The following is a 51,255-nucleotide window of genomic DNA, read 5'->3' as shown; positions in this document are numbered from 1 at the left end:
TGAGGAGTTAAAACATGTCATTGAACCATAGACTGTAAAAAGAACGCGAAAATGTTATAAACGTATGCGTTGTTTTTGTTGTTGCCGCTAAACATTAAATCAACATGCATTTTACAAAATAGTTCACTCACAAATACATGTTAGTGATTAAGCTCCGCCGGCGGTGAACGCTGACAACATGAACACGCGCCTCTCGTGAGTCATTCGACTACCAGCATGCAACGGGTGAAGGTTTTTTTTTTTTTTTCAGGTGGGTGGGACTTTTAGAGAGGCGTTGCCGCACGTCGTCGACCACTTCAGGAATATATAGCCGCAGTAAGACGCACATTTTCATACATTGCGCATTTCTCTTTACCGTTGCGTACAGCACTGCAATTGTCAGAATACGACGTTTTCGAGAAATAAAGACTAAACAATGGCCAATTACATTCATGTACCGGACGAGGCTCCAGCTGTGCCCAAAATAGACGTGACAGTTGACGAGGCTGACTACAGACCCGGTGCACTGAAACTGATCAAGACGCTGAGACCGAGCTGGAAACCATCTGAGGTCAAAATAAAGGTGCCGTTTATTTATTAATTTATTAATCATTTTGTAGATGTCACTGTTAGCTTGCTCGGTATGACATACCTTCGCATGTATTCGTGTATGCATGCTAATATCTCTGTAGTGCAAAGCTAAGTTTAGCTAGCAAGGTGTTCCCATTCAAACACGGTAAAGTTAGCTCAAAACTAAAGCTGAAACTAGCCCGGCGTAATGACACCAATAAACAGCCGATACTCTCCGTTAATGTCACTATAAAACGGCTAATGGCATCCTCAAATAGACGGTAGGTGGTTTTCTAGCTGTGTTACATACAGCACAGGAGGAGATGCTGCGGTAATCTTTCCCAGCTAGGGTTAATGTTTTGTCTTTTGTAAATAGCATCTGCGTCAGCTCAGGTCGGGATCAAACAGGGGGAGTCTCTCTCGCCGCTTTTGGCGCAGTCGAGCCTGCTCGCCCTGCGTTTCACTTCGACAACGTTGTAGTTAAGTTACTTCAGTCTTATGTAACCCGGGCGGGCACGAACTCTGTGAGACTTGGCCTGGAGGTGGGTATTCACACACAGCAGAGGTGGTACTTGTCATCGTAGCTCTAAATTATAATCATACAGCGCCCTGATGACCCAGTTCCTGGTATGTATGAAATTGGCAGGAGGTGTTAAGCACAGGCTATATCATGGTATGAATCTCTTGTCTATTCTTGTCTACTACTGGGGCAAGAAGAAAAAAAAAACTCTACATGGCAAATAGAGCATGATAAAACAGTTTGCTTTCACTTTTTGCACAAATGACTTGAATCTCAATACTCTTATGTTTGATCTGCCAAAGTCAACCAGGTCTACTTTTATAATGAAATAAAAAAGGAAGGGATCATTATTTGTAGAGTTACCTAATATTATCCTAGATATGCAGGCTTACATTGAAGCTTGGTTGGAGGCACTGAAAATGAGTTTCACTCCTTTACAATAACATATCAAGGGGGTGTGGCTCTGCTTGGTAAACACAGCAAGGACCAGAGCTGATCACATGCTCCGCCACCCTTGCCTATATTCATCAATGAGAGCAAAGTGGGAACTCAGCAAATGCCAGTCATTGCTTCCTTCTGCAAAATAAAATTCCCCACAATCCTGCCGTTCTCAGTCAATCCCTTCTAGAGTGAACAATTAGGGCTGGTATGTTGGCACCCGCCCACCCAACCTCTCTCCCACAAAAAATGTTCCCAGCTCCACAACAGAGACAGTTCAGTGTTTGGCGACATTAATTCCTTCTCTCCCTTGTGTTCTTTGCAGGATCCTGACTAACCCTCAGTTCTTATGTAATACTCAGAATAATGTAGGTGTTCAGACAGTGTTTAAATAGCATCATGTGGAGGATGTTCCCACTGTCATTAAACATAGGCATCAAGAAGCACAGGACAAAGTATGGTTTATTTTCCCCCTGATTAACCTGTTTTCACTCTTTCTTTATTTTCCTCTTACAGTTTTTCACAGATGGAATAACCAATAAGCTTCTGGGCTGCTATGTGGGAACAGTCATGCAGGATGTGGTTCTGGTCCGTATTTACGGAAACAAAACAGAACTTTTGGTCGACCGAGAAAATGAGGTGAAAAGTTTCAGAGTGCTCCACGCGCACCGCTGTGCCCCACGCCTCTACTGCACCTTCAACAATGGCCTGTGTTATGAATTTCTACAAGGAACTGCCCTGGAGCCTGAACACATTCGCAGTCAACCTGTTTTTAGGTAAATTGGCTTTGTTATGTAACTAAAACGCTCGGGGAGGGTTTTTAGGAAGGCATGTGACCTGGGAATTTGTTGCTTGCACCTCTCACTGTCCTGGGGAATGATTGACAGGCACACACTCACACTTAAATTCACTTACCTCTTTCCTGTTCAGAACTGAAATTATTTACATATTTGGTGGCTAAGACTTAAAGGGCCAAAGCTTCATCTCTTTTTTCCTTCTCTATTTCTCTTCCTCCCACGCACAATTTACACAGTTGCACTGCTGTTTTTTCCAGTTTGAAATAAAGAGTCAAACTGAGTAGAACTGAGAATAATCTTTCAATGGCTGTTCTGTAGTGGTTATTACAGAGGCCAAGATGTTATCCAAAAGTGTAAAACTTAAAATGAAGTCTTATTTTTTCTTATAATTACAAAGCAGGTTAAATTAAAACATAATTAACCACATTTTTTAAACAGATTTGTGTCTGACCCTGGATTTTTTTTCTTCAAGCTTTTATTTTTTAATGAAAAGCCCTTCATGGCTTAATTGCAAGTTGGATCCTGGTTGTGTATTGCTGCTTAGTGCTCTAATTCAAATTCCAACCATTTTCTCTCTTCTACCTTCCAGGCTCATTGCCAGGCAGCTGGCCAAGTACCATGCCATCCATGCCCACAATGGCTGGGTGCCCCAGTCTGACCTGTGGCTAAAGATGGGCAAGTACTTTGCTCTGATCCCCAAGTACTTTGAGGACCCTGAACAGAACGCCAGGTGAGACCCTGTTGTATTTCACAGATACTGCAATCTGCTAAGCCATCAGACATGGTTTTTCTTCCATTAAACTGATGCCATTAAATGCCATTAGTCTAGAAGTATTTGAGTCACTTTTTCAGTGTGACTCAACTACAAGTTTAATGCAAGGAATTTCAACTGAATGGCATAATAGCATCTAGATTTAAAAAAAAAAAAAAATCACAAAGAACAATAGTGTGAACTGTCATAAGAACTTACATGTCTTAAGAAAAATTAGGACCTGAAAATAAAGATCTGACTAACTTGCATCCTAATTATATAATTTTTTAAAGACCTTCTACAGTCTCATCAAAAAGCCATAATAGTTTCTAATTGATGTGTTACTACACTCAGTGGGGACACATGGCCTCGCCTCCTGTATTTTTCTCACACTCAGTCATCTCCACGTGGTTCTATGACTCCCAACCTCTCTTATCACTGACTTACAAATATTCCAACCAACCACAAGGTGCAACTGCACCACACAAGGGTATTCATTAACAGATCTCCACGTCTCACATGACGTGAGGACCTTGTTGGAATGTATTTCATAGTCTCAGCAGGTATGACTTCACTTTACAGCTCTACCATTCCTAACAGATAACACCTTAGTGTACAGAATGTTCTCTCTAAGATGTGAGTGATGAAAGAGAAGGAAGGGAGGTGGTTGTAAATCTTACTTTTAGTCAACGCAGTCACCCTAATTTCTTAAACTTAAAGCTGTCTATATTAAGCTTGTATTAGCTCATACTGCTATTATATACCTCAATACAGTCAACCAAATATGTTGGTTACAGATTTAATCAATCAATCAATCAAAAACAATCAGGTGTGCTGCATCACAGGTAAACTGACTCTGACTTCTTCAAGAGCACTCACAGGTTTTGGATATTGTTGAAATTAGCTTTGGCAATAACAACTGCCTTTGTCTATTTTGACGCTCAGAATGAATCCAATACAAATATTTGACTTCTAGAAGTTGTTTTATTACCATTGAGGTCACACAAATATTAACACTGTAAGAGGAATGCTGATAAAGACTATGACACTATTAATATCTCAGGGCTCCTGTGTGTTGAAGTCAAAAACAAAAAGTTAGGCTGAATCATGTTCTTTCCACTTTATGTCGCACCGTGTTTATCCACTTTTCTCCTGACCAGGTCCTACAAATGATGTTAACTGTAATTGTCTGATACAGTGAATTGTAAGGCATAGGGCTGTCAGTTTTTAGAAAAATGAGGTTCGAACGATTATTGAATGACCCGTAATTCGTTCGGATATATTCGAATATTACCCCCCCCCCCGCCGCCGCAGCCGCAGCACACAGAGTCGCAGTGTTTTATTTTGAAAATTGACCGGATACTCTCGTTGTTTCATGTTTGACTTCCTGCCCAGCTTGACGCGATTGCTCGCGGCTCTCACACAAAATAGACCAGACGCTGCACGGCACGAGCCGGCCGCGGAGGTGCACACCGCGACACCACACCAGCGGTTAATATGGGCACAGAAAGTAAACTGGCTCCGTTTCTCGGCTGTTCGCGGCCCTTCCGCGTCCGGTGGACGTTCCGCGGCGCTATGCAGGCACCGGGCACTGCAGCCAAAGACGGTAAATAGAGTATCTTGGCTGCAGCCTGCATATCGAGCAGGTCATTACTGCTCGAATACGAACTTTTCCCCCCACATTCGAACGAATATTCGAATGTCGAATAAAAAGTGACAGCCCTAGTAAGGCATATATAACTAAATTGTGCAACCAGGAAAAGGCTGTTTGCTTATTTAAAAGACATTTTTATTATGATACTGTATGTTGTAGGTGCTACTATAGTTAAGTTATCAAAAAAATTGGAGCAAGAGTCGGGCAAGGACCACAATGCGAAATATGCAGAGTTGTAGAGCTGGCTGGCTGTATGAATAACTTTTTCTACTATACACATGGCTCATTTTCTTCTTTTTGTTTGCCTTAATCTCAGTTACCATCTTCATCCTTGCTTCTATTTTTAACTCTACTTCCCTATTTTGACACCCAGAGCACCTACCTCTTCTCAAACCGTCTTTGACTCTCTAACCCCTCCAGGTTGAGCATGGAGGTGCCCAGCCCACGGTGCCTCCGGGAAGAGCTGCTGTGGCTTCAGCAGAGCTTGTCAGTGCTCGGCTCCCCTGTAGTTCTCTGCCACAACGACCTCCTCTGCAAAAATATCATCTACAACCAGGTGGAGGGTGAGTATAAACCACACAAGTATAATCATAGGCATTTTTGTATGACTGCTTTGTGTTGTAGTGTGATCGGCATTGGTCCCTACGCTCAGGTAGGATGGTATTACCTGCACTTCCTCACAACCCTAGTCACATGCTTCACTCATTGTCAGTGTTTGCACTGGGCTGCAGAACTAGAACGGTCAGACGAGACAATCCAGTTGTTTAGATGCTTGACTATTGTCCTTGGGGGAATTCCTATTCAAAATAAGGCACAACATGTGGTTCAGTTACAATATATTTTCCCAAAGTCTTCTTTTTTGTGAAGGCAAAAATGTGTTAAAACACACATTTATTAGAGATTTGAGTTATTGTACCTCTAATCCTGGCTATTGTGTCATTTATTGATAGATGCACAGTGAAGCCTCTTCTAATTTGGATATCATTCTTATTCCTAAATGAAGTCTGATCTGTCGTTCTAATTCTGTGCTGAAAACTTAAAAAGAAAAACCACTGTTATCAAGCTTCAACAAACAATGCCATTACATCATACCACATTGACGGCACATGTTTGGTGCTTTAGCATTATTGCTGTTTTGATTGTATGAATGTCAAGCGACATGTCCTCGGGCAAACGTAGCTGCCTTTTTGCACTGAGTGACTTTGATTACAGCGGCCAGAGAGCGTGTACCAGCCACAACTGTTCTAAGCATTGTCTTTGTAGCAGACGAATGGTGGAGTAAACGGGTGAGAAAGAATAAAAAAAGGGGTGATGATGATAGTACGGGGCATTTTATGTATGCGGGAGGTGGGGGGGGGGGGGTGTTAAAGGGAGGGTTTCAGAGCTGTCAGCCCCCTCGTCGGGTTTGCGACGAGGGGCGGGGCCCTTCTCACAGCTCCTTGTGTCTAGCCTTTTTCCCCCAGGAATGACAGCTGAGGGTGTGGCTGCCCTGCGCCGCCCTGCCCTGGTGAGGCAATGGAGAGAGACAAACCTCACGCACAGGCGGCTCTGAGGGCCCTCAAGTAGTCTGCCCACTGCTCAGGCTAATCGGGATGAGTTCATGGCAGCAGTAGGAGTCACGTACCCATTTATCACCCTCCGGTGCTGCTCGGCCACCAGTTCCCTCTGACCTCTTATTGCTAGACTACTTACCACACTGATTATTACACGACTGTTTTTTTCCATTTTCACTTGCTTTATTTACTGTGAGCGCCAGCCAAATGCCTAAAGAATAAAGCTACTTTCCGTCACTGCTCCTCACTCTGCAGTTCCCACATCAAAGCATCATATTATTCACTGGGCAGACCATATAAGTGATAGGATTCAGTATGTCCAATGATAATCTGTATTTTCCTAAGTGTCAAGAAAATCCAATGAACAAATCAAAACCGACACATTTTCCAACTAACAATTAGTGTTTATTTAGCACTACAGTGGTAATTAAACCCTTTTGGAACAATCCTCATTTCTGTATGAATCTGTCTCTCTTCCACATTACGCCTATAAACACTGTGCTTTAACTGTATTGTTATTCCATAATTCACACATTCACAGTGCAAAGTGTAAAACGTTTGGACCCTTTGGCTCAATACCAACTATAATAAGTAGAGAGATCTCAAACCTGTAGTCTAGGCAATGAAACCAGACTGGTGGTGTGGGTTAGAGCTGCTTTGATTTATTAAGGAACACTCAAACGTTTTGACTTTATCTGCAGATGTGAAACATTCCTCACATCAAAGATCTCAGAAGAACAATAATTGGTTTGCATAAAGCTGGAAATGGTTACGGACGCCTCTCAAAGACTCATTAGTTCACAGACAAACTATAAATGGAGATCATTCACTTCTGTGGCTACTCTCCATTGGAGTGGGGGTTAAGACTAAAGGCTTCAAGGAAGCATTGGAGCTGGTGAACATCTCTGTTCACAAGTCTATTGTAAACAGATCTTGTTGCATGGTTTCATGTACCATGGTGTCTTACCAGGGACACCACAGAGATAGCTGCTGCTCTCCAAAAAACTCATCTCTGGACCTCTGAAGTTTGAAAAAGAGCAGCTTAGGCTCCATAACACGACTGGGTGTTATGTCTTGTGATACCACAGTTGAATTATTAGGGGAAGAACAGCGTTATGTATGATGTCAAAAGGAGACCGTATACAAACATGAAAACATCATCCCAGATATGAAGTAGGGTGGAGGGAGTGTCTTGGTTTTCAGCTTTGCTGCCTCTTGGCTTTGAGAGCTCGAGGGGAAAATTAATTCAGGAGGATAATAGGAGGGTGGCTGTCCAGCTGCTGAAGCTCAATACAAGTTAGGTGATGTAATAGGACAAGGACCAAAGAAACCCTGAAGACTAATTGCCAAAGTAAATCTCCTACATGACCTCAAACAAAGAGAATCCACATATAGGAGTGGTCCAGTTAGAGCTCAGGCCTTAAACCAGCTGCTCACACAAGAACTCCTAAGAGTGTGGCCGAGCCAAATCAGTTTTGTAGAAAAAAGGTCCAACATACTTCCTGATTATTTCACAAGTCTGATTCCAGAAGCTCCTCCGTAAGGTTAATGGTGCAAAAGGAGAAAAGCAACTCCTTGCACAGCCGCAGTTCCTCAGGTGCAGGTGGAGGTGCAGGTGCAAAAGGAGGTTTAACACTTATTGAACACAAGAGCTCACTTACTTTTTCACCAGCACCATTAATATTTAATCACTATGTACAATAAAGACACAAAAGATGATCATTTCTGATGTGATGTTTGTGTTAGCACACCGCGTTTGTCTATACTTGTGACTTAGATGAAGATCAGGTCACATCTAAACAATACAGAAACCAGGTTATTCAAAGGGGTTTACATACTACGTATTGTCAAAAACACCAGTCAGCAACACCGTTGCATTTGATTACATTGTCTACACACAAAATGTATCATTTTGAGTTTCTACAGAATTTTTACTTCAATAATACTCTAAATACTGCTAACAACTACATTATTCAGCTGTTGTAGGAAACAAGTCTGAGGGACTAACTGAGGGACTACATCTATGTAGAAAATTTGAGAAAAGGGTTATTTGAAAAAAAATTAACAGGTTTGGGCCTGGTAACTGGAGAGAGTATGGGGAAGTTGGAAAGTACAGAGAAACAGATTAACACATGGTTGGTTTTGGTTCTTTTCATGGGATTTGTTGAGAACAGCAATAATACAGAATTTCATTGGCTTTATCCCTCAAAGCTGAAACATTCTTCTGAAAAAAAAAATTGGAGAGATTTCTCTGCTTTTTATTTTATTTTTATTTTTTTCAGAAGAATGCAGGGAAAGCTCTTTGCATAACCACACAGTGTGGAGGAATCGATGTGCACACCTGCAGAATCTCATTTGAATAGGTGGTTCTGCACATCAAACAGGTGTTGACTGGTTCTGCAAGGAAAGAAATCCAGCATCCCAACGATTGGGATAACGCCTTAAATGCTTCTAAACATTGTTAATTAGTTTTCTGTGGGTGTATTGGAGGGTCATTTGTATAGACATGTAAGGCTGCACAAAATTCATGCATGTTAGCAGAATCATGTTTGGTACAAAGGACCAGAGTTTGGAAGTACTATTGATTAGGACCTGGAATTTCCCCTTATCCCAGTACTTTCAGTGTAATCACATGTCTTAACATTGCAAACACAACTAGACCATGCCTACAAATGACAAACACAATAGAATCAACATTACAATAGAGTTGCAGGACTTCAGCTTAAAGCTATAATTACCACAGTTCTGACTGGGCCCACTCAAGCTGTCTGAACCCTCATTCTAGTAATCCCTGTCTTACCTTGCCCTTACAGCCTTGTGTTTGATTGAAAAACAGACTAGACATGAAAAAAAGAAAAACACAAAACAAACATCTACCACGCTGCTTCCTGTCACTTCTCTTCAGCTGCAGTTGCTGAGTTGAAACCACTTGTCTGCCAAGCACTGTAGCAGTGAAACCACCACTTCCTGTATTGATAAAACCATAAATAAAAGTGGTGGACGCTCATTCGCTTTCGCTGCTCTCTTTAAAACATTCAGTTAAGGGTTAAAAAAAGAGATACTTTCACTAAGTGCTGTATTGCTTATCTTCTCTCACGTTTCTCAGCCTTAGCTCCCCTGCCCCTCTCACTTTACTCACATGTTTGCAAAGGGGAAAAAAAATCTGCACACAAGAGACAGACACTGCAGTTCAGCAGCCAACAGGAAGCCCTCTTAAAAAATTCTGTCATTTGCAAAAGCAGCAGAGGTGTCACGCTATTGGGTTCACCACAGACCAATGGGAAGGGAGTATTGGAGGGGAGTGTTGTGAGAAGGGGAAGTGAGGTTGCATGTATTGGGGAAAGGGGGGTGATGGGGTGGGGAGGAAAAAGAATGGAAGTTTGGCTGCAGGGCCTGATGTTTCGACACTATGCGTGCGAGCAAGAATGGATAAAAGACAAATGTGTCAGTGAGAGAGTGAGCATGTGTGAAAGATGTGTTTGCCCCAACCTTTTCATCTGCTGCACAGGGGGCTATAGCCACTGCCCGGAGGTGTTCAGTTGTGTCCCGCTAGGACCTACACGCCGGCTGGTAACCCACCTCAAAGTGTCTTTTTTGTAGTCCAGCAACACCGCAAAAGACATATGTTCCATATGTTAGGGCAAAGAAATGAGCTAAGGCCAAATCAAACAAACAGAAAAAAAGATTAAAGAGCCGAGACATTTAATTAGATATATTGTTCTTCAAGGTTTTTTTTGTTTTGTTAATATTGACTGTTACAACTGGGCTTGTGAAAGTAAGGGTTTGTATTTTGAGGTCAGCCACTTCATGACTGAATGCTTCCCTCTGTGTTTCCTATCAGTGCAGTCACCTCATATTTTCACTGACCTACAAATGCAACCAGACAGCAACGCATTCTTCTCTTACCACAGGTTTAAATTTATGATTGGCTGTAATCTCCAGATACCCATATTTCATTGGTACTAAAAAAAACTAATTTGTGTTTTATTTTACAAACTTTATCAAAACGCATAGCCCCATTTAGCTCCCAGTTACTGTGCGAGGGGTACGTTGTTCGCTGCAAGTAATAGAAGAGTGTGTTCCTGTACTCACTGCATTTTTCTGACATCCACTTGAGTGTCTACTTGTATGTTGGACCTTTCCTTCCTTTGTCTCTCTGCTTTCTTTTCATTTGACTCTTTTTTCCATCTCTTCAAAAATAACTGACCTTTTTTTTCCTTTTATTCTGTTGCATGTATCCAAAACAAACACTGAAAACGCAGCTGCACTGCTTTGCCCCCCTAGACTTTTGTATGTGTTCCACATCTTGCATCAGGCTTTGCACTTTTTCATCTCTGCTAATGTATCCCGGCTGCCTGTTTTGTGATTTCTTGGAAATGGGTTGATAACTCATTTACCAGTACTTCTACTCTGACAACCAAGATAAACTGGGAGGCTCACGATATGTAACCCAACAGGAGCTTTTATCCTAAATATTTTTACAAGGACAACACACATCACAGTTAGCATTACAGTAAATGTGCCAGTGTTAGTCAGCTGTGATATATTTAAATAAGCAGCTTTTCATTTTAGTAGGAAGCGTTGGTCAGCAGTTATTTTCAGAATACCTCTCCAGTCTAAAAGTGTCTCTCTTTAATTCCCCTTATCTCGTTTTTTTCTCTGTGCTTAAGTCGTCTTCTGTCTTCTTCCCCTCAAAATGCAAACTCTTTCTTCTTGCTCAAAAATTGGCAACTAGCCAGCCAGTCCAGACAGCCAGGGAGAAAGTAACAGTATGAAATGAAAGGCCTTGACATTCTGAGTTATCAAAGGGAAAACACAACATAATCATTTCACCTGCCTCCTGTGTCTCCGTCTGAACAAATCCCCTTCTCTTTCCAGGCACTGTAAAGTTCATTGACTACGAATATGCTGGGTACAATTACCAAGCCTACGACATTGGGAACCATTTCAATGAGTTTGCTGGTAGGTGTACGTCCAGATTTACATGAAAATGCATATGTAAAATACATTCACAGAAACACGAGTCTTTTATAACTTGTGTGTTTGTTTGTTCCAGGCCTGAATGAGGTGGATTATAGTTACTATCCAGGGCGGGCCTTTCAGCTGCAGTGGCTCCGCTCCTACTTGGAAGCCTATAAGGAGCACAAAGGCCAGGGCAGTGAAGTGACCGACACAGAGGTGGAGATTCTGTACGTCCAAGTCAACCGCTTTGCCCTGGTAAGCATTTGTGCATATCTGCACCTGGCTAATCTTTAATTTAATTTGTTTATTGCACATAAAATAAAATAAAGTGTTTACATTTGGTACAAATCACTCTATAGAGAGTGGATTATATAAAAACAATGTGCAGGAGAGGTTGGAAACCCGTGGAGGGCTTATATATGGTCCCCACCGTGACCTGCAGATCAGATGAATATACAACTTATGGGGTGAAATAAGTTTAAATGAAGAACATCAACAGCAGAAAAAAACTAAACTAAAAGACCAGTACAGACTATCTTCATGGTCTAGTCTCGATTCTGTATAAAAAAAAAGTTGCTCTGATTGGCAGATAGCAGCTTCTGATTCATCTTGACAAATTCCATGTGGGCAAGAATTAGTATTACTGTATGCTGTCCTCCTACTCTTTCTAGCTACTGCGCTGTGCCCTTGTAAATAACAGAGAAGTTAAAATGAAACCCTTGCAGAGTAAGAGGCCGGGGGCTTCCTGTCAGCTGATTCTTTCCATCCCCTGCTCCTGCAGGTGTTGGGCCAGCAAACACGTATTACAGGCTGATGTGGGTAAACACAGACCTGAGTGATGTGGGCTATAGCCAGTGCTGCTACCTGCTCTGAATACCAGATAAAGATATTTGTGACATGCTCACTGATGCGGCCAGTGTAAGTGTGGCGGTTTGAAACCCTCTTCTGAGCCGCGCTCGGCCTTGTTGACTGTCAAGAGGAAAAGAGGACAGCGTGGAGGATGGGCAAGTCGGTGGGGCAAATTGTTTTCTGTGTCGGCTATTTGTTGTAGTTGCCATAGGGCTTCTGAAAGCTCAGTACATGCGCGTGTGAGGTTTGTTGGGTAATTAGAAACCTTGCCTTTACTTCTAGTCCATTTTAATCCTGTGTCTGCCTGTTGCTCTCTCTGTGTCTAGGCGTCTCATTTCATCTGGGGTCTCTGGGCTCTGATTCAGGCCAACTTCTCCACCATCGACTTTGACTTCTTGGGGTAGGTTGCCATCTTGAAATAAACCAGCTACAACACTTTTACTAAGAGCAATTTTATTCTGCTGCCCCACAGATATTTAATCATATGTTTAAGAACAAAATGTGAAGCATCCAGATTATTTTTATTTGTGTCATCTCTGCACAGTCTGATATATTTGCACCGATATCCATCGCATGCATTTTTATCTCATTGCTGACGCTGCTCCTCTGTCCATGTCTCTCCTCTCAGATACGCAGTCCTGCGCTTCAACCAGTACTTCAAGATGAAACCAGAGGTGACTGCGCTGAACTTACCAGAATAAAAGTCCCCACCCTCTCGTTCGCTCTTCCTCCCGCTCTTCCTCCTCCTCCTCCACCACTCCGCTCTGCACCTCACATGCTGACAGCCGAGCGCCCTCTAGAGGTCTGTGTAGGAAAGAGCCAGACTGAGAGTCTGTCCTGTTGAGTGCCTACAGGTCCCCTCTCTACTGTCCTTATCTCTAGAGATTGAACAGACCACCCAGTCATAACCATCATCTGCAGTCACGCCTTTTTGTAACCGGGGGGTCAGCTCAAATTTGTATTGCGGGTGCATACGAAGGATTGACTTGAGACCTGCTATAATGTGAAGTTCACGTGGCTTCTTATAATATCAGTAACGATATTAACAGGATATCGGCATACGTATCTGTAAGCAGCTTTTCTCATGGTCAGATCAGGTGGACTGTCACCTCATTGACAAACAACACATAGAAACCACCAACGCGACGGACAGGTTGTCCCGAGCACTAATGTGATTGCCTGGAGACACCTTTGTTATACACAGATGGGTGGAATCCTTCAGAGCCAGCGCAGCCAACGACCAAATTTATTACAACATACATTACAAAGCCTGCTTTGTTCGCAAACCATCCATGATTTAAAAAAAAAACAAGAAATGAAACAAATGCCAAGTGAAAAGGCCAGTGCTCAACCCTAATACCATGTGATATGAGCCACACCACAAAAAAGGAAAAAAAAACGTTAAGGCCTGTCTTGTGACTCTCGATTTCACCCTTATTTTCCGCAGCGTGCTGGGCGTGGGTAGTGCACCAAAAACAGCCATGTAGTCACTGATGTGTAGTTTGGTGAGGGTTTGTGTTTTGGCTTTCTAGACTAAAAATAGAAACATCAAGTTGTAGGAGAGCATCTTGTGTTTACATCTACCCTGTTCCCTCAAGTGAAATAGTTGTGTGTCACTGAACAGCCACTTGACTTGAGAGAGATTTCACTGTAAATTAGTTTTCAGGTTTGTTTTGATACTTGGGTTTTTGTCTGATTCATAACTGGGGACATGAATGCATCTCACTGTAAGTTGAACATTCCATGTTCATAATGCAAGACAGGACATTTGGTTGTAGGTCACATGATGCGTCAGTAGTGTTAAGGACTTTGATCCACTGTGGCACCGACTGTAAGCCATGCTGTACTTGACAAGACCAAACCATGATATAGCCTGCTCCTTTTTCAGGGAATGTTTGGGAATGATCTTTAAATATTACGAAACACTACTAATCAGCCCTGGTGACTCAAGGACTGATCGTTTTATCTACTTGTAGACCAGTTTTCATTCACAAAATGTGTTGTTGATAGTGTGACGTGGCCTTTGCTTGACTGTCAGATTGCTGAGCCAATGTTGAAACGAAGGTCAGTAGAAAAGTGTGAAGTTTGAGAACAATGAAAGAAAAGAAAGTGAAGTCAGTTACCTCTAATGGGTTAAGTAAAACTGTGATTAGATTTAAAAAAGTACCGGTATTGAAAGTCGGCTGTTAGTGGGACCTGAGGAATAAGAGCTCCATCTGTTGGAGAGAAAAGACAACGGCTGCTGTCAGTCGTCATTCTTGACATTCACCTTTGACCTACATGTTAAATGTTACTGCTTTCAAAAGCTTTAGGAGGCCCTTTATTCATTATCTCCTGGTTACTTTAACAAGCCTACACCAAAGTGCTGACATCTGTTTTTTTGCTTGTACATAATGCACACATTTTCCACGTAGCGCACAAAGTATTAGAATGACTTCTTACTTTATATAGACTTCATAAAAATGACCATTTTTATACTTATTTAAATGGAAATGTCAAGGTTGGGGTCTTTGGAAACTGTGTGGATGTTTGCTGGTGCAGTAACACATGACACTTGGGCAAATATGTTTTATTCAAATAAGAATTCATGAATGGCATTGCCAAAAAAAACCTTTTAATTTCCAACTTCCTGAGCAGGTTAAACATGAACATGTAAGCTGCCGCGAAACAAGTTTTCTGGTTTACTCAAATACATTTTCTGATCACATATTTACCCAGGTGTCCTTTGCTGGTTAGCTCTGTGAAGAGACTTGACAGACAATGCTGGATTGTCGGATCACGTGTAGACTCCTGTTTGCCTGTGTGCCTGTGGAAGCTCCTATTTTGTACTTCACAGTTTTGAAGTTTAGCCTGTTACTTCTCTTCTGTCTTTAATTTGCTGTTGCTGGTGAATAATGATGAGGAAATTGAGGAGCCCCAAAAAGTTGTGTTTTGGTGTCCATGCAGTACACTGTCACACCACGTTTACTCACAACATACAACATACTTATAATACAGTCGGTTTAATTCGGCTGTCTGGAATGAAAATGTAGAAATCATACCGCTGAAATGTTTCCTGTAGGCTTTGTCTCCCAATCCATCTGAAAGAGATTTTCACTGTATATCAATGGTCATCTCAGTTCTGATTAACATGAACCAGCACTACATTTCCTAAATGTTTGTTTGTATGTAACATTGTAAAAAAAAAAAAAAGAAAAAGAAGAAGAAGTGTATCTTTAAATTTCTCTGGCCACTGTAGCATATGTTTATATGTACAGTAAACAAATGTAACAATATCTTTGCTTGTTCTGAAATAATGTGAATGAATGTACATAAAAGGATTTTTTTTCTAAAAGTTGCATTAAAGTGAACAGTTGTCTGGGGTAAGAGGTGAAGTTTCAAATACTGTAAACATGCTTTGAAAAATAAAGTATATTTACCCTTAGTTGTGTCTCTCTCAGTGTCTTAACAAGGTGTTCAGGGGCAGACAACATTTTTTTTAACACCAGACAGGATTGGTAAAACAAATGTGTGGCAACTAACCAAAGTAGCTATTATATCTTATTTAAAGAATTTGACCAATTTTATTGTCATAACAAGCACTTATGTGATTACCCAGTTTGCAGTTTAAATGAGCCAAATGGCGCCCCCCCCCCCCTGGGCTAAAAGCTGATAATACCAGCTAGTTGTCAAAGACAGAACTGCACCCACGACATTACAGTTTTTCTCAATTGTTTACACACAATTACTGGTACTTGTGACACAATGGCCTCAACATCTAACTCATGCACCAACCCCCTGAACCAATTCTGCTAAACTACAAGCACAATTCCTGCTTTACACTCAAATTGCAGTTCCACAACACACTTTTTTCAAAACACTACACACAATTCTCTGCGTTTGGCACAATTTGCATGAAGAAAATCTCTTGTTTTCACAAGTAACACTGTTATCCAAAATTCTAAAGTTAGTTTCCCTACTATGCACACTGACTCATCACATGGGTAAACACCTGTCACACAGTTATACAATTTAGCAATAGCATAAAAGGGCAACAGGCAATGATGGACTGGCAACAGAGAAGAAGACACCAAACAGAGAGAGAGGCCACACAAACACACACCAATATATATACAGCAGTGATCATAATGATGATGAGAAAAGAAAATGCATTGATCACCAAAATGGCATGTTGATGGAAGGATTCAAACCTAGACGAGAACAAAGTCTTTGACTACAAAGAGTGCTGCTCTACTAGGTGAGCTACATGTTGGTCTCATTGTAGCGGCCCTTGGTTCCCCAAGAAAAGAGGCGGAGAGTTCCTTACGGGTGCATGAGTTTATTTCTTTGGTGTAGCACCGTGAAAACTTGTTCCACAAACCAAGGGGCTAATAGGAGGATGGAAGGTGCCGTCTATACTGTGTGTCACTGTCTCCTGATAACAGAACAAAACCAAACCATAAGGGAACCTACACCAACACAAAAATTACAAATAATTCAACAAAGAAAACTCACTCAACGAGCCACGGACATGCTTCAAACAAAGCCAGCAGCACAAACACTGAGCCAACCAGGGGAGAACAAAGGGAGGATGGTGGTGATGCGCACAGGTGAGCGCACACACCCACAGGAAGAGCTTACAGGTAACAGTGGCCTCCTCCCTTTTATACCCAGAAAACTGACCACTAGATGGCAGTGATACACTGACTTTTACAGGCACTTGAGTGAGAAAAAATAAAGTGGGGAATCAGCAGACAGGACACAGAGGAAGGCTGAGGTGGCAGCCCACAACAATTTACTGTCATTTACACTCCCACCAATCATGTTATGATGAATTTGTCACCCAAAGAATCATACATGATTTTAAAAGTAAGTAACACATTTTTCCTTTGGGGTCAGATTCATAACCTTTGACATCACTGTATTGAACCACAAATGTTAACAGATTGGCAAAATGCTAGCAAACACCAAGTCACTCGTTCTCTAAAAGGAGCACCAACTTCTGGATGGGTCTTTCGACAATTGTGAGTTTCCCTGATGATTTCCGATCTCCCACTTGCACTTTGACCTTACGCACTAGGTCATCACTCCCTTGGATGGGTTCAACCACTCGTCCCAACTGCCACTGATTTCTGGGAAGAAAATCATCCTTGATGATGACAACATCATTAACTCTAAGGTTACGCCGAGGCACATGCCACTTTTGCCTTGTAGAAATATTCAAAAGGTATTCTTTCCTCCAGCGACTCCAAAACTGTTCAATCAGATATTGCACTCGTCGCCACCGTTTTGCTGCATACATGTCTTCCTTCACAAATTTCCCTGGGGGTGGAAGAGCGACTTTGGGCTTCATCAGGATTAGATGATTAGGTGTCAAGGGCTCTAGTGATGTGGGATCATTGGGCCTCATTCACGAACCGTTCTTAAGAACAAATTTGTTCTTAAGTCCTACTTACGAAGTTTTTACGAAGATTGTGGCATTCATGAATGTTTTCTTATCCAGAATTTGTTCTTAACTAAGAACAAAATCTAAGAACAGTCAGGAGTATACTTACGCACTTTTAGGTGCTGAGACTTCTGCAAAAATAACCGATTATAGCGTTTTCTTTTGTTCTGCAGTTGTATGATATTTTATGATTTGAATAAGAATTATTTTCTTATCTTTTATGATGTTTTTAATAATCATATATATTAATAATAATAATTGACAAATCATTGCAGTCTCTTAAAAAACATTATAGACACTTAATTCATATCATATCTTTTTTTTTGGGGGGGGGGGGCATACAGCTGCCGATATGATTTTTTTTTTCCTAATTGCGGGCTGCAACAGTGCACTTACTGTAAGTGTACACACAACTGTTTTTTTTTTCATATGTGATATGATGATATTTATGATGGCACACTTGAGAGTGTGGTCTCTCTGATAACAACCGAAGAGCTGCATCAACTGCTGACGCTACTAAATATAGCCTAAATATAAATATAAAAATATAAACTAAATATAAGCCTTTCGGTTGTTTCTTTGTTTCCTTCCTGCCGCAGTAGCGCCACTTCACTACTAAAGTTCTTTTTACGTTTGGAGACTGGTGCTCCCTCCCAGATTTTCATTTGAGCATTTCAACTTTCTTTCTCACTTCACCTCCTCTGCTCAGTGCCTGTGGGTTCTGTGCACACGGCCCTGCAGTCTCATGCCCTTTTACGGGCATTGATGGGGCTGTTACCTATGCTAATCCTATGTTAATTAGACTCACCTGGCACACGCCCTCAACTTACGAGGAGATGGCATTCATCAAGTAGGAACACAGCTGCGAACAATTCTGAGGCTTACGAACGCGTTGATGAATCTGACGTAGGGTTTTCTTAAGGAACTTCTTAAGAACAACTTAAGAAAGAATCTAAGAAGGTTCTTAAGAAGATATTGGTGAATGAGGCCCATTGATGCCATCTGTATTCAGCGGGCGACTGTTAACAACGGCCATAGCTTCATAGAACAGAGTTCGAAGTGAAGCATCATCAAGTCTGCCAGGACAGAGAGAAAGAGTGGCGTTCAACACATTCTTCACAGTCCGGATTTGTCGCTCCCAAACACCACCAGCATGACTTGCCGCGGGGGCATTGAAAATGAACTCACATTGTTTATCCGCCAGTTGAGCCTCGAGTTGAGTGACATCACACTGCTTTAATGCTTCTCTGAGCTCGTTCCTGGCTCCCACAAAGTTTGTGCCATGATCACAATGGAGTTGGCGCACAGCTCCTCTGAGGCTGATGAAACATCTTAAGGCATTCATAAATGTGTCTGTCGACAGATCTTCCAACATTTCAATGTGAACAGCTCGGGAAGAGAGGCAGGTAAAGATGAGTCCATATCTCTTATGTTCCTTGCGGGCCCTTTTGATAATGAACGGTCCAAACACATCCATACCACTATATGTGAAGGGGGCTGACACCTCGACTCGTTCGATTGGAAGCTCAGCCATACGTTGCTCCTCTACTGGGCGTCGAAGCTTCCTACACTTCACACAATTGTATATCAGCCTGGCAACAGATTTACTCCCACCAATAATCCAAAATCCGTTGGCTCTAAGCTCCATTTGAGGTTTGACTTCGGCCTTGATGGCAAATCCTGTCATGGTAATGTGACAAAATGAGCTGAGTAACATGAGAGCCCTTTGGAAGGATGACTGGATGTTTTAGTTCTTGACTGAGGGATGATTGCTTTAGCCTCCCACCCACCCGAAAGAGGCCCTTATCCACAATAGGATTCAAGGCGGAAAAGAGGACTGGAACTAGGGAGACTACCTCCTCTTTCAAGTGTTTTCATCTCCTGGGAAAATGCTCGCTGCTGAGCAAGCTTAATAACCACATCAGCTGCTCTCTTCGTTCTTCCACAGTCACATTATTACCATGTCTTCGCTTGGATGCCAGCCTTTTAATTCTTGCAACAACCTTGAGAAGTTTTAACCCAAGATGAAAATCGGCTCAAAAGCATCGAGCACACTGTTGGAGTCACTGGTGTTAGTGGTGGCTACATTCACTTGAACTGCTCTAACTTCAGGGTCACCGACCAGAAGTTCAGTGGAGTAGTTTGGTCTAGGTTTCACCTCTTGCTCCCACAGGAATTTGGGTCCTGACATCCAGCTTGTTGAGGAGATATTGGAGACATGTAGGCCTCTAGATGCATGGTCAGCTGGTTTCTCTGACGTCTCAACGTAATGCCACTGACCAGGGTCTGTTTTTTCCTTAATCACTTGCAGGCGATTTGCGACAAACACATGAAAATCTTCTAGCATCATTATTGATGTATGCCAGCACAACTTGAGAGTCTGTCCAAAAGAACTCCTCATCAATTTTCATTTCAAGTTCAGTTTTCAACATGACGCTCATTCTGGCAGAGATTACAGCAGCTGAAAGCTCCAGCCTCGGAATGCTCAAGATTTTTATGGGTGCCACTCTTGCTTTGGCCATCACAAGGCTGCAGTGTATTTCATTTCTGTCATTAATGTACCGTACATAGGAACATGCACCATAACCCACATTACTAGGCGTCCGAGAAGTAGTGCATTTCTGTCCTTACAATGTTGCCAAAGTTGTGTGGGTGTGATAGCATCTGGATATCTTTACTTCTTTCAGGTTTTGGAGGCCACCTTTCCACTCCTCCCACCGTGAATGTACATCCTCAGAAAGGGGCTCATCCCATCCCTTGGCCCGTGCGACACAATTCCTGCAAAATGCACTTCCCATAGCAAGTCAAAGGGGGCGACAAAGCCTAGAGGGTCGTACAAGGAGGCGATAACTGAGAGAATACCCCGGCGAGTAGCAGGTTGGTCCCTTAAGTTGATATTAAAACTGAAGGTGTCATCTTCTATTGACCACTGAATGCCAAGTGCACATCCGACTGATGTCACATCCAAGCCAAAATCATGGGATTTAGCAGTTGTCACCCTTTCTGAGGGATCAACACAGCTGAGAACCTCTTGGGCCTATTTGAGTTGAACTTATGTAGGCGCAAACCTCCTCTTTTGCACAACCTTTGTGCTTCAACAATCAAGTCTTTAGCTTCCTTGATTGAACAAACACTGGTTAGGCCGTCATCTACATAAAAAGTTCTTCTCGATAAAGGCTGAGGCTGAAGGTATGAACAGATCTGTATTGCTGTGCTAATACTTAAGGCCGAAGTTGGCACAACCAGGGGATGAGGCAGCACCAAAAAGATGGACGGCCATCTGGTATTCTTGGGGTTCTGTTTCCAAATCTCCATGCTCCCACCACAAAAACCTCAGATAGTTTCGAACTCGAGATGGAACAAAAAACTGATGAAACATCCTTTCAATATCACATACAACAGCCACAGCTTCCTTCCGGAAGCGACAGAGGACTCCCACCAGTGAATTAATTAAGTCTGGACCGGTCAGGAGAGTATCATTGAGGGAGACTCCACGGAACTTTGCTGAGCAATCAAAAACCACCCTTAACTTGTCTGGTTTTTGTGGGTGGTATACACCGTGGTGCGGTATGTACCACACAGTATCTCTCTCAGCAGGGGGGGGGACTGGTTCAGCGTCTCCTCTGCTGATGGTTTCTTCCATAAAGGTTTTATAATGATCATGATACTGTTTATTGTTCTTCAATTTCCTCCTCAAAGATTGCAGACGGACAAGGGTCAATCTTTTGTTATTTGGTAGTGATGGTGGAATGCTGCTCTTAAAGGGGAGGGGGAGCTCATAATGTGTGTCTTCTCTCTGCTTTATGTTGTCGCTTAGGAGTTGGATGAAGCGAACATCATCTTGTGACACATACCTGTCTTCATATCCCTTCTCATTAAAGTCAGACTCAAGAATTTTAAGAACATCAGTGACTGATGGAGTTGGTATTTCCTTCGCTGCAATTCTGTGCACGAAGCTCTGGTTTCCCAGTCTGTCGAGATGGGGATTAGATGAGCCTGTTATACTCCACCCAAGCTCGGTTCTCTGTGCAAAGGGTTCGTTTCCATCACCTCTGATGACCTCCAGAGGGGCCAGTGCTAATGGACAATCATATCCAATTAGTAACACCACTTCACAGGTCTTGCAGTGGTGGAAGTTTGTCAGCTAGGTGTCTCAGGTGTGGCCACTGCAGAGCTGTCTTGGCAGTTGGAATATGAGATCTGTCCACTGGGATAAAATCCCTGGAGTAAGCCTTATGTAGCTGAATGTGGGTTTCAGAATGAATTCCTCTAATTTGCAGCCCATGGGAAATCTTGCTCGATATGATTAGTGTCGACAGCTGTCATTGTGCTTAGCTTCAGTTGAACAGATGATGCGTTCACATTAAGTTCCTTGAGCAAATCCTCCAAAATAAAGGTTGAGTCGCTCTGAGTGTCAAGTAAAGCATAAGTGAGCAGCTCTCTGTTTGGTTCTTTCACTGATGACAAAAATACAGGTACAATATTAGAGGTGGAGGAAGAACTTTGAGTCACGGCATGGGACTAATACAGTGTGGATTTCCTGACTTCTGCTGTCCTCTGTGGAAGTAGAATTTTGCTCCAAAGCTGCCATAGATGCAGTTCCCCTTTCTTTCATGCAGGCAGTAGGATGACGCCGGCCGCATGCACTACATGTGTGTCGCCTTTTGCAGTCCTTTATGACATGGCCCTTCCACAGACAGCCAAAACAAAGTTGGTTTTCTCGAATGAATGTCCTTTTATCTTCCATGGATTTCTCTGCAAAGGTAGGGCACTTAGCTATTCCATGCATTTCGTCCTCACACACTAAGCAAGGTGGTTTTGACTTAAAATAAGTTTGTTTGTGGGTCACAGCAGAGGGGTTATTAGACTGGGCGCTTGTATTTAGAGTACTTGCTCTTTTGGGTAGTCTGTCATCCATGGCCTTGGAGTTAATCAGGAATGGGGATGCAATGGGGTTTGCATGCTATTCGGGCTTCCTTTTGTATAAAATCTGTAAAACGAGAAAAGCTTGGATAATCACCAGATGCATCCAACTCATCCACAACGATTCTACTCCATCTGTGCACAATCCAATCTGGTAACTTCTTAAGTAGTTTATGATTTTCCTCACAGTCATTTAAGATGTCTAGCCCTTAACATGGGGCATGGCCTCAGCACAGCCCTTTAGGAAGTCTGCAAATTCTCTAAGGGCTGGAGGGTCGCTTCCACTAATTTTGGGCCATTTCAAAAGTCTATCGCGGAAGGCCTTTTGGGACGATAAAGGGATTTCCATATCTTTCCTGCAACAATGCCAAGGCGCTATAATAAGCATCTTCAGAATTCCGGTAAAAGAATCCCTCCACAGCCTTGCGTGCTTCTCCTGAGAGATAATGTTTAAGATAGAGCATTTTTTTCACAGGCTGGGAGGGGCTTCTGGTCAATAAGGGCCATGAAGGAGATCTTCCAGTCAATAAATTTTAAGGGGTCACCAGTGAATGTTATTAATTCAGGGGGAGACAGCCTGCTACACTTAAAGAGCTTGCAATGGCTTGGGCTAAACTGACTGTGTCTTGACTTGTTGTTTCAGGAGAGATCTGAGAAAGAAATGGAGCAGCCCGTGGGTTTAGCGAATAGCTGGACTCCACCCTTTGATGACAGAGTGAATCTCAGCAGGCCCGCTCTCTTCTTCCTGATTCTTCTTCACACTGCCTTCAAGATTTTTATAGGCTCTTACCCGGGCTGCTGCTACTTCCACCTCGTTTTCAGCTTCCAGCTGTCTTAACTTTAACTTCTCCTCTTCTCGTTTAAAAGCATTTCAGCCTCCTTCTGCCTTATTTCTGCCAGCATTTTTGCTTCACTCTGCTTCCATTCATTTTCCATTTGACACAATTTTACTTGGTGAACTTGTATTTTTTGCATTGCCTTGACTTCTCCAGTTTTACTAAAAGCTCTGCTTCAGCTTCGGCTCGTTTGCTGGAAAACCATAGAGAGGGAGGAGTGGACCGAAGGTGTCTTTGTTTTCTGCATTTCCTTCGCATATCCAGATTTTACTGAGGGTTCTGCTTCAGCTTCAGTTTGTTTACTAGAGGACGCCTTTGAGATTTACTGTTTCTGTGTCGGTGTATCCAAAATGGAGCCATGTTCATTTTTATTTAATATCTCCTTACCCTCTCCTTCTCCAGTTCATCATTAAACATGTTTTCATAGTTCCTTTTTCTTTTACAAACAAGATCACAGATCTCCATTGTGAGGGAGATGCAGGCGTCCATTTTCTTGGTAATTTCTGGGGTGGAGGTGCAGTTGCGTCTGATAGGCTCATAGAATCACACACTGTCTCATGTTCGGCTTTTATGTTTTGTTGAATACTGTCAAGGTCGTCCAATGCGCAGAATCCCTTCAGTTTTGTTCTGGAGTCTCTTGCTATTTGTTTCCAAGAGCTGTATGCTTTTATGAAGTCTTTCTCATGTTGTTTAGCCCTCTCTTTCTCGCAGCTCCCGACCCCTTGTCTGTTAAAGTTCTTTCACGGGAGCTGGAACCTGGATGATTGACCATTAATGTTGTCCATCTTTTGTGATTTGAGTGACATTTTATGAGGCTTATTGTATTAAAGGTTTGTGTTCAAATAACTGGGCTGTGGTTCATTTAGTTCACAAGGTGATGCCTTCACACATTATTTAACAATAAAATATCATAACTGTAGCCAAATGAACACGCAACAGCTATGAGCATAAAAACTTATATTGCTCTTTACCCTTTCAACATTTTCATGTAAAGAGACATTGTAAGTGTATCATTCACGGATAAAATACATGGGCTACTGTGGCCTTTACCGTGTATTTGACTCTTAAACCCTTGAAACATTTAATTTCTACTTCATGTTTATTCTTGACATTTAACTCAAAAACAACATTCAGTGCGTTGCTCCATTTTCTTTCTTTCTCCCGTTTCTTTATTATTTCAGTCCAGTGTCTCTTACTGCATTTGGCTGTACCTTTAGAAGATGGGTTACTGTTCATTTACTGCGTGAGTGCCAAAGTGCAGGCTGCGTGGGCTGTGTCGGCTGCTGACGAAGGACGACGAGGATGGCTCGGACGTGATGGTCAAGTTTTCACTGTAGCGGCCCTTGGTTCCCCAAGAAAAGAGGCGGAGAGTTCCTTACGGGTGCATGAGTTTATTTCTTTGGTGTAGCACCGTGAAAACTTGTTCCACAAACCAAGGGGCTAATAGGAGGATGGAAGGTGCCGTCTATACTGTGTGTCACTGTCTCCTGATAACAGAACAAAACCAAACCATAAGGGAACCTACACCAACACAAAAATTACAAATAATTCAACAAAGAAAACTCACTCAACGAGCCACGGACATGCTTCAAACAAAGCCAGCAGCACAAACACTGAGCCAACCAGGGGAGAACAAAGGGAGGATGGTGGTGATGCGCACAGGTGAGCGCACACACCCACAGGAAGAGCTTACAGGTAACAGTGGCCTCCTCCCTTTTATACCCCAGAAAACTGACCACTAGATGGCAGTGATACACTGACTTTTACAGGCACTTGAGTGAGAAAAATAAAAGGGGGAATCAGCAGACAAGACACAGGAAGGCTGAGATGGCAGCTCAAAACAATTACTATCATTTACACTCATCCCATCAAAATTATGTGTTCAGTCTTTCAAAATTGTCCGGCCATAAACCAGCTGACCCCGACCGAATGTAAAGTTTCATTTTGCAGGAAAAGTTAGAGGTTTTGCCCATTGTGTGTGTGTTTTTGGATTTGTATGTATAGAGTTCTGAGAGTATGAGGCATGCTTTCAGAAAATGTGTGTAAACAATCGAGAAAAACTGTAACATAACATAACATGGATACCTCATGAAAGAGGGAAGAAAAAGTTAAAAACATTTAAAACATGAGACAAATACACACAATGCCTCTAATAATTAGCTATTTTATGTAGGTTCAGTAGGTCTGCTATTTACTTGCCTCAATCTTTTAAGCTTTTATATTTCATGTGATTTCTTGAATTTAACATACACATGAACAAGTTTAAACACTAAATGTATTTGAGTAAACCAGAAAACTAATTATATGATGTATTTCTATTTATTTATTATGACTTTATGTGCTCTAACTGGTGTGTTTTTTGTGCCAACCGCTGCTGTACACTGAATTGCCCCTTGGGGGACAAGCTTAATCAATCAATCAATCAATCAATCAATCAATCAATCAATCAATCAATCAATCAATCAATCAATCAATCAATCAACCAATCAATCAATCAATCAATGATTTGTATGTAAATCATAGTGTACTGTTTGCATTACTGTATGTTTTGGTCTTGTATGATACATAAAAAACAAACATTTATTCATATATACATTGTTTCAATTTTAAGACTGGCACAGAAAAACAGTTGCAGATTATTAAATGACAATTTGATCAATGACAATGTTGCTATGAAGTCTCTTTGTGTCTTAGGATATCGTGACTGCAGCAACTAAAACAGTGGCCTACATCAGCTGGCCCTGGTTCTGAGAAAGCTTATGTGATGAAGATACATCCTTCACTGAGAACTGTTACCAGACATGACCACAAGATGGCAGCACAACCCACAGAAAGAAAGGAGTATGCACACAGGTCCTCAAACCTGGCAGGAAGCTCACCACAGGGTACAAAAATAATCCTATTCGCCATTTATTATTTGTGATATTAATGCTTATTAACGGAGATTTCTATATTTAAAATAAAGGCGGCTTATTAATATGCCATGTATTGAACCCCTCTATTCACTGCAAATAAAATACGGAATTTACTGAAGAAAATGTCACATTGAAAAAGGCTTTGCGACATTGAGCTCTGGGCCAGTTTTCCTTTGTGGAGGACCACATTTGGTTGTACAGCCTGTATACGTAGAGTAAAGCCTTAATAAAGGCAACATGGCATCAGTTCAAAAAGTGAGAAGGTAAACTCTGAAGGGCTCCAGCCTGGTGTCAGATAAAAAACAGTAGTAGGGTATATGTTAGTGAAAACCACAGTAAGATGAGACTGATGTGTTAGTTTGTGGATGTGTCACAAAACTGCAGCAAGTAAATAACAAGTGTGTAGACGGGCTTTAGTAATGCATATGTTCACAGTTTACCATCCCAAGGGTTAAATTAGAAAGCCGTTCATGCCTCACACCCCCAAAACCAAACAAGTAATTTCTTACCATTCTCTGGAAGCAAATCAGGCCTGCCCTTCGTCTCCCTAATGTGAGCACTGTCTTATACAGTCGAACAATTACAACAGTGCATTATCCAACTCACTGACTGTAATTCAATTAACTTCCTCCCCCTGGCTTCATCCACCCGGATAATACACACATTAATTAACAACGGGATCCAATATCGGCTGTTCTGCGCCTCCACTTATTTTCATTTTCCATAAAAAGGTCAAAGCAGCCACTTCCACTGAAGACAATTGGTAGAAGTGTGTAGTAATGGATTACACTTATATATCACCAAGGCTCAGGGTGTGTGTGTGTGAGAGAGAGAGAGATGAGGAGCAGTGGGGATGTTAGCCTGCTGGTAGGCAGAGGCTGAGGACAAGAGGAGAAGCGCTGACACAGCTGTTATGCACATCCATCAGAGGTGTCGTTTCACTAAACTCATAAAGCCAAATCCCTCTGGAGTGGCAGCAAACATTTCAGGAGGGCAGAACAATCTCATTGGTTTCATTTCTCTGCAGACAGAACAGACTCTTTGGCTATGTTAAATCTCAATGACTCATTTCTTCATATTTTCTCTGGGTTTAAAAGAAGCCCAGAAAATCGTGGCGAGGCATTTAGCCACTTCAATTTACCGCCTCCATGGTCTGTGTCTAAGGCCAAAGTAGCCATACTTTTAAATAAGTAAACTAATTGCCCACAACATTTAAAACAAATCAGATCATATTAAATAGCATTACACTTGCTGCTGTTTACAAGGACCTTAAGTTGGTCCTTAAACTGATCTGGATTGATATGGTCCTGTGGTGTGTGTGTGATTTACAGCACCACACAGCTCCCTGCTGAGTCTTGAACCTGCTTCCTCCATATGTTGCAAATCTCCATTAAGATGCATGAGAATCAGCTGGAGGGCAAGAAAGACAATTGACATGAAAAGATATGGAATCGGACTAATAGGAAAAAGCAATTCAGAAAAACAAGAATGCAGATTAAAGCCTGACTGAAAAATTAGCTGCGCTGAAGTATTGTCCGATGTCAATTCAGTGCAAATACGTCGGCACAGAAAGACATGGTTTTGAAATGCATCACCATTCCATAGTACAGCAGTGGTTTGCATTGATTTACTGTCTTGACCATTTCTTGGTCATAATTGCTACAAACCAACAAATTCAAAGCAACCTTATGAAAAAAAAATCCCATTTTGTTATATGTTGCATTTTAAATACAGCCCATAACAAAATGATCATGATGATAATCTGGTGACTACAGCAGGGGGGCAGCTGAGGCTCAGGGTGTTGACTAATCGGTGGGCTGATCTCCACCTCCTCCAAGCCATGTGTTGAGGTGTCCTTATGAAACTCAACCCCACGTTGCACTGATGGCTGTTTATACAGTGTAAGAGTGTGTGAAATGTTGTAAGACTAAAGAAGCGATATATAACTGCAGCTCATTTTTTTTTTTTTTTAAAGTATATATTTTTCGGCTTTTTGCCTTTATTTGATAGTGATGACAGTAGAGATAGACAGGAAATGGGGAGGCAGAGAGAGGGGGAATGACACGCAGGAAAGGTCTGCCCGACGCGGGATTCGAACCGGGGACGCCTGCGGCGAGGACTGTAGCCTCTACATGGGGCGGCCGCTCTACCCACTGCGCCACGCACCGCCCATAACTGCAGCTCATTTACAGATGATTTGATATTACTTATAGTATATAGCTTCACTGTACCAATCGCACCAAGCATCAATGTAATTAGAAAATTAAATAACAAGGAACCCACACACCCTGATGCTGAGACTTTGACTGCTGCAAATCATGGATCTGTGCTTACAAAATATTACCATCATATTGAACATCCCAGTCACCAGAACATTCTTGATGATGCATTACAAGAGATCTGGGATGCCAATCAAGCTGATTACCCTAGCACATGTAGAGTTAGATGTGTTTATTGTGTTCTGCCTTGTTTTCCCTGCAGCTCCACTCAGGCCCTGATCGCTAAACAAGATCCACCTGGCCTGGGAGTAAAAGCAGAAGACTGTGATTAACATGGGGACTGATGGGCCTGGGTTGGTTTTGTTCTGACTCCTTGTTGTTTTAAATTAGTGTCCAATATTTTTAGCAGTGTCTTTTTGTGGGCATTTTGGGTGTGCACCCTTAACAAAAGTTGAGCTGTAACCGAATGTAGTAGCTGTAGACTGTGTCTACTAACTAAACCCCTTGGTAAGGCCCATAACAATGAGGACAACTAGTCTGTTAGAGAGTAAAACTTTTTTTAAATTTACATTAGAGGTAACATTCTGTAGGTGATTGACGGAACATGAATCAAGTCAACTGACTGGGCAATATGAAAATAAAAGAACATGCAATTAAAACACACTATCAATAAAACCATGCAGATACAACCTCACATGCCCAGCCTCTGTCTTTCTATAACCCAACCACTACTACAATATGCTTTGGCTCAGATTTACAGTCAGCTAAAAATAAAATCAATAAAATCAAAGGAAAACCATAATAAAACGGCTGACAACGGCACCATGCACCAATCTCTGAAATGACAAAAAGGAATTACTCTCCAACAATGCACATCAACAATGTTAAAAGCATTAAACAAACATTAAACAAAAACATAAAAGCACATTACCCCGATTGTTTGTGGCCAAACTCCTGCTGTCATCTCTGCCTGACGGTGCGTTAGGCCTCCATCACTGTGACTATATGTGAGATAATGTTTAAGTCTCTGACATAAGTTATTTTAAAACAATTTAAGGTTCCTGCTGTACATACCCTTACTTGTGGCTTTTCTGCGCACGAGAGAACAAAGGACAAACACGCCTTGCTGTCTGTAGGACACCAACACACCTTGCTGTCTGTGCAGCACAGCTCCTACTAGTGTGTGAGCTGGGAGTTAGACACAGCTGGTTACCGACTTCCCCCTGTCATACCGACTTCCCCCTGTCACACCAACACAGAACAGGATTCTTCACTGAATGAAGACGTGTACTGCAACATCAGTACTTTCCTATTGACACCATAGAACACACCAATAAACAATTAGAGATACAGTATATAAACAATATGCTGGGAGGCCTACATCAGATCACAGGCTATAACAACCATGGAAATAACCAACTCTACTGTCACCTTACCTGAACTCAATAAATTCTATTACCTCCTCAAGACCTGCAGCAGTGGCCACACTCTCACTCAGATACAAAAACCCCAACTGGCTGACATACACAGAGAGTTAACCCCTGCAAAGCGGCGAGTCCAGATAACATCCCTGCGTGGGCCTGCGGTAGCTACATGTGCTTCAGAAGCGGCTGACGCTTTCACCTCCATCTTTAACCTGTCTCTTGCACATGCCTGCGTTAAAACCACCACCGTCACCCCGCTTCCCAAAAGGAGCCCTTTTATTTGCCTGAATGAACACCGGCACTCACTCCAATCATTATGAAGTGCTCTGAGAGAGATGTGGCCCACGTCCAGAGTAATACACCTGAGTCACTGGTCACCCCTGTAGTGAAAGTACCCTCCCACCCCCCACCCCCACAATAAATAAATAGATTAATTTTTTTTTTTAAAAGCACGTACACACGGCCCTCTCCCACCTAGAATAGAACAGTGCTTATGTCAGAACACTCCTCACTGATTACAGCTCAGCTCAGTCCTCCACCACCAACTCAAAAACAAACTGCACAACCTTGGTCTTAACCCAGTGACCAGCTGATTTCCTCAGTGGCAGACCAAAGTGCAGACCATAAACAATGTGATAATGAACACTGGCACCCAACAAAGATGTATCCTCAGCCCTACCTCCATGGGTGACATGGTTGAGGATGACACTGTCTGGAAATGTGGTGATAACACCACAGTCACTGATGACTTTGATGACTGGGGGGGTGATGACTCATCGTACAGGAGAGAGGTGACATGGTGGGACAACAGTGTCTCCAAGACCAGGAAGATGATGGTGGACATGAGGAAGTGCAAAATTGTTCCGAAAAAAATTAAGTAAGTCTATATAAGCTTGTTTGTAACGGAAGCTCCTCTTCCTTGTCCGTCCAAATCTCGCGAGAATTTTTTTCGGAACAATTTCGCATTTCGGGGCTTCAATACAAGAGGGACATTACAGACGAGCAGCATGGAGGTATTTGGATGTTTTTTGGTGTGTCTTTTTGTTATGAAGACAGTTGGTATCCATTTGCAACCGTTATATGGACATGCACTGCTACGCCGAGACCCCCTGTAACTCAGAGAAGCCACGGAGGACTCTGAAACTTCTCCCAGCCCTTAGTCCACATGAGGGAGAGTAGATAATGAGTGAAATTTGAATTTTGGGTGGACTATTCTTTTAACAGCTTTAAACTCCTGGGTGCCCACATCAGTGATGACCTGTGACACCCACCAATGGAAGAAGCTCCACTCTACCCCACAAGCAGGCCTGTGTCTATGGGGGTGTGGAAGGTGCCACTGCACCAGTGAGCTCCACTTGGACATCGATCTGGAGTCATGACTGGCTGATGTGTGCGACTGAGGAAGGATGATCAGATCTGTACGTCTTACATCAAAAGTGGAAATTCCCAGGACAAACATGACATGAGAGAGGAAGACAAAGGGAAACACACACACGCACACACACACACACACACACACACACACACACACACACACACACACACACACACACACACACACACACACACACACACACACACACACACACACACACACCCCACTACAATCACACACAAGAGCAGAGAGCAAGGCAGAACAATAGCAGTGTGTGTGTGTGTGTGTGTTTGTGTGTTTGGGGGGGGTTGGAAATGGGGTCAGGGCAGTCTCGTTCATCCCCATTCAATGCGCCAACCTAATTACTAGAGGAGAGGGAAACAGTAATTAGCAGCGAGTCTCACCTCGTTAATCACAAAGGGCTCCTTCGCTCTATTTATATCTGATTAATGGCTTGCTTAAGCACAGCGAGATATTTATGTTTCTGTTAATTGTCCGCAGCTTGTATCCGCTACGCACACCCCCGACTGACACACACAATGATGCACATGCAGACACACCTCCACTGCACCTACCTCGTCTCATTACAGACTACTGCTCACTGTTTTGGTCAAACAGTCAATGCTGTTAAAAGACTATAATTTGTCTCATAACTGATTGTTTCTCAGTCGTAATCAGCCAATTTACGTCTGGATCCCTTGTTTGCCATTTTTCTGCTTTCAGGAGGGAACCTTTTCTTCTCACTTTTTATTCCTTGTTTTGGGTATTTTGGTGACTCTCCATGAACTTAACTGCACTTAAGTGGGAGAAGAGGCTCAGCAGAATAATCAAGCGATGCAGTGATGTTGGTGTTTCAGCCCCAGTGGTGTCTGTCTGATCAGAAAATGTCATGAGAGCAAAAGTGCATTATGTAATCTTTTTAACATTGTGCATTACTACTGTTTTTCCACCCAAAAAGCATGAACACTTTGTTTTACCCATAACAGATAAAAGGGAATAAGATAAATGTAGATAAATAAACCTGTCAAAAAAACTTAAAGTTTTGTAAGAACAAGAAAATCAAAGAGATGTCACCCTCCCTTGGTTTTTTCTCCTGGAGGAATGAATTCACATTGGGAAACTGGATAAAATCTGGACTGAATATTTATGGCTCTGGCAGGATAGATGAGTCTTTGAGGATGTTGGAACTGTTCAGAACTGTGAGAGAAGTTGTGAGAAATACACCTGCCAGTATTCCCAGGCAACTGGAAGTATCCCAGGAACTAAAAGGTTCATTCAGCGCATTGGCAGCTGCGTTTCCACAGCAGTCTAAAAGTTGCTCCGTCAGTTGTACAAATTTCTTCAGATTATTTTAGTTTGTCAGAAATTACCAACTTTACTTTCTTCCATGGTGGAAAATCGACTTTCCAGCGGTGAGAACAAACAAAGAGGACACAGACTAAATAAACAATATGATTTAAAACATAAATGCAGCACAAATAAAACTATAACAAATCAATTCAGAAAAACACATTTTTGTTGGTATCTGAGGGCCAAAGCAGTAATTGTGGTAAACTTTTCACTACTGTGGAAAATGCTAACGTACTTGACCTGTCAACAGGTGCATCCTGAATGTTCCCCAGACAAATGACATCTGGGCAGTTTACTACGGGCCGAGGACCAGGCCCACATATGAACCCTGGTTCTTGGACCAGAGGATCCTGGAGCTCTGGTTAAGTTCCTGAGTTCTTGATCTCCTAAGATTGAAATGGTGTTAATATTCAGACACAATGAGAGACAGGACATGTTTTATCTGCAATAATGCTGTGTATTTGCTTGTGATTGAATTTCTTCCTGCAATGATTTTCGACTCATGACTCAAACAGATCTTTTACAGAAGGTAAAAGAGGTAATGAGTTGTGCTCAACACCCACCAACGGTGCAGTCATCTTCTGTAAATGTACTCTTGTGGTGCTTTACCATGACTGTGCTTTGCTCCATGTGCCAGTGATTTCTGCAAATAAGCCCCTCAGTGTCATCCACCGGCCTTGCATGTCTCTGAGCAGTGGGAGGAAACAGAAAAGGGCAGGGGCTGGGATTTAAACCAGGAGCTGAGGTGATGTTAACCACTTCAGCAGGCTCTTACGGCTAATTGTACCTCGGGGGAGAATCCAAAAAACTTGCTCCTTAGCCACAACCTCTGACTGAAAGCCAGAGCAGAGTGATGGAGCACACAAATGAAGGTGCTTTGACAGATCTCCGATGTTTGAGAGGAACTGTCTTCTCCATCTTGTCATGTGTGTCTCTGTCTGACTGGCTGTGACAGGTGCAGAAGCTCACGGAGAGACATAAATGGAAAAACAGTACGAAACATCTGTTAATAGACGAGCCTCTGATGGGCGCGCTGTGTATTTTTTCCCTCCTCTTCTCCCTCTGTTTCCTGCTATCTATCCAACATTCCAGCACAGCTTTGCCAAGCTCAGTCGCTCGTTGTGATGGGAAGGGAGGCATAATGGGAGAGGATCAAAGAGCTAAACGAGGGGCTAAAGATACTGAAGCAGATTAGCGGTGCTTCCAACAATGCCGACAGCTGCTCATAACCACGCTGGGCCTAAAGATATTGTTTCAGATTAGCTGCAGCGCTACAATACCCAGGCAGCTGCCGTCTGCTGCCCATAATACAATAGGAGAGGGAGGATCAGCGCGCACACTGAAAAACATGTGTTATCATCACAAAGGGATTGTCAGCTTCAAACGCCTTACATCCCTCCGCCATCCCTCAGGATCAAACAGGCTGTTGGCTGGCAGTTATCACAGAGCTCTCTTCTAGTCTAGTCACATCCCTGTTCTCCACTCTTCACTCTCCTTCCCTCGCTTCTCTCTTTTCGCCCCCTCTCTCTCTCTTGCTCCCTCTTTCTCAGCAGGCCTAATCTCAATCATTGTTATCCTCCAAGCCATCGTCGTTCATAATGTGCTCCTGACATCGCTGACGGACAAATAATCAAGACAATCCCCTTTGTCTGGAGTTTGTCTCCATCTCCTGCTCCCTCCCTTTCAAAATGATCAACAACACAGGATCTTATTGTGGAGCTCTTGATATATCTCAAAGCGAGACATTGTTTGCCTGAATTCTCTGACAACCTCAGAGCCATACTCAGCATCATAAAGAGCGAAATGTCTGAAACAGATAGGGGCGCGCTTTGTTCTTTATTGTAATGGATGAACTCTCTAACTCAATCTGCCGCGTCCTAAACAGGCGGGAGCTGAATGCATTTGCTGATATGAATGTGCCATATTATGAGGCAACAATTACAAGAATTAGATGAGAATTGTGTTTGGCAAAAAGAAAGAAGAAGAAGAAGAAACAGAATCACAGTAATCACATTCCTTTACACGGGAGATCTTTTTCATCGCCGCTCTCCTCACTGATTGTTTTTGCCTCTCCTCACTCAGGAGTGATTTCCCAAGTCACACAGACACATAAAAATGAAGAAAGAGAAACAATAGAAATTGTTATTATACTTAAATCATCTCTAATTTTTCATTTTCACCTGACTTGGTGATTCCTCAGTGAACTAAAAGTTGAGAGAGGCGAGCTTAGAGACAGGCAGATTATTTCTTTTATATGACAGTTTATCTTTATTTAAAACACGCTGTGTGTTATTATTTATGGTCTTATCGTGTTTTGAACACTGCACTTTCAACTCCTAATGTCATCCGCATCATAAGCAGCTTTGGGCTAGAGATAGAAAAGCATCTGCAGCAGCCAGATTTTGCCTCCAATGCAGTGCTAAATAAACATGAAGTTCTGTGTGTGTAAACATTTATCTGTAGGATACTGAGTCATTACATACATGTGTTTGGAGACTGAGAGACTGCACTGCACCGCTGACGACATTTTACGCTTAAAATGTTAAGAGCAAATGTGAATGTGATTGTTTTGCTTTTGCAAAGTTTCATTTATATTTCATTTCCCACTTTTTGTTGAATGCCTGTCTACTCATCATCCCAGTGTTCCATCATGTCTCCATCCACACAAATTACAATTTACACAGGGGTAATCAAATACCTGAAAAAGGTCAAATCTGATTATTTTATTACCTGTTTATTTTAAAAATGTTTAATTTTTAGGAGTCAGGAATTGAAGAGATAACTGTACTTTTATGCAGAAATTATCAACCTTAAACCCAAATACTGAATCCAAACCTGAAATACAAGGTTTGGCTCACATCTTTTTCACGTCTCTGAATTTATAGCTTGGAATATATACAGTAGGCAAAACTAATTTTCTATAATTGCTTTGCTGCATTAAATCTTTACTGATCAGGTGTAGATAATGATGGTTGGGATGAATATAAAGACAGAAAGATAAAGAGCAGTTTTTTAAATGCTCAAAATGCTGCACATTTCAGTGGCTTTTCAAAATCAGGAAAATTTCTCATGTCCACTTCACTCAGCAGGGGACAAGATGCAGACTTGAGATGTAAACTAGTGTGATTCATCAGGCAGATTTTTATTTCATAGTTGAAGCTGATCCTCCATCAGAAAACAAACTTTGGCCAAAACATTTGATAAAATAATCTGTGCCAAACCACATAATGTCTGTTATTCATAGTGCGTTTGATGCTGGAAGTGGAGGTGATGTTAATCATCTACACTTGGAAGCAGAGGAGCAGGGAGAGGACAGCGAACGCCTCTCTGGGTCCGTGAGCGAGTGTCCGTGGAGTTGCCATGGCGCCTGGGTTCCTCTCTTCCTCCAGTAGATGCCAGCAGTGAACCATTTAAAACGCCGCCACGTCTCTCCCCCTCTACACTGAGTGTGCACTGCATCTAACTGCTTTGGAGTTGGAGATGGTACAGATGGCTGGCCTAAACGCAACACTTATCCAGACATTTCACTGTTCGCAGAATGATATCAAAGTCAACTCAAAATGGAGGCTGTGCCATCAACTTGAAACAAATTCTAACACTTCCAACAAAATTGTATTGTGAGTAAAGTCGCCGCGGATTTGGTCAGTGTTCAGCACAGATGTCCCCCCTGTGTGTGTTTGCGTTAAATAAAAACTAGTGCTCACATCCTCTTAAAAATTCAGCTGTGGATTTTCAGGGATAAATGCTCACAGTTATAATGTTTTAATCCAGATTGGATTCAAACACATTTATTTAGTTCTGAGCGTGAGAGTTTAAAAAATGCTTTAAAAAAAGAAAGAGAGGGGGGAAAAAAAGAAAAAACACTGCACCAGGACAAAAACAAACACCCTAAATTATGAGTAAAATATGGGAGAACATCTATTTGATTCTGTCTTTTGGGCACTGAAGCCATGTCAAACTGATTAGTAACGTTTGGATCATTCTGCACCTAAAATTTTTGTACACAATTCCAGTTGAAAATAAAATACTTTTCCTCTCTTTTTATTTGTCTGCCCTTTTGTTCTAATCTTGACACAGACTGCAGTCACACAAGCTCTGATCAAAGTTATCAAATTTCCCACATGGGCTTGCAGACCTGCTGTCATTTTGATGTTAAGTTGCATCGCATTAATACGCGTAAATTAAAGAATACAAATTTATCCTACAATATTGTCTCCCCCTGCAGCTTAAAGGTGCGTGTGTGTAAATGTGATTTGAGATTTGTGCAACTTTACAAGGATGGCTTCATCGTTTACCTTCTTATAGCCTGAGTGTCTCTTTCCCTGCTCTGCTTTTTACTCTCATTTATTAGTTTCTACTAGTTTCTCGTTGCGCGTAGTTTTTGGGATGAAATATGTGTGAAACTACTCGCAGTACCTGCTGCTCACTCAACATGTTTACAGCTGCTTTTAGAAGTAACACTTTCTCTGAATATGTGTTTCTGTGCGTGAGGTCAACTGTGTGTGTTTGTGTGTGTGTGTGACCACCGTTTGAGCTCCAACAATAGGTTATCTGTGCCTATTTCTAGAGGGTGGGGCCCTGGAGACCTGGCCTCCCCCGTGTGATTGGCTGGCTCGCCGCAGTGAGAAGTTTACTTTGGAGGGTGCTGTATGCTGGATTTTTTTGCTTCCAATTAAATGTGGAATGCAGCACTCTCGAAGGCCATTTGAAGTGTGTTGTGTTTGTATCTGTGTGTGTGCGTGCGTGAGTGTGTGTGTGTGTGTGTGTGTGTGTTTTGTGTGTGTGTGTGTTTGTGTGTGTGTCTTTGTCTCCGTACCCTTCTCTTTCATTTCCACACACAGGCGTCTTTGAGCGGAGACGAGACAACCTCCCGAGCAGGTAAGATGGGACCTGAAACCTGCGCGGTTATTTTTCCACATCGACCTTAATGTCAGTTTGATTCCATCTGTGTTTGGTGTCGTGGCCTTAGGAGGAGATGAGGAGGTTACAAATACAACAGCAAATTATTTCTTGCAATGTCAAAATGTTATCATCCGGCGAGGAAGAACACTTTCTGTAAATGCATGTGTGTGTGTGTGTCATAAAAGACTTCTGGCTCCTTGTTTACTGTTTGTCAGAGGTGTCTTTTGTCTGAGTGTGATTAGTGCCAGCCTTTTCCACATCCATATATGCACAGGAGAAGATGCGGCCTGCTTTCAAAGGGCCCATTCGGACAGAAGACTATTGTCGTGGGCGGCACAGCGAAAGAAAAAAGATGTCACCGATTGCTCCGGCGTTCAGGTTTTCCGAGAGAACTTGTGCACCGTGCAAACACAGAAAAACACAAAAACACAAATATTAGCACCCGGACTCAAATGTGAAAAGGGAGGTGGAAATAAAAGAGAATTTGAACTTAATGAACATGCATTAGTGGCATAGAAGTGCTTTCATCAGACTCCTTTTCAAACGTGTTTTCACATCCCCTCAGATGCAACATCACAGCACCAGTGAATCTGACAGAGAGGCGGAAAGTCTTTATTTAGACTCAAATGGGTCTCATCTGAAATAATGAATATGTCCTTGAGAAAAACAAAGAGCCCCACAAAACGGGCTACTCTTCTACAGAGGCAACGGAGATGGCAGATAATTGTTTTCAAGTCTGGCACTGCTCTGTAAATGAGTTTGTTCTGTTCTGCGGGCGGCTAACTGTGTCTTTCCTTCCTTTCATTTCTCTCTCCTTTTCACACACACACACACACACACACTTTTTGATTTTCCTCTCTTTGCTTTGTTTTCTTGTTATCTGGCCTCCATATTTACCCTCTCCTTGGCTCTCTCAATGCCCTCTCTTTCACTTTCTTTCTTCTCAATCTTTCTTTTCTGCCTCTCTGTTCTCTCAGTTCCACATTCTTTGGCACAGCAGGCATTTTACATCTTTGCTTTACTCGTTGTTCCCTTTCTTTGTTTTGTTTGCTCACTGAGCGTTAACAACAGAGGAATTCTCTATTTTGCTGTGTGTTGTTCAAAACAAATAGTTCACCTTGACTCCAGCAGCCTTGTCCTGCTGTATTATCCTCTATTATTAGTGCTCCACAACATTAAAGATTCCCACCGAACACTGTTAACTCTCAGCCATTGTGGACAGTTTCCCTCACACAAAAAATAGTTGTGCAACTTGTTTGTCCCATGGCAATCAACCTGTAAACAACAGTGATGAATAAGGCATTTTCTTAAGGGCAATAATAAGCCCTTGTCTGATTAAAAGATGGCTGCCTGGACAGTTGAAGGAACACAGAGTGCACTGTTACAGCAGCAGCCTAAATGACGTAAAACAGGACATCAACCTACCTCCATAAGTAAACACTGTTCACTTTGTTTTTCACCATCGTATATCTGCTCCCTATGTCATAACCTTCTGTCTGATAATCAAGTTAAGATTTTAAATTCCTCACACAGGCAAACTGCTGTTGTTTTGTCCATTACACAAGAACTCTTTAGCCAATCTAATATCTCTACAGAATGTTGCAGTGTTTGCAGTTGCATAATAAACTTTATCCATTAAGTGCTAGGTTGCTATTACTGTATTACAGCCAAAAGTGAGTTAAAGGGTAAGAAACATTGAACGATGTCAATAAGTGCAAGATTTTTGGCGCATTTTGCCTTTGTTCAGAGGACAGAGATAGACTTTAGAGAGACTGTAGCACTAGATCCATGTGGTTCAGGCTCTAGCAGGTAAACCACCCAGGTGCCCTGTGTGTGGATGGTTTAACCTGATCCCAGACCTCTGAATGTCATCGTAAGAATGCTTGGGACAACATCCTCTTCTGTAGCTCCAGCTATAGCCACATGGATAAAGTTATCATGTTCATTTACTGAACTAACAAATATTACAAATTTAGTTGGTTGTTGAGTAAACTTGATGTTGCACAGACACAAGGGCAGCTTCTGACCTGTTGTAGCCTATAAGAAATGTTTAAATTTGAGTTAATATATCAGCTAAACCTAAAGGTTTGAAAGAAAGAAAAAGGAAAAAAAAAATGGCGTTAAGAAAAAAACAACAAAGTCTTGAGAAGCTTAGCATTTAGCCTGTTAGCTGTTAGAAACCTGCTTCCTCACTTTAGCCTAAACTAATGACCATATATAGATATCCCTGCTGGTAATTTCATTATATTAAATATAATAAATAAATAAGATTTTTTTTTCTGAACTATCCCTTCAACTTCAGCATTGTACAGTACTGTACTTCCTCTTCCTCCTTCCCTTCATGTTCTCCAGAGTTTTCTTTTCCCAGGGTTCCACTCTGGGGAGCCCACTGTCCCTTGAGAACCTCACTAAGCCCTCTCTGGCTGGGTAATAATGGCTTTCCAACGTCGCCTATTTAGACTGCAAGTTTCCATTAAATCTCACTGTGTCATTACAGTTCATATTCTTAATTATGCAGCAAATGTCCCCAAGGGAATATGATGGAGGCCACTACTCCACAATCTGTCCATATGGCACTTAATTAAAAGTTTTCTTAAGAATAAATTGCATTCAATTCAATTAAAACTGTAATGTCATACCAAAATAATGGGCATAGCCTCCTACAACGTGCTGCTCAGAACACACACAAAAAAAATCTTTTCTCTGTTTTTTTTTTTTTTTTTTGCAATGTTTGCAATGGGAAAAGTGCATATCTCCCTTCCAAAAAAGCCCCCTAGTAGAAAATATGCAAAAAGCAAATATCACCAAAGCCTCCTACATGCCACCGAGCCCCAGGCAACAACCGCGCTTGAACACTCGAGCTATTTCTAGATTCCACTCTTGGAATTCACACCATGACAAATGAACCATTGGAGTTTGGAATTCCTATTTATCTGCTGCGCACAGAGGCACTTGATTTGGGTGTGAAGAATAAAGGAATTATACGGACAAAAAAACAGACGACTTAAAGGATAAATGATAAAAATTAAATAAATAGATTGTGTGTGTATTTTTCCTCTGGAGCCAGAGTTGTTTGTTCATCTGATTGAGGGCGTTTAGGTGGGCGTGTCCTTATCATCTGGATGCTCTGATCTCACCAAAGCAAGACAATTTCAAATAAGCAGCATCTGATATTAAACATCCTCTGCCACAGACACACTTCCACCAAGCCCTGCAGGATTATTTCCAAGAGAAGACATTTCCTTTTGAACAATAAATGATATCTTTTTAATTTTTTTTTTTATCTCTCTCTCTCTCTCTCTCTCTCTCTCTCTCTCTCTCTCTCAGCCAGTTCTATGCCACAGTGAGTTCAGAGCTGACACACACCTCAAATAATCACGCCTTCGCTTCACCCGGTGACTTCCTGTAACCTTCTGCCTGCAGCTCCGAGCGCCGTCTCGCAGACGATGGGCATTGATTACAGTAGTAGATTGGGAAACAGGGAAAAGAAAAGTCCATTTGGTAAAGTAGGCTGCTGTTCTCTGCACCCCATCTGTTGGGTGTGAGATCCTGACTTCATCTGTTGACGACGCGGCGGTGGCTAGGGAACCAGGGATGGGTTGATTTCCCTCTTTCGCTGGTTGAGCAGTGAAGGGCCCTAAAGCGTAAACAAAGTGTTTTTCTTGTTCTAAACACAGAGTCTTGGCTCAGCTCAGGCTTGGACTTGGCTGCTATGTGGGTGTGTGTGCATAAATGTGTGTGTGTGTGTGTGTGTGTGTGTGTGTGTGTGTGTGTGACTGCTGCTCATTGAACCGCGCTCTAAAGGCCTGTTTGGTGCCCTCAACACAAACGCCTCCCCCAACCAGCAGCCTACAGGTGCTTAGCACGCACAGAAACATAAAACACTACCACACCTAGCCACGCTCAACCACACCTACCCACAACCCTCCCCTGCACGCACATGCACACGCACACGCAGCCACACACATACACACACACACACTCTATGTTTCTGAGTAATCATACCACTGAATGTCATCGTTCTGAAAGCTGCCTCTGAATGGAAACCCGCTTAAAAAGATTGGAAGGTTGAGGGTCAGATCGTTTTGTTCCAATCACTACATGCTGGTATTTTTTCATTTGCTGCCTACACACAAATACTCTGGCTCACAGGAAGGAACACTGGGTTTCAGATCAATCATACAATCACATCAATCCACATCTTAGGTACATACAAACATGTCATTCTATCACTGCAACCTTTCACTTTGATATAAGAAGGAAGTGAGGCTATTACAGGCGACGCTGAGGGGGAAGATGATAGATTGTTGGAGGTATGTGGCCCTGACCTGCCCTCTCCCCTCTGGAAATTGGGCGGGGGGGGGGGGGGTTAAAAGAGATACCTGGACAAAGCATTTATTTCAAATGGCCACAAATATTTCAACTGCTAGAGGTATAATTGATTTAACTTGCCGGCCAGTGCTCCTCGGACGGGCAGGGGATGAAAGGAAAACCAGAGGACGACAGAAAGATTTTGCACGAGAGACAAAGAATGACAGAGAGAGGGAGAAAGAGCATAAATGAATTCATCCTTTTCCCCGCGCAGCAGCCTCCATATACAATAACTCACAATGTGAGCTTGAGTGAAAACATTTGCTGTCAACAGCCAGTTTCACTGTACTAAGCCAGTCTAACAGATGTGCACTCACCCAAAGACTTGTGCAGCTGCTACTGCTCCCGCTCCTGTGTGTGTTCTCTCATTTCTGCGTGTGTGTGTGTATCTATAAGCCTGCTTATACGTGTGTGCGCGTATATGGTAATGTTTACGCACAGTTCAGCAGGGTTTATGGGCATGAGAGTATGTGAGCCCTCTTAACTTATATAAAAAAAAGGAACATAAATAAACAACAACAAAAAAAACCTCTAAATCTGTTCTAGTTAGATTTGATGTTGATTGCATTACCATATGAACAAATTCTTGGCTATTGTCCTGGTCCCCTGGGCTGACTCGGGCTCAGTTTTGGATCACGCTGGGCTGGCCTCCGGATCCCCTCTGCCCTGGGAGAGGCATTCAGCAGACCAGGGCATCCTGCGGCCCAGTTTAGCCTCTCATTCTGGTTCATTCTGGTTACATCTCTGTTACATCTGAAGCTGTCACTTTGTGTTCTGGGAAATCATCATAAAAGACACTTTTTACTACTGCTTAACATTTTCTAGACAAAATAATTCATTGATTATACAAAGGAATAATCAGCAGATTAATAGATCATTTCTTTTGGCTTCCTCTGTCTTCATCTCTGATGGAGATGATACATCCACCCAAAAAAAAAAAATCCTTTTAAATTAAGTGTATGGCAAGTTTTTAACTTTCTGCTAAATAATGAGAACACAGCCACTAAAATCATCCATCTGTTGCTGTTGGATCATTCACTCTGCTGCTATTGATCATGATATTGCCTCATGATAAGTGTAAGTAAGGGGAATGCTGAGCTACAGCTTGAATTCACTGCCAAGTCTGGGAGGTGGAGGACGACGTTTGTTTAAACTTACACAAAGAGTCGTAGAGAATGTGACAGATTCACAGGAATATTTTGTCCTGTTTTCTTGGAGGCGTTTGGTGCAATGTATTCAGCTAAATTACCTACAACTGGATCATCATCCAGTGTGTGATTCCTTACATGAAATATGAGCAACAACAAAAAACTGTTCTAAAAATGAAGATTAACACATATTGTTCTGGGTATTGCTGGGGTGGGTAAAGAGAAAGAAAAACTCCATTTATGGTTCTTGTTTATGATATTATTTATGGTGTGTGTGTGTGTGTGTGTGTGTGTGTGTGTGTGTGTGTGTGTGCGTGTTGTTCTGAGTCATGTGAATAGGTGTTACGTTGTCCCAAGGCGGCTGGTTAAGTACATGTACTTTCTTCAGCTCACCAGCCTGTACAACTGTGCAACTATGGGAAGACACTGTCGAGACACTGTTGCTGAATGCACAGGAAAAAAACCCACACACACATACGCACACGCGAACACCCTTATGCATGTGTGCGCGCATATGCATGACTGACACACACTTGTACACATACACACACATACCACTCTTTCTTCTTGTCTCATTGGCAGGCTCATATCCCATCTGCTCTCCAGGGGGGCGGACAGAGAGATAGTTGTCATTGTGGAACATCTCTCTACACACACACACACACACACACACCCCTCGATACCAAACTCACTGACACACACCCACACACACAAACGCACCCTGTGAACCCCCATACATCCACTTTCAAGCATCTTGAGTCCGGCTACATTCTTCTCTGCTAATTGACTGTCATAACGGCTGGAGAGATTAACTTCAGCCCAATCCCTGCAAGATAAAGGATAAAGACATGGGGGCCAAACTGGGCTGGGATGAGGGTGTGGTGGTGGTGGTGGTGGAACTGGCTGGCGGGGGCTAATACCACCACATCCCCTATTTGTTATTGATATTTACTGGCTGTCTTGTCCCTCCCTGCCCGCCACTGCCCCTCCTCTGCTCGTCACCCATGAGGATTAGCGTTAATGGCAGGCTTATGGAGTAAGCGAGCCCCTGTCAAACCCATGTCCCCTCTTTGCCATCTCCCAGATTAGCTGACGCTTTGTGATGGGCTCTCTCTGCAAGACACAAGCCTCCGAGTGTAAGGAAAAGGAGGGAACTTTGTCTAAACTTCTCTTAAAGTGGGGAAAAAGTGGGGACAGAGCTTGTGGTGATATTTTTTATTTTATTTTTTTGTGGGCAATGAGCTGATGGTGCATGCTGGGTGGTATAAGCACATTTGAAGTGTTATTTATTTATTTATTTATTTATTTTAATTCTGATACAAAGTGATTAACTGCAAAAGGCTTAAAATAAATCATGGTACTGTTTTTTAAAGATGACATTGACTGGATCATCTGGATTTAAGAGAGTACATGTCAATATGTGACATCCAGAGAGAGAAGAGGCAGTGGAACCTGAGAATCCTGAAGGAAACCTTGAGTATAAACAATAAAACATATTCACTTAAACCTGATAATGACTGTCTTTGTTTGCTTCATAATAGTCAACACTGCACAGACCTTTATGCACTAATTAGCACTTAACATATAACGCGCAAAGTGAAATTATAAACTCAGTATAGACATGCATAAATGGGAAAGTGCTTAAAAGGGAAAAACATGATTCCTCCCAACCCCAGCATTTTTAGTTCAGGAGGCGGAGGAGTCATTTCTCTCCTGGCATTTTTGCATATTTAGGCAACAGCATATTTTATTCTGTTCTCTTTAGGCTGGGTAGTGATTTCTTTATCTAATGCCAGTGCACAAATGGTATACTGTATATACGTACACAATGTTTACACAGACATGCTGCTTGTCTATTAATAAAGAAGACATCTTTTAGAAAAGGAAATATGGAAAAGGAGAACTGAAGAGTTATGTAGGCGCCTTTCACTTTTCTTCATAATAAAATTCTAAGTTTCTTCTTCTTCTTCCAGCTGATCGGCTCCTCTCCACCTCCCTTTCACTTTCTTCCCTCTGCTGCTTTCAATCACACTTTTCTACATTGCTTCCTTTTCCTTCTCCCACTCCTCCTTTCTTCCTGTGCCTCTCTCTTTTCCTCCTTTTCTCTCTCTTTCCCTCCATCCATCCTGGCCTCTCCTTCCTTCCTCTGCTCCGCCTCTCCTCCCTCCATCCTGGCTGTGCGGATGACAGCCATGCTCTCATGGCATCTGTCTGCTGCTCCCCAGCTTGTCTGTGTGTGATCAGCTCCTCTCCAGCTCTCCTCCACACTTTATCTCCTCGTCTTAGTGCTCCCTTTTTTCACAGACCGCCGCTCAGCTGCCTCGCTGCCAACTCACTGTCGCTGTTAACTCACATACCATCTTATGTATTGCCAAAGCAGATTGTGTTTGGAGGGCAAGCAATTAAGGGGGAGGCAAGCGCAAAACTGTAATGTAATTTTGGCTGCGATATTTACGGGGGAGAAGGGAGGAGGAGGAGGAGGGGGTGGGTTGGGGGTTGACAAAAAAGCACAGAGGAGGGCTTAAGCGGGTCGGACATTGCGGAGTCAACACCGTCGAGAATAATGATTTTGAGCTGAGATTTAGTGGGACGGAATCTGGCACTTCCCTAATTACGAGAGGCCAAATGTCAAGCCTGCTCGCTGTCAGCTTGGTGGCGGGCGGTGCTGCTTTCTCTCCGTCTCTCACTCTCACTCCTTCCCTCTGTTTCTCTCTCTCCCTCTCTCTCCCCTTCTCTGCAAGTTTCTGCATGTTTTATGAATCTCATTAAAAGTCATTAAAAGTGTGGTGAGATTTTCACAGCCTCCGCTCCGTGGCCCTGTAGTCCTCTTTCTATCTGTCACAGATCCGAGGGAAAGAGACACAGAAAAGAGATAGAGGAGAAAAACACACAAAAAAACTAAGGCAGATCTGAGTTAGACAGAGAGGTATTTAAGGTAAACAAGTGAGAAAAAGAAATAAAGAGAAAGGGAGAAACACTCAGAGGCACTGTATCTAAGTGGCTGAGCTACCTCGCCTAAAGGTCTAATTTTTTTTACAGGCCTGTAGCATTATCACCACTTTTCAAGAAGCCAGCACTCTGATAAAATAACAGAATGTGAGAATGTGAACAAACACCTTGTAGGAGGGGTGTTTTCAGACAATTTGGCCTATTTGGCGAGCAGCATCTTTCAGAATGCCGTTCTTTTCAATGAAAACTATTCTGCATCAACGGCTCCCATTTTGCGATGCCAGATACAACAAGGGGTCGAAGTCAAGGTCTCTCTCCACGTTGCTGAGTGGGAGAAACTTCAGATCCTGCTTACAAGCCGCTACAAAGACCTGCTGTTTTTCCTCGTCTCGGGGCAGGTTGGGTCGGGGTGAGAGCTACGACCCCTCCACATACAGTAAATTCTTTAAGGCCTTTTCGGCTAAGTCTCGGCTAAGATGTTTGGCTGAGAAAAGAATGAGCTTCCATCCCATTCAGGAGAGACACATGGATGGAGGGGTGGGAGGTGAGAACAGGCAATGTAAAGCAATGGGGAGAGATGAAAGAGTGCATGTGTGTGTGAACAAGGGAGAAAGGGAAGGAGAGATGGCACTAAAAGCAGTTGGTCTGACATATATCGTTCCAGCCGCTACGCTGTCGGTCATGCTCCCAATTACACCAGTTCAATAGACCGGCTGAAATCACATTGGCCTCCTGTGTTTGTGCTCTCCTGCTGCAGTGTCTCCTTCAGACGCACAAACACACTTTTACACCTACACACATGCAGAAAAAGCCTCCTTCCTCCACACAAACACACACACAAAGGCACACATTGTTGCTGACTGTGTGGCTAATTGAAGGTGTGCATGTGGAGCACATGTGAAAGGTTGTAAAAGTAGTTGTGTAACAGCAAGGTGACTTGGCTGGCCACACCGGCATACCAGGACTCTACAGATGGCCCCGTGCTGCCGAGGTGGCGATGATGGCCTGGATGTGTGTGTATGTACGTGTGTGTGTGTATGTGTGTGTGCACAAGGGAGATAGAGCGCTGTGGAGCCTCGGGCATCGGCGGGGGCCTCATGTGACTTGGCGGAGGGAAGCGAGCGAGGAAGAGGCCTGCGTGGGTGGTAACCGGCAGAGGTATGAAATGCTTTGGAGAGCTGGTGGGGGGTTGTCAGAAGGGCAAGACGTCAGTCGGAGGGGCAGGTGGGAGGTGAGGAGGTGGTGAGGGGGGTAGATGTGGGGGACAGTGTTGTACTGGGGGTCCAAGAGGAGTAACAAAGGTAAGAAAGTTGTGTGGAAGTGTGGAAAATAAAGGAAAAGCCACTTTTTTGGAAATAATAATTTAAAAAAGATTACAGAACATGTACAGGTATTAAGGTATTATATAAAGATTTAAAGTGACAAAATAAAGGAGCTCCAGTGAACAGTGCAGGGGTGTGCCTGAATCCAAACATGTATTTGGAAACACAGGGATAATGCGATGGATCAGAATATTTTTCATATTCAAAAATTCTCATAATTACCCAGAAAATGAAAGAAAGCCATATTGTTTGTTCCGTTATGTGCCTCGTCGATGCAGCATCTCCGTCCGAGGAGACGGGGCTGCTGCGTTTCCTTGGACGGCGTCTAGAAACGCTGCATCTTCTCCGCCCCCTCCCACTGGATTCATTCACTCAGGCTGCGGCGTCAAACTCCACGCAGACTTCAAAATAGGAGAAGCAGTCGTTTTAGCTGGATGTGTTTGTTTCCTCCATTGAAAAAAAAAGCCCTATTCACAAGTGGTTAGTAGGCTGCACATTCTTAAGTTGATCATAAAACTTTAGTTAAGTATAACAAATATTGAGCGAGAAGAGTACAGAAAATATATATAATTTATTTTAATGTAATGTTCCTTTGTAAGTTGATTAAGTTCATTCTCATTTAGAAACAATCATTTTTGCGGGGAAAAAAAACAGGAAATACATTTTCTTTTCTGTTTTTTTCTTTTGCTTACGGTAGAAACCACCACTGGTTTAAATTGTAATAGTATGACTGCCATCTAATTAGTAAAGGTATTAGCTTGGTAGATAGATGGTAGAATATGTTCCCACAGTTGATGAATGTATTTGTACCATGTTGCAAATTGTTTCTCTTCAGCGGAGAAGTTTTTACTCAGGGTTAGAGGTTAGTTAAAAGTATTGGTGCGACACAGATGACTATCGAAATAGTTTGCTACTGACTAACTCGACAAATGCATTTCACTGATGATGAATTTCCACTGGCATGACCTGATTCTGCTGTAAAATTTCATAATTGTAAATTGTACTGTCCTTAGCCCATGAGAAAGATAAGAGACAAACTGTTATGAGGAATTCCTGTTTTTGTAAGTTTACGTTAGTGTCACTTGGTAAAACATGTCAAATTGTAATAGCAAAAATTGTGGTGAATGTTCATCAGTGCAGTATCAGACCATAGTGAAAGAGAGTGATAAAACAAAAGCACAAATGGCAGCTGATGAAAAAAATAATTGTAAAGGAACAAGGTAAAAATGAGAGGGAGTGTTAGTAAAGAACAGAGCTAATAAGGGCAGCAATGAACACACTGGGGTCTGAGAGGTGTGACAGATTTTTCTTTTCCTCCAACAGTGATTCATTGGTCTAACTGACTACATGCAACAATAATGGTCTGCAGAAAGTGACAATACACTTATTAAAGGTACATTTTTCATTTTCTCAAGCGCAATACAAAAAACACATTCTTGCTGCAGCCTAATTCAGGACAATACCAATGCGCCTAAGTAGAGGCACAACTGGATTTTCCTTGGTCTATTGCTGTTGAGCCAGGTGAGCCACTGTCTTGGTTATAACCCACCAGTTGACTCACATGCTACGTGCATGGATTCAGGAGGGAACTGAGAGTGACTGACAGCACGGAAAGAGAGAACTGAAGGACTCATAGTAAGAGTAAGTGAAATGCATTGCCATTGTTTCTTGCTGTTAACTGTATATTTTAAATAGAAGAAGGTTTTAGTCATCAGATGTCTGAATGGTATGCAATCAAAGATAGCCTACAGGCTAACCAATCATATAGCAGCAGTCCTGGGTTCGCAAAACAATGTAAGAGAAACAATCTTTAATGCTGTTTTTACTGGATTTAATCACAGTATCTTTTTTGTCATGGAGAGGAGGAGACATCTGCACATAATTTGGCTCCTTGTTAACACCTCCTGAACAGCTGGATCAGAAGGAAATGGAGAAACAAACTGAACAACTGTTAGCGACAGCCCAGTCTAACGTTAAACAGTTGTTTTTTTTCAGTGTTTTACCAGCTTTAAAGGGACAACGAGGAGTTTGTATTTGGTTATAAAAAAGTCTCATATTACAGTAATGTTGATGAATCTACGCTACCCACACTGGCTCCATTTTTGATAAATATATTGTTTTGTCTCTATCGTTATTTTGTTATTTTAATTAGTGGCGGAAATGCTGGGCGAGCCGACCAGCGTTTCCTTAGTTTTGGTTTCGCGGACGCTGCCTGGCGAGTCATGAGAATAACGCCGCCGAATCGCCGTTTATGGTCAGAACTATGACGGTCTCTGATCATCTTCGAACCTCTGACTTTCATGCTTGATGAATGAAAACGTTCTCAGCAAGCTGTCCGGTCCAAGAATTTCACCGTGCACGTGGAGGCTCATGGTAAATGTAGTATGAAAACACTTCGCTTTCCAAAACTGTTGTCCCTTTAAAGGGGAACTATGCAAGTTTTCCACTGTCTTGCTAATCCTCCTCCTGGCCATGTGCATTTGTTTTCAATGAAGCCAACAAGAAAGCAATCCATGGAGTGGTGGATAACATTTTCATCATTTCATTGCGATGTGTATTTGTGTAGTCTTATCTGTCTAGCGTTTGTGTCACAGTGCGGCTGAGATGAGAGCTGGGACACCGGGTCGGAGGCGCTTTTAGTCCAAGAGACGCAAGGTGGAAAGTAGAGAGCCTCCATTCTCCCTCAGTCATTTATTTAACCATCACAATTACTCCAAAGCTGTTTAATTGAGTTAAAAAATTTGCATAGTTAAGGTAAAAATCTTGCATAGTTCCTTTAATCACTTGGTCCATTGTCTATTGTTGAACATCAGAGCAGGGGATAACCTGAGAGTGATGTTAAAAACTAACCTCTACACCACGCATCGTAGTGTTATCGCAGGACCTCTCAGCAGATCTCAGACTACAGCTGCTGTTGAAAAAGAAAACAAGAAAAATGAAGAGGTAAAACTTGGATGGAGTGTAAGGTTTGAAAGAGGAGAACAGAACAAACTGCACATTAGAGGCACTGAAGGCAGCAATGAACACAGTGGGGTCTGAGAGGTGTGAACATTAGATTTTCTTCCTCCACCAGTGATTCACTGGTTCTCTCTTGCTGAACTGAATACATGCATCTGATGTGAGAGTGGTGGATAATAGGCATAATAATAAGGCAACAATAATGATGTCTAGTAGCCTGCAGAGGGTGAAAATACACAAATTAAAGGTATGTGTTACTTTTTTAGGGCTCAAATGCGATAGAAAATCTATTCTTGCTGGATCCTAGTAGGAGCTTTAATTCCATGTAAAACCAGGGGTTTTACATGTAAGCAGATGTAGACATTGTTGAGAATCAGGTGAGACACTTTTCTGCTGTTGCTACGTGTTTGAACAAGAATTAACACACTAAAACCCAAGAACAGAAACAACAATTTGGAAACGTAAAGTTTCTCAGCTGAAAGATCATATGACTTGTAGCACAGGATTGTTCCCACTTCACTTTTCCTTTCAGTACTTTGAAACTTAGCAACTTCAATTTTTTTATTCATTTGTTTTCTGCGCCATAACTGTACAGTGTCCAAATGAGACTACACAGGTTGTTGAGGATGTTGAATGTTATCACACCAAAACTCAAAGTACAAACTGAAAGTTTGTGTAGATCGTCTAGCCAAACATTAACTTATAATTTTCACAATATGAACGTTGGCATTTGTCTATTGCAGCACACAAATACTTATTGTGTATTATTGTGTATTGCAGTAAAAAAGTCCTTAAAGTAAAAAAAGAGTGAGTAAATTGACTTTTTGTCACATTGATGGTAACATTCATGTTGATAAAGATACAGGTTGTTATAATTTGGCTTGAGAGCTGCAAGTTTAAAATATATGCTTGAACATAAAGTGTTCTGACTAATGTGTGAATAATGCAGAACATCCATAGCTGGTGCTTTCCTTAGTAACCAACATGACAAATATGAGGTGTTAGGATGTGAAATAAGAAGTGACATTTGAAGCACTGAGTTGTTAGATGACGATCAAACAACAA

The 51,255-nt window shown here is 42.3% G+C and overlaps 1 protein-coding gene across 5 annotated transcripts; it reads left to right on the top strand.

Annotated features, from left to right (window-relative positions):
• The first annotated feature begins 332 nt into the window (after positions 1 to 332).
• On the top strand, positions 333 to 15,447 carry etnk1 (ethanolamine kinase 1). Of its 5 annotated transcripts, none has more exons than XR_015035123.1 (9): positions 333 to 562; positions 2,024 to 2,283; positions 2,894 to 3,034; positions 5,130 to 5,272; positions 11,141 to 11,224; positions 11,319 to 11,479; positions 12,400 to 12,473; positions 12,702 to 14,045; positions 14,084 to 15,447. XR_015035123.1 is itself a non-coding variant. In XM_085769753.1 (8 exons), exons 1-8 carry the CDS (start codon positions 416 to 418, stop codon positions 12,772 to 12,774), a joined length of 1,083 nt encoding a protein of 360 aa, XP_085625879.1. In that variant the 5' UTR covers positions 333 to 415; the 3' UTR covers positions 12,775 to 15,447. The 5 variants fall into 5 exon arrangements, 1 of the variants encoding a protein (XP_085625879.1); XR_015035122.1 differs by having other exon boundaries at positions 12,702 to 15,249; positions 15,312 to 15,447; XR_015035124.1 differs by adding an exon at positions 9,771 to 9,832 and having other exon boundaries at positions 5,130 to 6,318; positions 12,702 to 15,447.
• The last annotated feature ends 35,808 nt before the right edge of the window (positions 15,448 to 51,255 follow it).

Source organism: Trachurus japonicus, chromosome 23 (assembly GCF_045865225.1).
Source record: "Trachurus japonicus isolate A0001 chromosome 23, Traja_1.0".
Lineage (NCBI taxonomy): Eukaryota > Metazoa > Chordata > Actinopteri > Carangiformes > Carangidae > Trachurus > Trachurus japonicus.
The sequence above is the reverse complement of the archived record's forward strand: the minus strand, read 5'-3'. Positions and strand labels throughout refer to the sequence as shown.

Bases quoted from the DNA above. Each gene is read 5' to 3' on its own strand.
- etnk1 (XM_085769753.1), top strand. From the start codon at position 416: ATGGCCAATTACATTCATGTACCGGACGAGGCTCCAGCTGTGCCCAAA. The intron at 2,284-2,893 runs GTAAATTGGCTT...TCTACCTTCCAG, and splicing joins CGCAGTCAACCTGTTTTTAG to GCTCATTGCCAGGCAGCTGG. The intron at 3,035-5,129 runs GTGAGACCCTGT...TAACCCCTCCAG, and splicing joins GACCCTGAACAGAACGCCAG to GTTGAGCATGGAGGTGCCCA.